Source organism: Triticum aestivum, chromosome 3D, assembly GCF_018294505.1.
Source record: "Triticum aestivum cultivar Chinese Spring chromosome 3D, IWGSC CS RefSeq v2.1, whole genome shotgun sequence".
NCBI lineage: Eukaryota > Viridiplantae > Streptophyta > Magnoliopsida > Poales > Poaceae > Triticum > Triticum aestivum.
The window spans coordinates 610,687,639-610,759,021 of NC_057802.1; the positions used below are offsets into that span (position 1 = coordinate 610,687,639).

The following is a 71,383-nucleotide window of genomic DNA, read 5'->3' on the forward strand; positions in this document are numbered from 1 at the left end:
AAACATTCATTTTTTGCAGGTTATTTTCGGAGCCACTGCGTCGATCCGTATGTGGTCGCTACTCACTCCGACGGAGGCCATGGAGCGTATGGTTACTGGATCTATCCGATTGGAGATGGTAGCACGGGCTACTTTCAACCGGTTTGGATGGCGATTATGTAATAGGATAGGCAATTAGTTTTTCTATCTTTCTTATGCCAGCCGGTTGTGGCTTTACTTTTATTTTTCTACTCTTTGTGAGCATTTTTTGTTCTTTTGTTTGAGACATCAAGACTTGTATTGAACTTATTTGCTTTTTAATAAGTATGGCCGTATGCATCGTTCTGATACAGAGGCCGGGGTGCTCCCCCTTTTCGAAAAAAAACAATCGAGAGGCAAAAGATCCTCCACACACAGTGGTTCGCTACATAGCCATATAGCAGTAGTACTCTTCATATGACTATATACAACTAGTAGTAATTGTTGCATCCTGCTTCTACCTCCATTGATATAGTTCCTCGACCCGGCTTATACCGAACATTTATCTTGCGTGGGAGTATTTTCTTTCACGAATCTTAGGTGATCTGCTATCGAGGGGGCTTCAATTGCTTCAATGGAAAACATGAAAGCGTATAGATGTGGTGTTCCAAATATGTATAGTGCTTTACGATGATCTGGTGATCAATACTTCCTCCGTCCAGAAATAGTTGATGCTCAAACAGATGTAATTCCGGACGTACAAAGTCTTTGCGATCAAGCTCAGTGCGATGAACTATGCATGGCGAACAATTGGACAGTTGGGAGATGATATGTATGTCTATTCTTTGCGTGTTGTGCGATTTATGAAGCGCGACAAAGGCAATACCAACATAGGAAGCTAACTTGAAAACAATGGACATAAAGGTTATCCAAAACAACACAAGAAACTAACCTTCTCGAAAAACAATGAACATAAAGAAAATATCCATATTCCTAAAAACAAAACAAATAAAAATGCTTGTGTTTCATCACAATACGCATAGGAGTTTTTTGTTTGTAGAAATGGTTGCATGAGAAAAGACTCACAGACAACTCCATACACGCATGTGACCTAAGCAAGTTGCGTAGTAGCTCAAGTTACAATGGATTCTCTTGCCTTTTTATATTTGTTTAAGTGGTGAGCACAGGAGTATGGCGATTTTGACGATATGCTGGCTGGATGGGACGAGCTTGACCACCGCGCACGCTTCGCGAAGGATTCTCTTGTTTTTGTTGTTTTGATTTTGAAGCTCTCATCGATACGTAATTTTCTATCCTTCCAACGTCAACAAAACAAAACAAATGACCCAGTAGACTCTCACTCCAATGGATGGTTGGTCTTTGGTGTGCGGACTACGCGTGGCATTCATGGACACGGGACAAATTTCCTTTTTTTAGTTGATGGACACGAGACCGTCAAGAACTAGTAGTACTAAATTAATCCCCACAAGGAAAGGATCCTGACTGCTTTCTTCGAGGAGTGGTCCGGATGGGTGAGGAGTTTGGATGGATACCATCAAAGCGAGACGAATGACCCAGGATTTAGGTTGAAGCGCGATAAAAACAGATGGTTGAGAAGACTCCGATCATTTTACAAACTGTCATAAGCTGAGTTTTATATAGTTTACCTAATTTCTTGATTTCCGTGTATGGCATTTGCGCCTATTCTCCATCTACAAACAAACGGCACACTCACAACCTCGTCGACGTACACAAGTGCTCTACATGGTGGCAGGCAGTGCGGTAGACCAGTAGCATCGAATAACCGAGTAGACGGAAAGAGGTCTGGGTAGAAAACCATGGCCTAGCCCCCCCCCCCCCCCCCCCCCCCCTTCCCCCGTTCGCTTGTGTCTCCCAGGAAAACGATTCTAAAGCTAATAGGATTAGTAACACGTGAAATGCACAAATCTATTCTTCATAGAAAACTATCACTCTATTCTCGAGCTAAACTATGAGTCAAACCATACTTACTGTCGAATCAGTTTAATAGTCACACATTATTTCTGTAGTACGATCTCTTTGTTTTTGTTTAAACGATCAGGAGGAGCATGGCGATTTTGACCATATGCTGGATGGATGGGCCGTGCTTTGACCACCGCACACTCTTACGGGGAGGATCTACCTTCTTCCGGCTATTTTGTTGTGCAAAAAAGACATATTTTATTCTATTACCACAATATGTTAAACATGCTCAAAATAAACACAATAAGTCGACAAACAATTAGCATATTGATGAAGGTACAATACATTAGTACGTATAAGTAGGATCTTGCATTAGTAAGTAGTAGGATCTAATTTTAAAACCTTTTCTACCCTCACATCGTTAGAGAAAATAAATGACCAAAATACCATCCGTAAATTTGTATTCTTCCTCAAAGCGTCCCTTTGTAGTTACTCCAAGTGGATGGTTGGGGTGTGTGCGTGTGTGCCGACAATGCATGTATGACTTTCATGGACACGAGGCAATCAAAACTAAATTAATCCCCACAAGGAAAGAATCCTAGACTGACTCCTTTAGTTGAGGAGATGGTCTAGGGTGCGTGGCGTGATGCATTGATCGGTGAGGCTGGTAATAGTGAGAGTAACTTAACTAGTAACATAACCATTTTAAGACAAGTTTTTGCTTATGTGGCATGTATTTAATGAGAAGAGTGGTGTTTAAATTAACATAATATGTTACTGTAAGGCTAATCATAATGGAGAGTAACTTAGACTAGTAACATATGTTACTAGTCCATGTTACTACCTTCATAGTGAGAAGTGTTATAGGTGTGTAACATACATATTTCATTTATTGCTTTGTAGACTCATTTTGTATTGGGAACCGCTATGTGATGGTAACATATTATGTTACTCTATTTGTCTCTCTCCTCTTTAATTATATGACACACCATCCTTTTGCTTATGTGGCATCTATGTTACTACTTTATGTTACTCCCACTATGACATCAGCTCAAAGTTTTTTTAATTGAGTGAGTGCATTGTCACACGCTTAATTCGCGTGTACAAATAGCGAAGCAATACATTTGGCGATCACTGTGCGCTGCCACACACACCCTTCTAAGCGAACTACGAGGTGACGATATTAGACGGTTCGCTCAGGATGGCAATATGAGTGAACACCTCAGGGGGTGGCAAGTTCTATTACATCATGACAAATTCCTAACGATCTTTCTGCCAGCATGGTAATTTTTTCTTCACAACGTGGCAAATCTTTATACAACAACATGACAAATATGTTCGTTTCAGTTGGGAAAGGATTTGTCAAAGGGGAACTCCCAGATCACGGTGTTCGCTCGGATCGTCTCCCGCAGGGAACGATAGCTGGCTCCATGACCTCACCAAGGGAGCTTCATCGCAATATTGAGGCGTCCAGATGGCGGAGCACAGGTCGAGATGTGTGTCTTGCGGGGGCTCGCGCAAGTCGAGATGGACGCCTCAATATCACGGTGTCATGTGCTCGTCCAAACACTATATTTGGCATTGAAGCTCAATATCAATGTCTTGAGATATTTGGCATTCGAGCCAATGCAATACCAAGCCCTTCAATATCTACATCCAAACAAAGCGTAACAGATTTCATCATCATATTAAAATGACGAGCGTGCGGCGCAAGAAGGCGATCAGCGCGAGGCGCTGACCGGCCAGCAGATTGGAATCACTTACCTTTGAATATTGACGAAGGTACAAGCATCAGTAAATTAGTTAGTAGGATCTTGTTTTGGCATAAGTAGGGTCTTGTTTTCCAAGCCCCTCGATAGGTGATCAAATATTTTCTACTTCCACATGGATGGTTGGTGTGCCGACTACGCATGACATTCATGGACACGAGGCAATCAGAAACTAAACTAGTCCCCGCAAGGAAAGGACTGTTTTGCTCGAGGAGCTGGTTTCATGGGGGTGCACATGTGCTAGCCACAAGTTGGGTTAGATTCTCTTGTTTTCGTTTAATTTGTTTGGATGGACCTGGAGTAAGATTGATCAGGGCCGGCTCTATCTGTTGGAACACCCTAGGGCGAACTCGACGACACGGGCCCTAAGCCCTCAGACTATTTAAAACGGCTGTATGTATGTGTATTTCTACATAAACAAATATATATTTAACTTAATTAGTATAATAATATTAAGAGTAGATTTCAACTACAAATCTTTAGTTTGAGATGTCTAACAATAATTGTTGGCCAATGCCATATTGCGACAGAAAGTTTAAAAAGATAGCAAATGAAACTAACATGATTACCTTAAATTAGATATAAATTCAAATGACTCCATCAACAACATTAAGAGCATCTACAATACATGATGTAGAAGCAACAATAACTAATTTATACATCTCCGAGGCTCAAAAATCCACCTCCAACAGATGATATAGATGCAAAAAAATTACATCTTTCCCTTTAGGAGATGTAAAATACAACATCTAGAGATGCAAATTTGCATCTCCACTTTCAGGAGATGTAAAACTGGCGGCCGCACGCCAAGTGCCCAACCGCTTTAATTTTCGTTCCGCCCGCCGCCCGGGCCATGGCCGACTCCGACGACCCGCCGCCTCCTCCGCCGCAGAAGCCCACCCCGCCACGGCCTTCGTCGGTACGACCACTGTCCCCAATCCCGCCTCCGCCTCCATGCCGCCGCCGCCCCGATTTTGCCCCACCCAGGTCGGTTGCCATCGTGGCTCCGCCGCCGGGGAAGAAGCAGCAGGCCGCCAATCCCCGTGGTTTCGTTATGAAAGGAAGAACCACAAATTGTAGCAACGCCGAAGATGCGTTCATTTGCATCGCGTGAAATGTTTTTTCTCTTGATGCATCCGTTGGGAACGACCAAGCTGCGAACATCAGCTCATCAAGGAGTACTTCGATGAGCGCAACACTAGCGGCCACTTTCGATCAAGGGACTCTATTCGTCAATGTTGGGGCAACGGATAGGCCGAAAATTGAGTGATATTTTTGGTGTTTATGTGCATTTTAATTTGTTGGACCAAGAACTTTGTTTGAGACAACACACTTTTGGTTGTAGGATTTCAAACTTTGATTAATGATGCACTTTTGTTGGTAGAAATCTGAAATTTATTGCTATTTGAATGTTCAAATGCGGCTGCAAAGTGGCTGTACAACAGCCGCGCGGCCGTTGGCCGGTTTTACATCTCCACTTTGCATCATCTATTGGAGTTACACTTTTACATTTCCAATATACATCAAATGTTAGAGTTGCCTCTTTTTGGCGATGTAAAATGCATTTTTTGATGATGTAAATTTTACATCTCCTAGTTTTATATCTCCAAATTTGCATCATCTATTTGGGATGCTCAAATGCTTCAATGCTTCACAAAGAAGTTTTTTCAGGCATTAGAAATTTGTAGAAATTATCAAGAAAAAGGAACACCTGGAACTAAAAATTAGAAATTTGTACATGAGAACCCTAATCATGTACTCAGTACACTGAAATTGGGGATGGATGGATATGTATTTGATGACGAACTTGTGGTCGCGTTCTCGTTGGACAGCCGCACATGAGTGACTGAGTGGCCACCGGCCTCTCGGCGCCTCAGGCAGGCAGTGAACGGCGGCAGTGCGACACGCAACACAGGGGAGAATCAACAGAGGGGGCTGCAGGCAGCGAGAGTGATGAAGCGATCCGTGCGGGATGCGACGGTTCTATTTCCTAGCACTAGCAATCAACAATTGGGCTAGCTCATCTCATTTCCTCCTTTGACCTTTGTTATTCCTCATATCTATTTTTTTACTGTGCTATTGCATACATGCATACCAAATCATGCCCTCCCCCCCCCCCCACAAGGTCGGGGACTAGGCAGTTGCCCCTCTGGCCATGCATCAGGCCTAGCCCTAAGATTGATATCATGGTGATTTTCTCCACGTGCTGGATGGATGGCCGCTTGAATTATAATCTAGTCCAGCCAGATCAAATCAAAGAGGACCAAGAGGGCCTTCTTCTCCACGGCTCCACCGGAGCAGCAACGAGTGTCATGCCTCCATGGTGAATGGCGTCGGGAATTAGGAGTGGCGTGACAACCGATGGCACGCCAATAAAGAGAAATAGGGGAAGAATTGGCATAATGCGTGTGTCTTGTATTGAGCCACACAAAATGGATATGACTTAAATATTAACAATCCGACTTCAACTCTATGGGATTTTTCGAGCGAATGCAATGTGACACACTTAATTTTTCATGTACGAATCTCAAAGTAAGACACGTGGCATCTCCCACGCACCCCCTTTGAGCGAATTAGAGGTGATGACAATGAGCGGTTTGCTTTAGAATGGGCTCGCATAGTTCGCTCGGGTACATCAATAGAACGTTAGCATAAAATTGGGGTCCGTATGCTATTACAAAGTTTAGAGGGCACAAGCCCTCTGGTTTAGACGGACATGAGCATCACAACCAAATCAAATCAACTCACAAAGCATAATCGTCAAGCAAGCAAGGCATCCAAAGAAGAAAACTTGAAAAAACATCTGATAAACAAAGAAAAAGAGAGACCAATCGAGAGAGACGGGGGGAGGCCGGGCCCACAGGGCAGCGGATCTCGATCTGGCCGGTGGGCCCACCCCACCCCACACCCCCATTCCTTCCTTCGTCCACTCCACTCTTCCCCCTCCGTTAAATACCGCCACCCCACCCCCGCCGTACCACCGACATCGCCGCCGGATAGATAATCCCCAGCCCAGCCCAAATCCAACCAGACCCGATCCCCACGCGCATTCCCCGTCCCGGATCCGATCGTCCGACCGACCGCGCCGCGCGACCGCCGGGGGGAGAGAGGGAGAGCATGGCGAGCGGGGGCAGGACGGATCTGGACGGCGCCGCCGTGGCGCCGCTGACCATCTGCGTGATCGGCGCCGGCGGCTTCATCGGCTCGCACCTCTGCGAGAAGCTCATGGCCGAGACCCAGCACACGGTCCTCGCCGTCGACGTCTACTGCGACAAGATCCGCCACCTCGTCGACCCGCCCCCGCCCCACCTCGCCGGACGCATCTCCTTCCACCGCCTCAACATCAAGAACGACTCCCGCCTCGAGGGCCTCATCAAGATGGCCGATCTGGTGCGCCCCTCCCCTCCCCTCCCTTCCCTCCTCGCTCTCGTCCTCTAATGGCGGGCGGATTGGTCCGCAAGAAATGGAATGATTTTCCTGGGATTTAGTTTCTTGATTCGGTTGTCAAAAATTGCGCGTTCCTCGTTTGACAAACAGTTCGCGTCACCTGAATTTTCTGAAAAGCCGCTGACGATTTTCTTGTTGCGTGTCGGTGGCTGGATCTGCTCCGCGAAGACGATAAACCTGGCGGCGATCTGCACGCCGGCGGACTACAACACGCGCCCGCTCGACACCATCTACAGCAACTTCATCGACGCGCTCCCGGTGGTACGTGCTCGCCTCTCGCTCCACCCATCCAAGATTATATTCTCGGCTCTTTCGGCGTTGCCAAGCAAAGAATGTCTGAATGTCGGTGCTCCGTGCGCAGGTCAAGTACTGCTCGGAGAACAGCAAGCGCCTGATCCACTTCTCCACGTGCGAGGTCTACGGCAAGACCATCGGCAGCTTCCTCCCCAAGGACCACCCCCTCCGCAAGGTGATGAACATGACATCCCCATTCCCTTGCTCACTGCTCACACCATCTGTCTGCACTGCACTTGCTCCTATCCGTGTGTGTGTGTGTGTGTGTCACTCACCAAGTGACATCAGTGGATAATGCGGTGCCTTTTTTGGTTGGTTGAATAAACAAACCGATTTGATTTGATTGGATTGGGGTGGAATTGATTGGATTTGGTGCACGTTGCTAGATTGTGACTGATGTTCACCTGTAATTATTCTGTACAGTCCTTAAATAAAAGGTTGGCCTGGATTAGGTGTTGGTTGGGAGTGGAATTATTCTAGTAGTTGAAGCCATGTTGGTTGTTGGTTGACACTGGGATAATGTCTTGCTATGGTGGTTTGGCATGAAGCTTATGGAATGGCTTGGCTTTAACAAAGAGCACAGTTTGACTGCATACGCTAATTTTACATTTTAGAGATGATCTGTCTTAAGAGGAGTTGCTCATTGGTTGATATGTCTAGTACTCCCTCCTTTTCTTTTTACTCCGCGTATTAGATTTGTTCGAAGTCACTAAGTAAACTTTGACCAAATTTATATTAAAAAATGTCAACATGTACAACGCTAAATAAATATAATATGAAAATATATTTCATGATGGATCTAATGATATTTATTTCGTATCATGAACGTCAATACTATTTTGTATAAACTTGGTCAAACTTTGAAGAAACGGAGGAAGTACCTTTGTATGGTACAGTCCTTAAATTGTCCTGTATTTGATATTCACCTGTAATTGTCCTGTTCTTTTAGTACAGTCCTTAAATAAACGGTTGGCCTAGATTTGGTGCTGGTTAGGAGTGGAATTATTCTAATTGAATCCTTGTTGGTTGTTGGTTGACACTGGGATAATGTCTTGTAATGGTTGTTTGGTGTGAAGGTTATGGCATGTCTTGACTTTAAAGGAAGAATAGAGTTTGACTGCATAATTGATTTTACATTTTAGCTATGGCCTGTCTTAAGTTGCTCATTGGTTAATCTGTCTAGTACTATTTTGAGGCAGCTTAGAGGGCTAGTTGTATGAGAGGATGCTGTCATTTGACATAGTCTATTACTTTTCTAGGTTGACAATTATTAATTGTTCAAGCTATGCACTGCATATTTTAGTGTTTGTTTTTCTTATGTTGCTTGTTTGTTAATATTTCCGTATTGATTGTCCAGTACCATACTATAGCAACTTCCAGGGACTAGTTGTGAGCAAGGATACTGTCATTTCACATTGTCTGCTCTCTTAGCTTGATTTTTTTTTGGCTCAAGCTATATCATGCTTATGCCTGTCACTGCATATTGCTCTGCAAGTGAATGTAGTAATTTAGAAAACGTGCTGCCATAAGGAACTCCCCTTTTCTTATTCAATTGTTCAGTTGGAGTTTCATCATTTAAAGAAGACCCTTAAGAGTTACAATGATTTTTGCTATTCTTGTCTTTAGATTCTTATCTTCATAACAATACTATACTCAGCCTAGCAGTAACAATAATTTGTTTGGTCGTCAGTGATGTGTATTTCCCATGTCACAGTCACATATTCATATGATCACACCTGGCTGTTCAGCTGATGCTCCGTATACCTTTTACCTTTCAAACAGGAACCTGAATTTTATGTGCTGACAGAAGATGAGTCACCCTGCATCTTTGGTCCAATCGTGAAACAGAGATGGTCCTACGCGTGTGCAAAGCAGCTTATCGAGAGGCTTGTTTTTGGTGAGTGGAAGAACTTATAACTTGTTGATTGTGCCATTAGTAGCACCCTTAAACTTTTTCTGACCATGTACATTTGAGTTTCCCCCAGCTGAAGGCGCAGAAAATGGCCTTGAATTCACGATTGTGAGACCTTTCAATTGGATTGGGCCAAGGATGGACTTCATTCCTGGCGTTGATGGTCCTAGCGAGGGTGTTCCTCGGGTTTTGGCTTGCTTCAGCAACGTATGTAAACTCATCCCTTGCTGAGGACGAATACCTTCATTGCACCGTGTAAAGTCTTCTTTCTTACAAGATATACCTTGGCAATGGATGTGCAGAATCTCCTCCGTAGAGAGCCCCTGAAGCTTGTCGATGGCGGCGAGTCCCAGAGAACTTTTGTTTACATCAAGGATGCCATTGAAGCTGTTCTTCTGATGATTGTATGTCTGCTCTGTTTATGTTCCATCTATTGTTTCTGATGTTACTCGGCATTATTGACTGCATCAGTGGAATTTAAACATTTGTTTTTCTTTTCCAAAGGAAAACCCTGCTCGAGCCAATGGTCATATCTTCAACGTTGGGAACCCCGACAATGAAGTCACTGTTAGGGAGTTGGCCGAAATGATGACAGAGGTATGCCATGAACCAGCAATGGCAACTGTATTATGTTCTGTTACTCTGTCTCTTCTGAATCTTTGATTTGCTTTCATCTGCAGGTCTACGCTAAGGTCTCAGGAGAGCCCCCGCTGGAGGAGCCTGTGGTCGACGTGAGCGCGAAAGAATTCTACGGCGAAGGGTACGACGACAGCGACAAGAGGATCCCTGACATGACCCTGATCAACAAGCAGCTAGGTATGTATATCACTCCCCGCAACAGCGTGTTTGTTCCACCTTTCATTATCCTCCTGATTTACTAGTGTACCTAATGTCTGATCTCCTAACGCTGGGTAAATGAACAAACTGCAGGGTGGAACCCCAAGACCCCTCTCAAGGACCTGCTGGAGACGACGCTGACCTACCAGCACAAGACCTACAAGGAGGCTGTGAAGACGCAGATGTGTCTGGCCACGGCGACGCCTTCAAGCTAGACGATGACGGCGCGGCCATGCTGCTCTTGATCTTTTGGAAGCCAGATACTTATATCGTAGTGAAACCGTCGTCGTCGTTTTTGTCGCGCCTCTAGATCACACCCACCCATCTTCTTACCTACCTAGATTCGTCATTGTGTAACCCTATATTGGGCAAAGGGAACTGAGTATCTATTATACCTGTGGTGGCAGTGTTTGTTATGTTTGGTTGGTTGCACCTCCCGTGCTATTCTTTTGCTGTTAGTGAGAGATATATTCTTGTTCGGCATAGTTGATGATGATGTGAGATTACAGTCTGGGAGCCTTATTACTGTAGTTTTTAGCAGAGTTAATGTCGAGTCTTCAAGCTTTAGCCCCTTTGGTTATCATGCTTCATTCAGTCAGAGTGTGGTAATATGAACAATAATGTTACGAATAATGTGGCTGGCGACATGGTGAGTACACTGCCAGTTTAGCCTGATTGTTGTGAACCTGGTTCTTCAGGCTGCCAGTACAGACTACAGAGCAAGACTGCTACTGACGGCACGACCGACTAATAATAATACACCCTTTGATTCATATTACTTGTCGCTCAAATAATATGGATCCGAGTGAGTAATAAAAAGTTGAAACGAGAAAGAGACGTAATCTGTCTTGTTTTGCTAATCATTTTGTCCACAGCCTCGTGTGACTTAAACCATCTGGATCGTGATGATGCAAAAACAATGAAGCTAGAGACTATAAGGGGCTGTTTGGTTGCTGCCCGTGTTCGCCCCGCCAAATCGAGGGCTGACCAAAAAATTGATGACCAATTCGTCCACCCAGGTTTCGCCAACAATTTGGCGTGAAATGAGGTGGAGGAAGCATGGACGGGCTGGGCGTGCCAAAATATCGGACCTGATCCAACAGGCGCCGACGCCTCAGTCAATGCCAATATTTTGGCTTGGCGAACGCGGGTAGCGATCCAAACACCCCCTAAAGAACTTTGGTGTAACTTTAAACTTAGTTTGGGCAGCGCTATGCTCGGCTAGGTAATAATAATCTGACAAGATCCACTGCCTCCGCAGTCGTCGGATGGAGCCTTGAATGGCCGTCCGATCTCTACAACGCGAGTCTTGTTGCGCTTCGCCCTGCAACAAACAAGACCCATGTTGCCACTGCAACAGTGGCCATGTTGCAATCACCGACTGGACACCGCAAAACGACCCCTTTGCAACATGACCCATGTTGCGACCGCAATGGTGACCATGTTGTGATGGGGGTTTCATGTTTGCAACTTGGTCCAGGTTACAAATCGTTGCTCTCTCCACGTGCGGGAGGGATACGCTACGCGCCGTTTAATCAAAGTTTAATATGACGGTTGCAGAGATGACCGATGTGTGCCCAATTATCAGGCTTTGTTCCCAAGCATTTCCCATTTAGTTTTGTGGGTTGTCCGTGTTTGTTCCAATTTAGGCAATTACTATGTTTAATTGATCAATAAAGTTGTATAGTCTGTCTAAAACTAAAGTATGCTAATTTGGTTAGTCTTCCGAAAAGCCTAATTTTGTTAGTCTTCCAAAATAAAGTAATGACGGCAAGATCTACTTTGTGGTTCCAAATCAATCTATGAAGAAAAAGAAAAAGAAAAGACAGAAACAAAAGTGGAGAAAGGAACATATGTGTCCTACATGCTCCCCAGAAAGCCATCATGCCCATCCGTATATTGATAAAGTACTAGAAGCGTTCGCATGCTTCGCCGCACCAAAGATAACCTACCAATGACATGTTTCACTATCAAAACTACAAATGACTATATTATTTTGAAATGTTCAATATGCAACCATAACATGAAAACTATTGTCTATAGTATATACCAGAATATTATTATTGAGGAAACAACATCTTTACATACCAAAATTTGTTTCATGCAGAAGATGTAAACCCTCGAATCCTTTAAAAAAAAGTGAGGTACATGACCTGAAAAAAAATCAAGGGGGTGGTCTTTATTATTCATCACCAGGCAAAAGAGAATAACAAAACCTTCATGACACACACAATATACTCACCTTAAACCAATATCTATACACTCTAAATAATATGTTGATTCCTTATATGTTTTGTCCACGAAAATAGCTAAATGTTTGTAGCGAACAATATTTCTCTATGTCCGAGCAATCCTTTTTTCTTGAACTTCACTAAATATTTATATGGCACTAAAAGGTCCAGAACATCTCCAAGAGTTCATTCTCATAAAAAATTCAATGCAATAACGTAATCTTCTCTAGGTTACACCATGGAAGAAATGCCGGTGCAAAGTGTTTTTCCAAAATAAGAAAACCATCCAAATTTGTATTCTAAAGCAAAATGGTAGTCGAAGTATACACTCATGACACTTTTTAAGAAAATCAATTGATGTACCGGCATAAAAAAACTGTATTATTTATTGAAAATACCCAGTGAAACTTGCATCTGGGGCTCTGGCGCACCCACATTGATTTTTAAAATATAAAAAGTTTTTGAAACCCTTGTTTTAAGAAAACATGTCTTTACTCACGTGTAAAGTTTCACAAAGAAATAAGTTCCATAGCCGTCTGTGAAAAAAAAGGTTTTGTACAAAAGCTAAAGGTCACTATTCAAGTTTTCCAAAGTTACAATTTTGTTATTTTCGCCCAAAAGAACACTAAAGTCATTTCTTCGCGCAAACTTCATATGCGAATGGAACACTAGGCCATGCTCGCCACAAAAAAGTTTCAAAATTGTCTGAATTTTTTTGGATATTTTTTTAAATTTAAAATGCTTCAGCCGGTGCGCCTAGAACCATGTCCCAAGAAACCGCACCTCACTGTTTCTTTATTTGAAAGCTCTCTGCAACATTCCAAGAGGACAAAATTCTTGCACCTATGAACATACTTATCCTTTTGCATAACATTCTATGAGTAGACTTATTTTGAAATTAAATGTAAGTTGCACTATTTTCTCTTGTTTGGACATAACACATCAGTTTTTTTTTTGAGACACACATAACACATAGTAAGTAGCAGTATTATGAATATTACCGTAATTAAACAAGGCCTTAATTAAATCCGGCCCAAGCCTGACCCGAGCTGCACGCGTCACGAATCTTATCGCCGCGAGGGAGGAAGGAAGAAAGTCTGCGGCTTTGGGGAACGCCGGCGGGAGATGGGCAACGCCGGGAGCGCGGGCGCGCCGGAGCAGGCGAAGAAGCCGGAGGAGGCCGACGGCGGGGGCGTGGGCGGGGCCCCGCCGTCCACCGTGCGGTTCTTCCCCGCCGCCGCGCAGCACACGGCCAGGCAGCCGCCGCCGATTAAGCTCGAGGGGGAGGACCTGCCGCCGCCGCCGGCCGCCGCCGGCGAGGGCGTGGAGGAGGACATGGCCGCCCCCCGCAACCTCTGGCAGGTATGAATACCCCGTCCAAACTCGCGATGTTTAGCTGCTGGGTTTATTAATTACTCTCTAGGTGGGGAGTTTATCCAAACTGAACTGAACTGCATAGGGGGCAGATTCTTGCCTGGATTGGCGTTCGGTAGGCAGTATCAGTGCCCACTGCTAGTGTCATCTTATTGGCAGAAAGTCTATGGGTGCTCTATAATAGATTGCGGAATCGGGGGGGACATGCCGATTATCAGTTGTTTGTTTAGAGCTGAAAATCTAACCATCTGAGCACATACCTTAATTACGGGCTCGATTGTTGCTTTTGATCTTCAGAACAGGAGTATTTAGTATTTACCATCCCTGCTTCCAGAGTTGAGCATGGAAAGTAGAATGTGGATGCCGTGCAGTTTTATGTATAGCTGGTGCTGGATTCAGTAGCCAGCCAGTAACCGCTTTTAAGGTCACCAGGGGGAAATTTTCTGTTATGTGTTACGGCGACGATGATGATTTGAAACTCCAATAAGAAGCTTTGACTTGCTTCATCTAGTTGAATGCACTGCCAGTTGGGTCTCTAGTGTTAAGAAACCGACACATTCCTTCAGAGAACCCCTACCTTCATTTTCGTGTGATTTCCTGGTGATTAAATTACTGCACTATGGATATGCGCTAGATCAGCTATCAAGCCTCGGTCTTTGCTATTAGTGAGATCTTGTTTCCAGAAACCTTGTGAGCGCTCTAGTGTAGATTGCAGAATCGGGAGAAACCTGCGCTACATGCATCACGATCTTACGGTTGTTCAGAACTTCACTGTAGGCTTCTGTTTAGGTGCTCGATATGTGGTACAAACCTACACTACTTTCTGGCGTGTTGCTTTTTAAGTTGAAAACTGGACAGTCTACCATCACTGCTTCCAAAAGCGAGCATGGCAAGTATATGTGGACGTAGTGCAATTTTGCATGTACTTGTTGCTGAATTTATTAACCACTAACCACTTTGAGCCCGGGGTCAACTGGGATTTGAAGGAATCACGTACTCCCTCCGTCCAATAATATAAGAACGTTTTTGACACTACACTAGTGCCAAAAACGCTCTTATATTATGGGACGGAGGGAGTATCTCTGAAGGTGCTATGAGACATCATTTGTTATGTATTCATTCGCTTACAGAGACAGTGATGATTTTAAGTTTAGTCAGAAGCTTTGATTTGGTTCATCATCTAGATGATGTAGATCATATTACTGTTTTCTGTCAGTTGGTGGTTACTGTCGTAAATTCAGAGAAATCAGCACACCCATCCAGAGCATGGCAAGTATAATGTGGATGCAGCAATTCTATGTTTACTTGACGCTCAATTTAGTGATCACTAACCACTTTGAGGTCACTGGGGTAGTGGGGTTTGAAGCGATTACGTATCTCTGGAGGTTCTGTGAGACATCATTTGTTATGTCTTCGTCCACTTACAGAGATAGTGATGATGGTTATAAGTTCAGGAAGAAGCCTTGGTTTGGTTCATCTAGTTGATGCAGAGCATCTTACTGTTTTCTGTCAGCTGGTGTTTACTGTCTTAAGTTCAGAATAAATCAGGACATTCCTTCAGAAAACCCACATATATGCCTCAAGCACATACTATATGTGTATGCAACCATGTGGTCAGGTTATTCATCCCTGTTAGATAGTACTGCGTATTTCTGCCCATTGGTCTTCAGAGAAACCAGCACAGCACATCCTCTGTTTTGTGCTTCTTAGATGAAAATGGCGCTACACAATAACTAAACAGCACAGCGCATCCTGTGTACTTTTTTTGTGGTCGACCATGTGGTCAGTCATGTGGTTTTGTTGTTCAGAACTACACTGTAGGCTTCTGTTTAGGCGTTCGATATGGGGTAGACACGTAAACTACTTTCTAGTGTGTCGCTTTCTAACCATCTCTGCTTCCATATCAAGCATGGCATGTATAATGTGGATGTAGCAATTCTATGTTTACTTCACGCTGGATTTAGTAACAACTGACCTGCTTTGAGGCCACTGGGGTTTGAAGCGATCATGTATCTCTGAAGGTTCTGTGAGACATCATTTGTTATGTCTTCGTCAACTTACAGATACAGCGATGATTTTAAGTTTAGTAAAGAGCTCTGATTTGGTTCATCTAGTTGATGCAGAGCATATTCCTGTTTTTTTATCAGTTGGTGCTTACTGTCGTAAGTTCAGTTAAATCAGGACATTCCCCCAGACAACCCCTATGCCTCTAGTTTCCTGTGATCTAGCAGCGAATATATTGCTGCACTATATGGCCATCTTGTGGTCATTTGCTCTTCAGAGAAACCAGCACAAGCATATCCTCTGTTTTTCAGATTTCAGACCAAGCCATCATTCATTCATTCGCCTCGTTACTCTTGCAGGTGTACGCGCTGGGAGCGTTCCTGGTGGCGCGATGGGGCTGGGCCAAGTGGAAGGAGAGCAAGGACCGAGACGACTCTGAGGATGGCCAGTTGCCGCCGCCGGCTGCTTCATCCTAGGTCCATCTCCTGCCACCGCAAGGACCGACCGGGCTCTGCTTACGGTCTGAATCATCACTCTTAGTTGTAGCAAAGTAGATGAACTTCGCTGAACTTCCTCTCAAAGGTAGCGGTGGCGGCAACGACGAGTTGACGGCGTTGCATCATCGCGATCAGAGGTTTTTCCTCCCATCATTGTCGCTGTGTAACCGGATAACGTGTGGATTCGCAACAAGTTGTTTATGAGACTTGTGCTGCTACTGAATATGTGCCGATGAGTCGAAACCTGGCAATGTTTTTCCAGCATGAATCATACATAACTCGACACACTATTTCATCTGGCGGCAAATGCATTGATCCAATATTGCAAATTACTCGTTTACTAGATGACATAGAAATTAAAATAGATGAATAAATGAGATTTTGCAGCAGCTCCATGATCCATATTCGTCAGGCTTGAGGAACACGAATGGTAACTCTGATCAACTAACTAGCGATGGCTCGTCATCCGCTGGCGGCGAGGCGCGACGGCAGCAGCAGCAGGCGGAGATCACGCCGCCCGCAGTGGCCCCGGCGACGGCCAGGAGGGCGGCGCCGGCTTTGACGACCGGCCCGCCGCCGTCCTCCCCCGCCTCGGGCGGGAGGTAGAATTTGCCGAGCAGTATGTAGTAGATGCCGATGAAGGACACGAAGTATGCCGCGAGGCCGGCGAGGAACAGCCCGACGTCGCCACGGCCCGCGCCACCATCGCCGGCGCCCGCCGGCGGCCCTTCGTCCTTGTTACCGCCGCCCTCGAGGTCCCTGTATTCCCCTGCAGCCACCATCGGCGCCGACTCCTCCTCCTCCTCCGGCCGATCGGCCCGCTTCGACCGGGAGAAGCTGCACCGGCAAAGGAAATTATTAGTCAAGCTATGGATCGGTCGCAGAAGAAGCTCCGACTGCATGCGATGCATGCATGATGAGTCGGTTGGTCGATGATCGTCCCTACCTCAAGATCTTCGTCATCGGGTTTGTGAGCTGGGGAGATGGGAGGAAAGAGGGGATCGAGGAGTTTTAATTATGCACGGGACAAATCTGTAACAACCTCGCAACTAATCTGCAGTAATTCCTCGCAAAAAACAAAACTAATCTGCAGTAAATCCGATCTGTAACGGCACCGGTATTTCGTACTCGTAGCTCGATCCCATCCACCCTCCGTTCCTAAATATAAGTCTTTCTAGTGATTCCACTAGGTGGACTACATACGGAGCAAATTGAATGAATCTACACTTAAAATGCATCTATATACATCCGTATGTGATTTATAGTGGAATCTCTACAAAGACTTATATTTAGGAACGGAGGAAGTATATGTGATCGAATGTAACGTACGTGCGTGCTCGGCTCGGTCAACATTGTACATGCGACAACTATTTGAGAAGGAAACCAGTTTTCCGCGTATAAGATTTGCGTCAAGTCAAAACTATGCAAAGTTTAACCAAATTTTTATTAAAAAGTACTCCCTCCGTAAACTAATATAAGAACATTTAGAATACTAAAGTAGTGATCTAAACGCTTTTATATTAGTTTACAGAGGGAGTATGGTTTTGCTAAAGCCCAGCTAGGAAGGTGTTTGGATTAGAGAGCGGCAACGTAAATGGTAAGGGAATTAGATCACGCCCGGAACGGGGATGTAATGGATATATAAATCTCTGTTTTGTTTGGTTCATGCCTGTAAAGGAATCTACTACATCGCCGGCTGCTTTGTCGGCCTTCCTTGCAGCCGGCGGCTGGCTATGCTGATTTGCATGGTTAATCCGAGGTTGAAGATGGGTCTCGCTTGCTCGGTGATGCGGCACCCAGCTTCAAGAGGAGAGCCTCATTTTTTTTCTCTCCTGCTTTTCTCTCTTTTCTTCATGGAGGCCAGAAAACCTCGTCCCGAAGTGCCAAATGGTGGTGGAAGAATAGCCCGTGGATTTCAAGTTGTCAAGAAAATTACTCCCGTGCTGTTTCTGCCCTGGAATTTCTCACCCAGGCAACCAAACATAGCCTAAGAGAAGATGGAAGTCGCTGGTCGTCCGGAAACGTGACTCATTTACTGCCGAATCAAATTTGACTTGGCCTGTAAACTGTTTACGTTGTATGCGTTAAGGAGCTGAGCTAACCAAACACTAAATAAGGGTATCAATTGACGCTGTAATCGTATGACGCATAATATTTATCAAAACAAACACCTCCACACTATTTTAACATATAAGTTATGTTTCACTGATTTTACGTGGAGATAATTCATGCAAATATTTCCTTTTTTTGCTTTCACTTTTATATTTGATTGAGTCAATTAGATGTGCAGTAACTAGGGCACGTCTAGATGTGCCTAGACAGCCCCCCTAAGAAATAGAAACATCTACAATACCAAATATATATAATATGAAACTACATTCCATAATGATATTGATTTGGTATTGCCAATGTTGATACACTTTTATATAAGTTTGGTGAAATCCAATGTCCTTTGACTTCAGACAAAATTATATGAAACGGCCTGTAGCTAGCACAATTAGCTACAAAGATAATAATAACAGATAAATTCATACTGGATGCAGTGGAGACAATAATAAAGTAGCTAAATGATGAATATATCTCAACAAAAAACCGTAAACCACGTGGAGAAAGTGCAGACTCGCAAGGCGAGACCGGCGAAAGCGGCGGCCCCGAGGGCGAGCAACAAGGCGCCCGGGATGATCTGGAGGACGTCGTCCGGCCACGCGGCCACCACGCCGGTGCCGAGGTAGGAGTAGCTCAGGATGAAGGAGCCCAACATTACGCACAAGGCGGCGATGTGAATGGTGAAGACGACGTCAGGGTCCACGAGACGGCCGGATTCCGGCCTCTCGTCGCCGCCTCCTTGCTTGCCTTGGCCGTCCTCGAGATCCACGTACTCGTATTCCCCCGCCGCCGATTCTTCGTCCTCCTCGGGCGGCTCGTCGGGTTGCTTCGACCGATAGTAGCTGCACCTGCAAAGAAGAAAAAACTTGGATTGGATCGATGGCGAACCTTTGAAGCTTGAAGCTTCATGCATGGATGACTCGATTGATCTGGTTTGTTTCGGGGGAAGGAAAGGGCGGAAGATTGTTTCGATCGATCAATCGATCTGTACCTGAAAATCTTCGTCATCGAAACGGGTCGCTGAGATCTTGCGATACGGCTAGATGCAAATTAATCAAGTTGTTGCGTACGTACGTAGTAGTACGTGTTAAGTAACACGAGAGAAATAGGGACCGGAGCCTGTTGCGTTCCGCAACCTATACGTAGAGAGGAGTTTGGTCATTATCCGACCTGTGTTGTTATCCGTTTCAGTTTAGAGTTCTGGCGCCCTATATGCATGCATGCATCTGTCCATCAAGTTTTTTTTCTTCCGAAAAGATATGTCCCATCACGTACATAGCCAGGTACTCATGTATATGCCTCCCTACAACCGCCCCCGCCTCCCTTCCCACGGCCCGTTTTCTTTCCCTCGGTGCTGCTAGAGGTGGTAACCTGAATTCTAATTGATTGAATATCCCGCATAAGGAATCGAAGGAAGACGCGATGTTTTATTCTAGGGAATCCCCAACGAAAAATGCACACTATTCCCTCTAGGGGGTTAAGTCCCGACACTGGTCGATAAAGGTGATGGCAGAAAGATCTCTGATAGTCTTCAGCGAGCGAGGCGAGCTATGACCTATGGATGATGACTTAAGGCAGAGGGTACCATTGTGCAACTTTGGCGGTGGTGTTTCCCGCAGGGTCAGCAGCCCATGGTGACGAGGCATTGGTTGCCGCCATCCCGTATGTAGTTATATGGACGACAACGGCGACCTTCTATATCCCAATATGGCGGTCCCGTGCTCAGGCACGCGGATGGCGCCGTGGTTCCACACTGCTATGCGGTTGTCACAATGGGCCATAGGGTCTTGGACGTTCAGATCCGACGTCAACGACGATTATGTTTTGCTAACCAATTCTACTGTTACAAACGAGGGCATCAGAGCATGTGGACTGTGTGGTACTGCCACTCTGCTAGAGTGTCCAAAACAGAGATTTTTGCGGTGTGACCTTCCTCTATCATCAATATTCGTTGCATGTGCGACGACAACCTTCGCCGTTCCGAGCCTTTGGTGGCGACTCACACATGTTGTGGCTAGGCCATCTGCTTGTGCGGGCATTGTCTTCACTTGCGTCCCATCTCATGTGAAGATCATGCAACACATGTACTACCAGGATCACTGAAAGTGGTGGCAATAGAACATGATAACTTCAATTTGGTGGTGCTTCTTGAGTACATGGTCTCGAGCTCCGAGATGAAAACCCTAGGCCTAACCCTAGTTTGTTATACCTGACATTAAGGAGTTTTTCATCGTTACTTGTTGAAGGCATTGCTTGGATATTCTTAAATTTTATCTTTGGTGTGAAAACCCAGGATATGAACTTTGTTGTTTAGATGCGATGAAGGCGGTGCTTCAACATCGGCCCTTCCTGGTGGTGTTGCTGCTAGAGAATCTTTATTATTACCCTTGCGATGTCAAGAGAAGGTGTCTGTCGGTGAGACACGATGTTTCTGTCGACTACGAGGCGCCTGTAAATCTGGTCAACCCATTCAACCTTGGAACAACCTTGCAACTGCCTCTCGACTAACTATCGACCAATCTGCAACAATCTCGCAATTAATCTGCAGTAAAGCGAACAGAAAATCAGCATCCACACAGGACAATTGAGCAGCCTTGCAACAGAAAAAAACACATGACATGACAATATTTCTTGAAGAAAAATCACACACACACATATGAGAAACAGGGATGACTGAGGGCATGGCCAATGGGTAGCCTCAACCTAGTGCCCCGCAGGTCCACATAGGCTCGGAGCTTAGTTCAGACTAAAAGCTACAGCCTCGCATGAGCTTATGTAGCCTACAGAAGAGCCGGCCTCTTGGGGTGTAAAAGCTGAGAGAAAGCAAGAAAGGAGAAAGGTAGGCTGATGCATGCAAGGGAAGAGAGAGAGAGAGAGAGAGAGAGAGAGAGAGAGAGAGAGAGAGAGAGAGAGAGAGAGAGCAAAGAAAACAGTATGCATGTGAAGAGAGATGGGTCGCTATAGAGTGTAGCCTCTAAGGCTCGGTTGACCAGAAATTTTCACAAACGATGGTTCTATTACTTCTTGATGAGATAAATAGCTGAGGCAGTATCAAACAACAAAAAATGATAAGGCCAACGGAAAAAAGAAATGGGCCGCACCATCCCACAACCCCACACACACTATTGAGCCTTTAACGACACAAATCACTTTCTCGGGATCCGGCGGTCAGCTGCGTGATTGGGGTATAACTATTTCTCAGCTTCAGCTAGCTAGCCGAGAATTAGCAAAACCAAATTTTCTTCATCAATTAAGTAGCCAAATCATTGGCCAAGACTACCTTTCTAGAAAGGGCTAGAACTTTAGGAGTACACGATTGAAAACACCGCTAGGACATAATAGCCTCTCCAAGGCGGTCACAGATAGCCCATCCAAGCTAGAGCATCCATCAGTGACGTTGGTCGTTAATCGGTAGCGCCTTTTCAAGGTCATTTCACGGTCATCTCGGATAGCCACCTTTCAATGTGGTTTCCCACTTTCTTCGGCACAGACCTAGTGCTAGAGATCTCATGCAACACTCTTGCCAAAAATTAGCTCAGATATGTTTGAAAATTGATAGAAGCATACTTTTCCCACACGAGTTATAATTGCATGCATGGTTGTCATCCCTCCTCCACGAGGGAGAGCGACTCCGGCCTCACCGTAAAAAAACCACCAAGAGGGTCCTTGCCGCAACAATTGCAAGAATCTTACATTGACCTATGCCAAATAGTCGACCACCAGCGAGAGTGGAGAGATAACTCCGACTTTGAATTCCATCACAGAGCATATTTCGTTACTTCAACCATGCACAATTGTCTGCATTCACAACTAATAAGTCTGATATGCCTATAAAATTATTATAAATACATATGTTTTTTTATTTTGTAAGACAAATACGATGATACTATTGATACATGTTCATTCCATGTAATTCAATGGTCAAAGACGTGTATGAAAGACCGTGCAAAGTCAAGTGTGCCTTATATTTTAAGGAAAAGAGAGTAGCATATGTGGATAAACATGATGATTTGTTTGACTCTTGTTTCAATAGTACTATAGAAGATTGGTAGAAGCGGTTGCACTTATCTTAGGCTGATCGTAATGGGAGTATCATAACTACTATCATGCATGCCAACAAGGAAATTTTGATGAGGTGACATAAAATTAAATGAAGAAAGAGAGATTTGAGTATCACATCATGACACCGTATCGTAATAAATGCTATGCTATTACTCCCTCCTTTCCGGTTGAAGGGTTCAAATATGAAATCTCATCAACCAAGACATGTTGTGAGTGGAGAAATGCATCTCGTACATTACAAAACTACCCAAATTAAACTCATGCATTAATTTGGATTAATTGCAGTGCATGCATGCTTGGACACTAGATGAATAGGAACATTACATGCATTTGTGTGTTTCTTTTTAGTTCTTGCATGCAAATATTTAATGCGCATCGGAAAATAAAATTGAGATGGAGATGAACCCTTTAAATTGGATTTTTTTTGAAATAATCCCTATAAACCGGAAAGAAGGGACTATGTGTCATGCATGACAATAAATAAAGTCATCTATGATACTAATATATGATACTATGCATTAGAGAGGTAATATCATACACTAGTATCATATGCATGATTCTAACTTATGATACTACCCATTACAAGCAGCCTTACATACTCCCTCCGTAAACTAATGTAAAAGCATTTAGATCACTATTTTACTGATCTAAATGCTTTTATATTTCATTGAAAAGAGAGTGGATAGAAACGAGCAGAAGCACATTTTTGACGCAATTTCTTATAGGATATGTCCACTAGTGTTGATAGTCCATGGGAGGAAAAATATTTAAAAAGAAATTGAACATAATCTGTTGTACGATGGAGTAAAAATGAAGGAAGGGAGACAAAAAGACTTACTTCAACTGGGTGGCCAGTCCAGTGAATGCTTTTACCTCAGCAGAGCTATAGCTCAGCTAGCTAGCCTAGCTGGTCCAGTCAATGCTTCGTCTGGTAATGCCTCGACAGAGCTATAGCTCAGCTAGCTAGCTTAGCTGGTCCAGTCAATGTTGTCCTCGGCGATGACGAGGTCATTACCTGGATTATTAAGCCGCTAGATCCCTTTGGAAGCGAGCGGTGTGGTACTAATTAATCAATTTATATACGTGGAACCGAGCGGTGCCGGTGCGCTCGTAAAACTCCCTAGAGCTAGCTAACACCACTACATCTATAATAAAGATGACAAATATAATCGATCCAATGGAGACCATGATTCCATGTAGCAAGTAAAGAAGGAACAAACTCAATCAGAATCCGACGACCGCCACCTCGAGGTGCAAGTGTAGAGTGCCAGAGCGGCAGCTTCAATGGCGAGGTACAAGACGCCGATCATGGCTGCGAAGTGGCTGTCCTGCGCCGGTTTGGGCATGAGGTAGGAGCAGCCCAGCAAGGCGCAGCCCAGCAGTATGTAGCAGATGCCCCGACCGAGGGCGAGCGAGTCACTGGAGCCGCCACCGCCGCATCCAGGCGTCTTGACATGCTTGCCTTGGCCATCCTCGAGATCCACGTACTCCCCCGCTGCCGATTCCTCCTCCGGCAGCGGCTCGGGTTGCTTGGACCGGTAGAAGCTGCTTCTGCAAAGAAGAAGAAGGGTTGGATTGGGTCAATGGCGCCGAAACTTTTTATGCATGCAGGATGGCGGCTCGATTGATCGCTCAATTTGTGCATGCGCGTGTGTACGGAAAGAAAAAGGCAGAGGATGATTAATCGTTTGGATCGATCCAGCGATGGATGGATCTCTACCTGAAAATCTTCCTCATCGAATCTGTTAGAATAATTCCGAGGCATACCGTCGATTATCCGAGGACCAAGCAATCACACGAACACGACACCGAGATTTGTTAATGAGGTTCACCGATATGGCTACATCCCCGGGGCCTGGCTATGGGTGCTCCTCCCCATGACACCGCTACAATACCGCACCCGGTCGCCCTGGACGCCAGCACATGCCGCCGGCTTTCCCTACGTTCCTGTGCTATTATGTTGGCATAGGTTACATCGTGTGTCTACCCCCGCTATATATGAGAGGCCTATGATACAAGTGTCCTACTAAGACACGACTCCATATCCTATCTAAGCAAAATACAACTCATAGTCCAACTGTAACATACCTTGTACACAATATTCGACACAACTCCAACAGAATCAGCATAGAAAATTATAACCAGGCCTGATTAGAACAATGATTCCGTACTGATGAGGTGTCCTGATACGTACGTACAGAAATTAAGTTGTTATAAGATAGGAGGAAGAGGGGATATATGGAGTCTGTTGCGTACGTATGTACTCTATAGATAGGAGTTTGATCATAACCCCATTCGTGTTGTTATCCCTGTTTTTTTTTTCACAATTCGTGTTGCTATCCTTGTTGGTTTGATGTAATGGCTAACAGGCCAGTAAGATCTAAATAGCCCAACAGAAAAAAAGATAACGCTAAGCGAAGGGGCCCATGAACCAACTCAGGTTAGGGTCCCCTGTCGCCAGCGCTACATAAGGGAAGGGGAGCTTCGGCATCGTGCGATCTGACTAGTTCACGCACAACCTCTAGCTCCCCAAAATTCCATCATCTCATCCAATCGTGCGGGGTGGGGCGCCAGGGGCGGGGTGGGGGGGGGGGGGTGGCTAGGTGCCACTGCCGTCTATGAACAGTGCCAATGGCACCCTGAAGGAATCAGGATGTCGAGGAGATCGTCTTCTTTGACCACATCGGTCGTCCACCTTGCCTGGAATGATCAGGCGGTCATGTCAACTTGAGTATTCCGTAATGATCCCTAAACCCTTATCTGATTATGTCATTATTAGGTGTTCTAGATGCAATCGTATCATGTATATGGCTGAATGAAACTCCCTAGAGCTAGCTAACATAATTACATCTATCCCATAAAAAACACAATTACATCTGTAATAAAGATGATTTTTCGACAAAGGGTAATAGACTAATATCAAGTACACCCGGCCTTCACAACAACATAATGCGGCGATCAACTTGAGGCATCGAGGATGCACACAGTCAAAAAAAAACAAGAACAAAAGAAAGAAAGAAAAACCATGATCTAAGGCACGCAGTAACCAACAACAACATGAACTATTACCGTGACAACACACAGGCTATGAGAAGGTTCTCCAAAGCAATGTCTTCACGAAGGTAAGGAAACACAAGTGTCACCGTTGCCAGAACTAGTCAAAAACTAAATCCTAAGTTTTCACCCAGAGAGCAGAACTGAGCAAAATTTCATGCAATGCGTCAACAAGGTAATGATGTCGACACACCGCCACTGCCAAGTATGACCGACGAAGGTCTCACCAAGGGTTTTCACCCTGAAACTCCAGTCTTGGTGGTACTAAATTAGCACCACCAAAACTCTAACACAATGTGTCGTCGCATCCGCTTGACCACCACTAGTAGAAAAAGGGTTAAATGTGAAGCACATTAGTCCTGGTTTGTAACAGAACCGACACTAATGTGACCATTAGTGCCGGTTCAAACGGCTAGGCGGGCGGAGATCTATAGTACCGGTTCGTGGCGAACCTATAGTACCGGTTCATCCCACGAACCGGTACTAAAGAGGCTGTGGCCCCACCGTCCACCTTTAGTGCCGGTTCGTGCTACGAACCGGTACTGAAGAGGTTGTGCCAGGCTGTTTTTAGTCCCAGCTCGCTCTTCTAACAAGGTTTTTACCACCTTAAATATGTTACTTCTCAAACTATCACAAGCACTTGGTATTCATTGAACTCTATGTGTAGAATATGTGGCCGCAATATGAGTCTTCACGGTTTACAAATCGTTGAGGACTCATATTGACAATTCAGATTGTACACAAAAAGATCATTGATGATCAAAGTATTTTTGATGTATTTCTCTGTAAAAAATATAAGATCATGATCTAAATGCTCTTATAGTTTCTTTACAGAGGGGTATATTTTTACATGTTTACACATAGCATTTAGATCAATGTATTTTTTATGTATATTTTTACATGTTTACATAATCTGTTTCGAAGTATTAGGGTTTCGAACGAAAACGCATCTGTTACAGACAAAGGCATGGTATCATCGTTTCACCCACATAGCATGTGCAAAAAAGTAGAGAGGGTTACGGCAAAAATTGGATGCACTTTGTGTACAAAATGGACAATCTCTTTCGGAGTATCAGGGTTTCGGACGAGAACTCATCTGTTACACGGGCACTTCATTTTTCTAAACTTATTTGAACTCCAGACTTTTTTTGCATTCCGTATGCACCATTCAAAGCGACGTCATCATTTTTCAACACTTTCTGACATCATTTGCTATTTTTCAGTCATTTACCGATTTGTTTAGAGAGCTAAATGACCGTGAAATTAAAAATCACTACAAAATGAACTCTGAAAATGTTGAAACTTGGCACATAGCATGTGCAAAAAAGTAGAGAGGGTTACGGCAAAAACTGGATGCACTTCGTGTACAAACTGGACAATCTCTTTCGGAGTATCAGCGTTTCGGACGAGAACTCATCTGTTACACGGGCACTTCATTTTTCTAAACTTATTTGAACTCCAAACTTTTTTTGCATTCCGTATGCACCATTCAAAGCGACGTCATCAATTTTCAACACTTTCTGATATCATTTGCTATTTTTCAGTCATTTACTTTTTGACATCACAGCGCGCCCTTTAGTACCGGTTCGTGGCTCTAACCGGTATTTAAGGGTGGACTTTAGTACCGGTTGAAGCCACCAACCGGTACTAAAGGTGGCCGCTTCCTGCCGCTTGGCCTGGCCAAAATTGGCCTTTAGTATCGGTTGGTGGCTCCAACCGGTACTAGAGGCCCTTCCTATATATATATATAGCACTTACGAAAAATTCAGTTTCATCTCCCCATCTCCAACCTCTTCGCGACATTGCCGCCGCTCCCGTCCCGCGCCGTCGCCCATCGTTGTCTCGCCCTCGCCGCCCCTGCCGCTCGCCATCGCCCCCGCCGCTCGCCATCGCCCCCGCCGCTCGCCATCGCCCCCGCCGCTCGCCATCGCCCCCGCCGCCCGTCGTCGCCGTCCCCGTCGTCGCCGTCTTGCGCTGCCGCCCCATACGCCGCCGCCCCGTACGCCGCTGCCCCGCACGTCGCCGTCTCGCCCCCGCCGCCCGTACGCCCCCCCGCTCGTACACACACATACACACACACGCGCGCACACACACACACACACACACACACACACACACACACACACACACAAACAAACACGTACACGCGCGCGCACACGCACACATTTTTTTACTTATTTTCTGTTTTCTGTTTTTTAGATTAATGCATGTCAAATTGTTAATTAGATGATCGAATTAGATGAATTACCTAGATAAGAATGTTAGATTAATGTCGAATGTTAGATGAATTAGATAGAAAAGTTAAATATTAATGTCAATTGTTAGATGAATTAGCTAGATATTAATTAGTGTTAATTAGATGAGTTAGTTTTTTATACTTTTACTTAAAGATGAATTAGATATACTAATGTTAGATGAATTAGTAAGTGCTTAGTTGTATTAGTAAGAAAATTAATAAGTGCTTATTTGAATTAGTAAGTGTTTAGTTGAATTAGTAAGAAAATTAATAGAACTGGTTTATTTTTAGTAAGAAAATTTAGGTATATGAGATTTGATGATCTAATTAAAATATTACTATATAGAACAAGCTACTTTATATATTTTAGTAAATGCTTAGTTGAATTAGTTGAATTAATAGAACTAGTTTATTTTTAGTAAGAAAATTTAGGTATCTGAGATTTGATGATCTAATTAAAATATTACTATATAGAACTAGCTACTTTATTTTTGTAAGAAAATTAATAGAACTAGTTTATTTTTAGTAAATGCTTAGTTGAATTAGTTGAATTAATAGAAATAGTTTATTTAGTTGAATTAATAGAACTAGTAAGTGTTTAATGTTTCACCCATGCATATGAACATAGGAAATGTCGTCTGACGACGAAAAAGATTTCATTATGTGCGAATTCTGTGAAGACTGCTACCTCTTGAGCACTGTGTTGGTTTTCCCTTGAAGAGGAAAGGGTGATGCAGTAAAGTAGCGTAAGTATTTCCCTCAGATTTTGAGAACCAAGGTATCAATCCAGCAGGAGGCCACGCTCGAGTCCCACGCACCTACACAAACAAATAAGAATGGCGCAACCAATGCGATAAAAGGGTTGTCAATCCCTTCACGGTCACTTACGAGAGTGAGATCTGATAGATATGATAAGATAATATTTTTGGTGTTTTTATGATAAAAAGAAATAAAGATGCAAAGTAAAAATAAACGGCAATAAAAATAGCTAAGTGTTGGAAGATTAATATGATGGAGAATAGACCCGGAGGCCATAGGTTTCACTAGTGGCTTCTCTCAAGAGCATAAGTATTACGGTGGGTGAACAAATTACTGTTGAGCAATTGATAGAATTGAGCATAATTATGAGAATATCTAGGTATGATCATGTATATAGGCATCACATGCGCGATAAGTATACCGAAACGATTCTGCATCTACTACTATTACTCCACACATCGACCGCTATCCAGCATGCATCTAGAGTATTAAGTTCAAAAGAACAGAGTAATGCTTTAAGCAAGATGACATTATGTAGAGGGATAAACTCATGCAATATGATATAAACCCCATCTTTTTATCCTCGATGGCAACAATCCAATACCTGCCTTGCTGCCCCTGCTGTCACTGGGAAAGGCCACCACAAGATTGAACCCAAAGCTAAGCACTTCTTCCATTGCAAGAAAGATCAATCTAGTAGGCCAAACCAAACTGATAATTCGAAGAGACTTGCAAAGATAACCAATCATACATAAAAGAATTCAGAGGAGATTCAAATATTGTTCATAGATAAACATGATCATAAACCCACAATTCATCGGTCTCGACAAACACACCGCAAAAGAAGAATTAAATCAAATAGATCTCCAAGAGAATCGAGGAGAACTTTGTATTGAGATCCAAAGAGAGAGAAGAAGCCATCTAGCTAATAACTATGGACCCGAAGGTCTGAGGTAAACTACTCACACATCATCGGAGAGGCTATGGTGTTGATGTAGAAGCCCTGCGTGATCAATGCCCCCTCCGGCAGGACGCCGGAAAAGGCCCCAAGATGGGATCTCACGGGTACAGAAGGTTGCGGCGGTGGAATTAAGGTTTTGGCTCCGTATGTGATGTTTCCAGGTTTTGGTTCCGTAATGACTATGATGATTAAATAGTGGTAATGACGACTATATATGATGATTTTTAGCTAGCTAGTATACTGTTGTTGGTGATGATATGATGCAAGAGTTTTTACATTAATATGATGATGATGAGTTATTATATCATTTATGAAAGAAACCACAGATTAGTTTCAACGGGATGGATCCTAGCTAAGTGATCAAGTATATGCCATATCCATATTACCTTGATCACCTAATTAAGTGATCAAGTAATATGGATATATGGCATATACTTGATCACTTAGCTAGCTAGGATCCACATGCATCCAGTCGAAACTAATCTGCGGTACTTTCACCTAATGATTTAACAACTCATTATAATGTAAAACTGTTGGAAATATGCCCTCGAGGCAATAATAAAATGGTTATTATTGTATTTCCTTGTTCATGATAATTGTCTATTGTTCATGCTATAATTGTATTAACTGGAAACCGTAATACATGTGTGAATACATAGACCACAACATGTCCCTAGTAAGCCTCTAGTTGACTAGCTCGTTGATCAATAGATGGTTATGGTTTCCTGACCATGGACATTGGATGTCATTGATAACGGGATCACATCATTAGGAGAATGATTTGATGGACAAGACCCAATCCTAAGCATAGCACAAGATCGTGTAGTTCGTTTGCTAAGAGCTTTTCTAATGTCAAGTATCATTTCCTTAGTCCATGAGATTGTGTAACTCCCGGATACTGTAGGAATGCTTTGGGTGTACCAAACATCACAACGTAACTGGGTGGCTATAAAGGTGCACTACAGATATCTCCGAAAGTGTCTGTTGGGTTGGCACGAATCAAGACTGGGATTTGTCACTCCATACGGAGAGGTATCTCTGGGCCCACTCGGTAATGCATCATCATAATGAGCTCAATGTGACTAAGCAGTTAGTCACGGGATCATGCATTACGGAACAAGCAAAGTGACTTGCCAGTAACGAGATTGAACGAGGTATTGGGATACCGACGATCGAATCTTGGGCAAGTAACATACCGATTGACAAAGGGAATTGTATACGGGATTGTTTGAATCCCCGACATCGTGGTTCATCCGATGAGATAATAGTGGAACATGTGGGAACCAACATGGGTATCCAGATCCCGCTGTTGGTTATTGGCCGGAGAGATGTCTCGGTCATGTCTGCATGATTCCCGAACCCTTAGGGTCTACACACTTAAGGTTCGGTGACGCTAGAGTTGTTATGGGAAATAGTATGTGGTTACCGAAGGTTGTTCGGAGTCCCGGATGAGATCCCGGACGTGAGGAGGGCAAGGGAAAGAAGGGATACTTCATGAAACGGCAAATCAGTTGCTGCTCTAGTGAAGAAACCCAAGGTTGAATCCAAACCCGAGACTAAGTGCTTCTGTAATGAGGGGAACGGTCACTGAAGCAGAACTACCCTAGATACTTGGTAGATGAGAAGGCTGGCAAGGTCAACAAAAGTATATTTGATATATGTGTTATTGATGTGTACCTTACTAGTACTCCTAGTAGCACATGGGTATTAGATACCGGTTCAGTTGCTGACATTGGTAACTCGAAACAAAAGCTATGGAATAAACGGAGACTAGCTAAGGGTGAGGTGACGATGTGTGTTGGAAATATTTCCAAGGATGATATGATCACCATCGCACGCTCCCTCTACCTTCGGGATTAGTATTGAACCCAGATAAATGTTGTTTGCTTTGGTGTTTGCGTTGAGCATAGACATGATTGGATTATGTTTATCGCAATACGGTTATTCATTTAAGGAGAATAATGGTTACTCTGTTTATTTGAATAATACCTTCAATGGTCTTGCACCTAAAATGAATGGTTCATTGAATCTCGATCGTAGTGATACACATGTTCATGCCAAAAGATATAAGATAGTAATGATAGTACCACATACTTGTGGCACTGCCATTTGAGTCATATCGGTATAAAACGCATGAAGAAGCTCCATGTTGATGGACCTTTGGACTCACTCGTTTTTGAAAAGATTGAGACATGCGAACCATGTCTATTGGTAGATATGCATGAAGAAACTCCATACACATGGATCGTTTGGACTCACTTGATTTTGAATCACTTCAGACATGCAAATCATACCACATGGGCAAGATGACTGAAAGGCCTCGTTTTCAGTAAGATGGAACAAGAAAGCAACTTGTTGGAAGTAATACATTTTGATGTGTGCAGTCCAATGAGTGCTGAGGCACGCAGTGGATATCGTTATGTTCTTACTTCACAGATGATTTGAGTAGATGCTAAGTATATTTACTTGATGAAACACAAGTCTGAATTATTGAAAGGTTTAAGTAATTTCAGAGTGAAGTTGAAGATCGTCGTGACAAGAGGATAAAATTTCTATGATATGATCATAGAGATGAATATCTGAGTTACGAGTTTGGCACACAATTAAAACATTGTGGAAATTGTTTCACAACTAATACCGCCTGGAACACCATAGTGTGATGGTGTGTCCGCACATCACAACTGCACCCTATTGGATATGGTGCATACCATGATGTCTCTTATCGAATTACCACTATCGTTTACGGGTTAGGCATTAGAGACAACCGCATTCACTTTAAATAGGGCACCACGCAATTCAGACGACACCGTATGAACTATGGTTTAGAGAAACCTAAGTTGTCGTTTCTTAAAAGTTTGGGGCTGCGACGCTTATGTGAAAAAGTTTCAGGTTGATAAGCTCGAACCCAAAACGGATAAATGCATCTTCATAGAATACCAAAAACAGTTGGGTATACCTCCTATTTCAGATCCGGAAGCAAAAGTGATTGTTTCTAGAAACGGGTCCTTTCTCGAGGAAAAGTTTCTCTCGAAAGAATTGAGTGGGAGGATGGTGGAGACTTGATGAGGTTATTGAACCGTCACTTCAACTAGTGTGTAGCAGGGCACAGGAAGTTGTTCCTGTGGCACCTACACCAACTGAAGTGGAAGCTTATGATAGTGATCATGAAACTTCGGATCAAGTCACTACCAAACCTTGTAGGTCGACAAGGATGCGTACTACTTCAGAGTGGTATGTAATCCTGTCTTGGAAGTCATGTTGCTAGACAACAATGAACCTACGAGCTATGGAGAAATGATGGTGGGCCCGGACTCCGACGAATGGCTCGAGGCCATAAAATCCGAGTGAGGATCCATGTATAAAACCAAAGTATAGACTTTGGAAGAACTACTTGATGGTCGTAAGGCTGTTGGGTGCAGATGGATTTTAAAAGGAAGACGGACAATGATGGTAAGTGTCACCATTAAGAAAGCTCGACTTGTCGTTAAGATGTTTTCCGACAAGTTCAAGGAGTTGACTACGATGAGACTTTCTCACTCGTAGCGATGCTAAGAGTCTGTTGGAATTATATTAGCAGTTACTGCATTATTTATGAAATCTTGCAGATAGGATGTCAAAACATTGTTTCCTCGACGATTTTCTTGAGGAAAGGTTGTATGTGATACAACCAGAAGGTTTTGTCAATCCTGAAATATGCTAACAAGTATGCCAAGCTCCATCAATCCTTCTAAGGACTGGAGTAAGCATCTCGGAGTTGGAATGTACGCTTTGATGAGATGATCAAAGATTTTGGGTTTATACAAAGTTTATGAGAAACTTGTATTTCCAAAGAAGTAAGTGGGAGCACTATAGAATTTTTGATAAGTATATGTTGTTAACATATTGTTGATTAGAAATGATGTAGAATTTCTGGAAAGCACACAGGGTTATTTGAAAAGTGTTTTTCAATGGAAAACCTGGATTAAGCTACTTGAACATTGAGCATCAAGATCTATAAGGATAGATAAAAAACGCTTAATAGTACTTTCAAATGAATACATACCGTGACAAGATTTTGAAGGAGTTCAAAATAGATCAACAAAGAAGGAGTTCTTGGCTGTGTTACAAGGTGTGAGTATTGAGTAAGACTCAAGACCTGACCACGGCAGAAGAGAGAGAAAGGACGAATGTCGTCCCCTATGCTTTAGACGTAGGCTCTATAGTATGCTATGCTGTGTACCGCACCTGAAGTGTGCCTTGCCATGAGTCAGTCAAGGGGTACAAGAGTGATCCAGGAATGGATCACATGACAGCGGTCGAACTCATCCTTAGTAACTAGTGGACTAAGGAATTTTCTCGATTATGGAGGTGGTAAAAGAGTTCGTCGTAAAGGGTTATGTCGATGCAAACTTTGACACTAATCCGGATGACTCTGAGTAGTAAACTGGATTCGTATAGTAGAGCAGTTATTTGGAATAGCTCCAAGTAGCGCGTGGTAGCTGCATCTACAAGATGACATAGAGATTTGTAAAGCACACACGGATCTGAAAGGTTCAGACCCGTTGACTAATAACCTCTCTCACAAGCGATATATGAACAAACCCCATGGGTGTTGGATTCATTACAATCACATAGTGATGTGAACTAGATTATTGACTCTAGTGCAAGTGGGAGACTGTTGGAAATATGCCCTAGAGGCAATAATAAAATGGTTATTATTGTATTTCCTTGTTTATGATAATTGTCTATTGTTCATGCTATAATTGTATTAACTGGAAACCGTAATACATGTGTGAATACATAGACCACAACATGTCCCTAGTAAGCCTCTAGTTGACTAGCTCGTTGATCAATAGATGGTTATGGTTTCCTGACCATGGACATTGGATGTCATTGATAACAGGATCACATCATTAGGAGAATGATTTGATGGACAAGACCCAATCCTAAGCATAGCACAAGATCGTGTAGTTCGTTTGCTAAGAGCTTTTCTAATGTCAAGTATCATTTCCTTAGACCATGAGATTGTGTAACTCCCGGATACCGTAGGAATGCTTTGGGTGTACCAAACGTCACAACGTAACTGGGTGGCTATAAAGGTGCACTACAGGTATCCCCGAAAGTGTCTGTTGGGTTGGCACGAATCAAGACTGGGATTTCTCACTCCATACGGAGAGGTATCTCTGGGCCCACTCGGTAATGCATCATCATAATGAGCTCAATGTGACTAAGCAGTTAGTCACGGGATCATGCATTACAGAACAAGTAAAGTGACTTGCCAGTAACGAGATTGAACGAGGTATTGGGATACCGACGATCGAATCTCGGGCAAGTAACATACCGATTGACAAAGGGAATTGTATACGGGATTGTTTGAATCCCCGACATCGTGGTTCATCCGATGAGATCATCGTAGAACATGTGGGAACCAACATGGGTATCCAGATCCCGCTGTTGGTTATTGGCCGGAGAGATGTCTCGGTCATGTCTGCATGATTCCCGAACCCGTAGGGTCTACACACTTAAGGTTCGGTGACGCTAGAGTTGTTATGGAAAATAGTATGTGGTTACCGAAGTTTGTTCGGAGTCCCGGATGAGATCCCGGACGTGACGAGGAACTCCGGAATGGTCCGGAGGTGAAGATCGATATATTGAACGAAGGGTATTGGAGTCCGGAATTGTTCCGGGGGTAGCGGGTGACGACCAGCGTGTCCGAAAGTGGTTTCGGAGGCCCCGGCAAGCGTTGGGGGGCCTTATGGGCCAAGGGGAGGGGGCACATCAGCCCACTAAGGGGCTGAGCGCCCCTCCCACCCCATCTCACGTAACTTGGAGAGGTGGGGGCGCCTCCCCTAGGGCAGCCACCCCTCCCGGCTTGGTGGGGAAGTTTCCTAGGGGTGGGGGCGCCCAAACCCATCTAGGGTTTCCCCTGTGGCCGCCGCCTCTCCCCTAGGGAACCCTAGGGCGCCTCCTCCAGCCCTTCCTCCTATATATAATGAGGGAGAGAGAGGGCAGCCGCACCCTTCCCCTGGCGCAGCCCTCTCCTCCTCCGTAGTGCTTAGCGAAGCTCTGCCGGAGAACCACGAGCTCCATCGCCACCACGCCGTCGTGCTACTGGAGTTCTCCCTCAACTTCTCCTCTCCCCTTGCTGGATAAGAAGGAGGAGATGTCCCCGGGCTGTACGTGTGTTGAACGCGGAGGCGCCGTCCGTTCGGCGCTAGATCGGATCTTCCACGGTTTGAATCGCCGCGAGTACGACTCCATCAACCGCGTTCTTGTAACGCTTCCGCTTAGCGATCTTCAAGGGTATGAAGATGCACTCACTCTCTCTCATTGCTAGCATCTCCTAGATTGATCTTGGTGACACGTAGGAAAATTTTGAATTATTGCTACGTTACCCAACAAAAACAATCACGAAATTAAATTGAAAACACAAAATTAAAGGAAAAACAAAAAATAAAACCAAAACCCCCCCAAACATTTAGTACCAGTTGGTGTTACCAACCGGTACTAATGGTCTACCCGCACCCGGGCCTGTCTCGTGCCACGTGGTGGCACTTTAGCGCCGGTTCGTGCCGAACCGGTACTAAGGGGGGGGACTTTAGTCCCCACCCTTTAGTGCCGGTTATGGAACCGGCACTAAATGCCCTTACGAACTGGCGTTAGAGCCCGATTCTGCACTAGTGCACCACCTTTATTCCTTGTATCCTTGACAATACCGACCAGACCACTCGGCAACGAATATGCATCTCGTGCACGAGTGCCATGGAACATGACATCTCAAAATGTCTTCAGCCTGAACTGCTCACGCGCACAGTTGATCAACACAACCAAAAGTTGTGCTTGTATGAGCCTGCTAATGGGCGGCGCCGCGACTGCCAAGCACCGCCAAATCCCATGTTAAGGGCCCCTCCGGCAGACCCATGCTGTCCTTGCATTAGCTGATGGCGAACTTGGGAAAATGAATCCCTTCAGTTCTATGGCTGCACTCATGGCCGCGCACACCCCTGATCTGTTGTTTTCCGTTTCAAATCGGGGTATACTCGAACCGCAAGTGACTGCCACCGCCGTGGATGACATCTCCGTCTTCGATTCTTAACCCACAGCCGCGGCCACCACTGCCCAGATCCATAGGCCACTGCCGGGCTGCGCCATAGGCCACCGCCGGGCTGCCGTCGCAGCCGCCGCAACCAGCCACCACCAAAAAGCTTTGGGGACGCCCTCCCGAACCCGAACTCCGACAAACGCAAAGCCGTCTAGGGCCACACCCCGTGCTAGGCCGGAGGTCCTCTTAGTGGAAGATGAGAGCCCGCCACCGCCATCCACCAATCCGGATTTACCCGTCGGCTTCCTCCTGCAGCAACGGAGTGGAAGAAGGAGAGGGGAGATGGGGCGATGATGGCTAGGGTTTCGCCTGTGCCGTCCCCCTAGGAGCAGAGCGGGCGTTGCAGACAGTGAGATCAGCTAATATTTGGTCGTAACACGACAAGTGGCCGCCTGCTATCGGATTTCGCGACCACAAGCCGTCTATAATAAACTAGTTAAATGCCTGTGCGTTGCTACGGGCGGGCAACAATAAGATTCAAACACAAACTTAACATCACATACCTCAATGGCAAACCCCTCCCTATAAAATGTACCATTTTCTTTCAAAAAGTTCCCAGTGCTGCTGTTTTTAGTTTATACAGAATGTACCCTTTATTCTCACTTGTACTACACGTAATTGTTGATATGGACCATTACCTTAGATATCAACTGGTTTCGTTAACATTTGCTGAAAATTTACTTCTGAAAATTCAAATGTAACTAAATTGCTACAGACATCAACAAAGGAAAGTAACACTGGGCATCAACAGGACACAAGAATTCAGAAGCTGCAACATGAATTGAAGGCTCAGATAGGGAGTGTGTCTAAGTTAGTGTACACACATTCATGAATAATCCATGTCTAAGGAGGATATCGTAGTAAGTTAGGAAAAATAATCCCTCCATCGAGAATTACTTGCTCAAATTACGTTGTAGAAGTCACCTATCAACTTGTAGTTGTTCCGGAAAATGTCGAGTCAAGAAGATAACATCCCCTGTAGAAGATGATAAGGAGTTAAATAGCTACCAGGACTCATTAAAATATGTTGTCTAAATTACTCTAGTGAAATATAAGAAATTAGTTGGTGTTTCACAAACACAATATTCAATCACATTCTGTCCACTTATCACTTCCATGAATACAATTGTTTTGCCGAGATCTTTTATGTTTCCATACTTTTTACACAAACCATTTACAACGGTTGGGAAGTCACATCCTAGTTTAAACTCAAGAGCTATATTTAACTGAATTTTCTTCTAGGATAACGCAGAACTATTTTGCTTTGCATTCCACAAAATCCAAAGTTGTGATGACAAGAGAACCTGTTAATCTCACATACCTTATAGAGCAGGATACTGACCTTTTTCTTGAATGCAAACAATTGATTAATCTGACGACCAAAGGAAAATGGGCTGACATAAGTTACAGTTGCTGAAGTAATAGTATGTCCAGGTTGAGCAAAATTAACAAATGCACAGAACTTAGTGTACAAAGAGAATCCAAGTATGCACCAAGTAATGGCGTATCCAGTTCCTCCCGAAGTCCTCCTGCAGCTATCCACAAATTTCAGCCAGTGAGTTACGAGCTTGTGCATGGCCACAAATAAATCAGCACAAGGAGCAAGGATCACATAGGGGAGAAGGGAGAGGAGCACATTAGTCAATCACCTAGCTAAAGCCGCCGCATGGGAGCCACAACCAATGCTGCTGCCACCATCTACATCTACTGTCTTCCTCTGTTTCCCCGTATCTGTCACTCTTCGACCTTTGATTCTTACCTGATGACAGTGGTGACGGCAAGTTGAGGCAGAGAGCCATAGCGGTGGCACCTCTGGAGTAAACCGAGAAATTGAACCCGCCAACGAGCGCGGTGGCGCCCATCTGCGTCGGCGTTCCAGCAAGCACCCTGCAGATGCCACTGAGCAGCCAACTCCCCTCCCTCCTCTATGATCTCCACCACCACCTTCGTGGCACGGACCACCCCGACCCCTCCTCGCCGTCATGCTGGGCCAAGCCCCACTTGCCGGCGGCCATCGGCTCAGATCCTTCTGTTGAAAATATGAGCAATTTACCATATGCTTTTATTAACAGAAATAGTAAATAAAACATGACTATAATAGTAGAGATGAAACGAGTCATGTAATCTAGCTGAGTGAAGGCAAAAAACTTCTGCACATGTGAATTAGAACAGAACATATGCAATACAGAGGCTAGAACAAGAAAGGCTAGAACAAGAAACTGAGGCATGAACTTAAACAAAGAGAACACGAAGACGTACGGAACAGCGGCAGAAGCGCTGGTCTTGGGGGCGGTGTCGTTGCCAGCCATGTCGTCGAACAGGTTGTCTACGTCAGAGAAGAAGTTGTCGTCGGGGAAAAGGTCATCGGAGTCCGGGGCATCCGTGACGAAGAAGTCAGTAGTCGCACGGAGCGCTCCCCAAAAACCTTATCACCCTTCTCCCGTACATGACTCAAAGATGTGCGGTTTTGGAGGCCTACTGTCCCGACCTGCGGTGCACGCCGCAAGACGGGATGGGGAAGATCGTAGCGGTAGCGCAGTGCTCAGGAACTTGATTGCGAGGGGGAGATGATCTTCTGGTGTGTTCCTCTGGAGAGGAGCGACCTCCCTTTTATAGGCACAGGAGAAGGAGGCGAATTGGTTGCATCGAGAGCTGAAGGGAAAGAGGGAGACAAAACGAACAGGCAACAACCGAAGGGTGCAGCGTTCGTATTCAATATTCACTACAGCAAACCTTTCAGCTTCCGAGTGACCTTTCGTATATCCGTCGTGTGTGGCAAAAATTTAGACATCGGCTCATTCCCGCAACCGCCGCGTCGGGATGAGGCGGGCGGCAAAGGAGCGTGCATGAATGTCCCTTTTGTTCTCATGTTTATACATGTGAAGAAACACCCTCCCTTATAAGGAGGTACAACTCCCACCAAACTAGCAATGTGGGACTAAACTTTGGTTCCACCTCTTGCCTTGCATGAATGGGCTGAGTGGGCCTCTAGGATTCATTAGAAATTTCTAAAATTGCTATTAGGCTGGTCCAAAGTAGACTAAATTCCAGCACCTTCCTCCCGGCTTCGTCTCCTCCGAAAAAGTCAGAGGAGCGGCACCGGTGACGCAAGTTAGAGGACCGATGTTGTCTAGCAGGAAGAGCGTTGGTCGTGGGATTATCGGCTGTCGGCAGAGTCCCTATCCTCCCCCACACCTTGGTCCAGCCCCGTCCGTTGCCGCCTGAAGCGACCAGATACGATGTTGCCGCAGCTCCCATGGCGTACGGGTCTCATCTTCCTCTCCTTGTGAGACGAGTCCGTCAGGCCAGGATAAGAGGAGGCCATCAGCGGCCGGAGGGCGAGATGGGACCGGTTGCCGTGGGTTGCCTAGGAAGTGGGAAAGAACGTGGGGAAAGAGTGGGAGAGGGTTACGACTGGATCGAGTAGGTTTTCTTCAGCCTGGATCGCACGCCCGTGTTTTTCTGATCGAAACATTTTTTCGGGGAAGTAGCGATCGCGTGGGGGAGTAGCGTGGTCGAACTATGACGACGACGACGGCAGATCCACTTTAATAGTAGAGATATGTCAAACAACAGATTAATAATACTCAATTCAATGGACAATGAAGTAGTAAATAAAGAAGGAACCAAACTCAATCAGAATCCGACGACCGCCACCATGAGGTGCAAGCGTGGACGGCCAGACCGGCGGCCCCGACGGCGACGTACGAGGCGCCGAAGATGGCTCCGACGTTGCCGTCCCGTGCGGGCTTGGGCATTAGATAGGCGCAGACCAGGAAGACGCAGCCCATCGCCCCCATCGGTATGAACAAGAACATCTGAAGTTTATATTGGTATACTTTTTGTAATATATGACTTGTATTAGGTTGGTCAAATTGATGACCTAGGAGTATGCGCACGCCCTGTAAACTGAGAGAGAGGTAGTAAATAGGATCTCACCCTGCCACTCTCAAAACACCCCAAAAGTTATATGTTTCTGTGTTCGTGTGTGCGTGGAAGGCGCTGCGGCGGCTTGGCGGCGGTGCAGAATGCCGCCTGCCGATCAAATCCAATGGTTGTAAATTCATGTTTTGTGGTGCGGAAATTGTCTGCTTACCGTGGAATCCATAAATTCCGACCACCCTTGATAACATGATATATCAATTCGGTAGCAAAATCCATCGCCATGATAAACTTTCTAGAATGGAAAAAAGGGCTAGGATTTAAGGAGTACACGACTGGAAGAAACCCCAACTAGTACATAATAGCCTTTCCGAGGCGGTCACAGATAGCCCATCCAAAGGCGATCGTCGGTGACGTTGGCCATGAATTGGTAGCACATTTTCAAGGTGGTTTCAGTACAATCTCGGATAGCCACCTTAACGAATGTGGTTTGAGGCCAAGGTGAACTTGAGCCAAGGTGATGGCGGTATCTGCAGCACGGATCCCTCTAATGGTGGGTGGTGACTTTAACCTGATTTGTTCGGGTGCAGATAAAAACAACGACAACATCAATTGGCCAAGGGTGGCCATGTTCAACAACGCTATTGCATCCATGACACTTAGGGAAGTGGCCAGAACTGGGGCGAGGTATACTTGGACAAACAAGCAAGTAGCCCCGGTGCGATCAGTCCTGGATCGTGCATTCATGTCTCCGGACTGGGAAGTGGTGTTTCCCTTATGTTCGCTCCTTGCTGAAACAAGGATTGGATCGGACCATGTTCCCCTCATCTTATCTTCAGGGGAAGATAGGATTCGCCGCAGCCCGCGTTTCTTCTTTGAAACTGCGTGGTTTGAGGTTCCTGATTTCGACACAATCTTTAGGGAGAGATGGATGCGATATGTCCAACTCACAGGCCAGCAACGCGGCCCAATGGAGTTTTGGATCGTTGTTGGGGGTCGCCTCCGCGCAAGCCTAAAGGGGTGGGGCGCGAACCAGGGGCGTGACGACAGGGTCCTCAGGGCGAGGCTCCTCGACGAAATAGCACTTCTCGACAACCAAGCGGACACGCGACCATTCTCTGAGCAAGAATGGGCGCATCGATATGCCTTGGAAGGGCAAGTCGAAGCACTGCTGCGATCCGAGGAGGAATACTGGAGGCGTAGGGGAGGCCTCAAGTGGACGCTCAAAGGCGATGCGAACACTAAGTATTTCCATGCGCCGGCGCAGGAAATGCTCAATTCTTAGGTTGCAGACGGAGCAGGGGCTTCTTCTACAGCAATCGGAGATTACCCAACATATCTACGACTTTTATATTAGTCTGATGGGGACCGACGAGGCTCAACGCGCGCGTCTACGAGCGGACGTCTGGCTCCCGTCTCAAAAGGTCCTAGATAGCGAGAACGAAGAGCTGGGGCTCGCGTTTCTCCCTAAGGAGATCGACGATGCACTCCTTAGCATGAAATCAGACACGGCTCCGGGGCCGGATGGGTGGCCGGTGACGATGTTTAAACACTTTTGGCCATTGCTGCGATCCCATATACGATGTGTGTAATGGCTTCATGCGTGGTTTCGTGGACATCGCTAGACTAAACTACGGCGTGCTCTCGTTAATCAGAAAGTGTCTGGGGCGGACAACATTCGCCAGTACAGACCCATCGCGCTCATTAACGTACCGTTTAAAATCTGTGCCAAAGACTGCGCCACAAGGCTCACGCCGATCGCACATCGCACCATAAGTCGTTCTCAATCTGCGTTCGTACGTGGTAGAAACATTTTGGAGGGGCCGTTAGCTTTGCAAGAGACCCTTCACGAGCTTAAGCGCGCGCACGAACCTGCGATTCTCCTCAAATTAGATTTCAAGAACGCTTACGACCGCGTCAATTGGGATTTCCTCCGTCAGATTCTCACCAGTCGAGGCTTCTTGCCGGTGTGGGTGCATCGAGTCATGCAATTGGTCTCGGGGGGCCAAACTGCGGTCTCGGTGAATGGATAAGTAGGGCACTTCTTCAGGAACAAGCGCGGCTTGCGCCAAGGCGATCCCATGTCACCGCTCTTGTTCAATTTTGTCGCCGACGCGTTGGCGGCTATGCTGCGGAAAGCCACGGAGGCAAGGCACATAAAAGGGGTGTTGGGACACCTCATCCCAGGGGGATATCACACTTGCAATACGCGGACGATACGTTATTGTTGTTCCAACCCGACCTCCATAGTGTGGCTACGGTCAAAGCCCTGCTAATTAGCTTCGAACTCATGTCGGGGCTTAAAATTAACTTCCACAAGTGTGAAGTGATGCCTATGGGCATGGAGGTGCAAGAAGGTAGGCGTATTGTGGACCTGCTCAATGGCAAACTAGGCAAACTCCGGTTTACCTACCTAGGTCTCCCGTTGGACGCCAAACACATCACGATCGACGGGTGGGCTCCACTATGGACCAAGGTGGGAGGGCGGGTATGTCCGTGGAGGGGGATGTTCCTATCCTCTGCAGCTAGGCTGGTTCTCACGAACGCAAGCCTTTCCTCGCTGCCGCAATTTGCTATGGGTTTGTTCCTCCTGGCAAAAGGGGTTCATGCCAAGATGGACACACCTCGGTCTCGTTTCTTTTGGGAAGGATCGGGACCCAAACGCAAGTACCACATGGTTAAATGGGCTGCGGTGTGCCGTCCCAAAGACCTGGGAGGTCTCGGGATCACAAACACCAGAATCTTAAACATTGCACTTATGTGCAAATGGATATGGAAGCTTTCGCAGGGGGCGACGGGTCTGTGGGTTGACCTGTTGCGGGCCAAGTACTTCCCAAACGGGAAATTTTTTGAGCGTGTGGCGAGGGGATCCCCTTTCTGGAATGATCTTCAAGCGGTCCGACCGGCCTTTGCACTGGGAGCCAAGTTCTCCATTGGCAACCGCGGTTCGGCCCGTTTCTGGCTAGACCATTGGGTGGGATCCCAACCCCTTTGGTCAGAATTCTAGGACCTTTACGCTCTGGCTGTCAACCCGGAGCAAACAGTTGCCACGGCACTTGCCTCTCCCCCCCGGCGATCCATTTCCGACGAGAGTTAACGGGGACAGAACAAGCCCACCTAACGGAGTTGCTTGCTCTCACCGAGCCGGTGTCGTTGTCTACGTCCGCGGACACAGTGACCTGGGCCCTCACCCCGTCTGGCAAGTTTTCGGTCAAGTCACTTTATCGTAAACTGTGTCAGGGCCCGTCCTTCCAGGTGCCGAAGGGCTTGTGGAACTCGCGCCTCCCGCTTAAGATTAAGGTGTTTTTTGGCAATTGTTTCACAATAGATTGCCCACTTCGGCTAACGTCGCCAAGCGCAATGGCCCGTGACCGGCCTGTGTGCGATATGTAACGTCACGGAGGATGCGAACCACATATTCTTCCGCTGTCGGCTGGCACGTTTTGCTTGGAGTGCCGTTCGTGCAGCGGCCAACACTTCCTGGGACCCTCGGTCGGCCTCCGACCTCGCGGCCATAGTAGACTCTGTACAGGGAGGCAACAAACGTGTGCTTTGGAGTTGCATCGGAGCCTTGGCCTGGGCTATCTGGCTCACTAGGAACAAACTAGCGATCGAGGGAATCTTCCCATCTTACCCTGCTAACATAATATACAAATGCAATCTTTTCCTGCAGCAGTGGAGTCCGTTGGCGAGGCGCAAGGATGCTGAGAAACTGAAGCAAGCTCAAGATCGTCTTCGCCAGGTCTACGTTTTGGCTAGGGAGCCATCCGCCACTTCTATGCCGTGAAGTGGCCCTTTTGTCACGCGAGCGAGCCTGCGTGCTCTATGCTCTGGCTTAGGGCCTTGTATCTGCCTCGCTGCGTGCTTCTTTTGGCCTGTTTTAAAACTCTCGAGACTCCGCGTCGGCGTGGCCTGAGCCTCCGTGCTCGTGTTCCAAGTTCTAAGACTCTGTTTGTTACGCTGCCTAAGTTGTGGGCTTTATTAATTTAAAACCAGACGCTTCTAGCGTCTTCGTTCTAAAAAAAAGAATGTGGTTTCCCACAAGAGAACCTTCTTCGGTATAGACCGTCTGCGATAGATTTGTATGAGTGGATGTCTCAGAAGGGGCCATAGGGCAATGCATACGTCTTGCAGTTGATGCGGTAAGTGCCCCGTCGATGGTTGTTTGCGGTGAAGCCGGAGTCTGCTTCGGAGGAGTTATGCTAATAACGCGCGTGCAATCAACCTTGACGGTGTGTCCGTCGTTTGTGTTTGTAGCTAGCTCAGCAAGGGGTGCCCATTCGGCAATCATATTCTTCTTTACTAATTAAGTGATATGAGGCCCGGATGGACATATCCAGGGGTCCATATTCTTCTTTACTAAAAGGGTTGAGCGCGCTTTGCTGCGCCGTTAATGTTGTTGGGTATGTTAAAAAATATCCACTCCATTTCAAAATACAAGGTGTATTACTTTTTTAAAAAGTCAAACCTTTTTAAGTTTGATCAAATTTGTAGATAAATATATCAAAATCCATAATATCAAATCGGTATAATTAGATTCATCATGAAATGCGTTTTCATATTATTTTGTTTAATATTGTGGATGTCGTTATTTTTGGCTCTAAACTTGGCCAAAGTTAAAGGAATTTAACTTTTCAAAAAACTCATACCTCTTATATTCTCGAATTTATGAAGTATTTAGTTCGGCAGGGCAGGGAGATCATGGACTATTTTTTAATAACACGGTGATTTGATGGGCATTTCACGGTGCGATTCTGTGTTATCCGCTAATAAATTCATATTTATGTGGGGAAAGATCTGCGTCGGTAGCTGCATGTACTATATTGGTGCTATAGCATCAGATGGTGGCGTTTCTTTTTTCTAGGTGGCGGGAGAGTGCGTGAGATTGATATGTTTCTATAGGCCGGTTGCCGCTGATTATCATTGGCCCATTCAAAATAGTAAACCAAATCTAAAATTGAATACCTCAATCGAATGAAAGAGCTTGAACATTAGGGAACATAGTGAATTAAAATAATTGAATGGGAGAGCTCCTCGAGAAATTATTGACCCAGTCAAAATGGAGTGACCCAATTCTAAAGACATCAATTAGTTGCGATGCCTTAAAAATTAGGAAGCATAGTGTATAACATAAAAGAAATGAATGAGAGAGTTTTGAGAAATTGTTGACCCGGTTAAAATCGGCTGAACCAATTTCAATTGGAGGCCTCAATTGATTGTGAGGCCTTAAAAATTATGGAGCTTTCCATTGTTGATCCGGTTAAAATCGAGTTGAACCAATTCTAAATTGAAGACATCAATTACTCCCATCGTCCCAAAATTCTTGTCTTAGATTTGTCTACATACGGATGTATCTATTCACATTTTAGTGTTAGATACATCCGTATCTAGATAAATTTAAGACAAAAATTTTGGGACGAAGGGAGCAATTGTGAAGCAAGAATTGAATGGAAAAGTTTTGAGAAATTGTTGACCCAATCAAAATAGGGTGATCCAATCTCAATTGGAGACCTTAGTTGAATGTTGGCTCTTTAAAATTAGGGAGCTTAGTGTTATAGAGGATTAATTAGTGATAAGTGATATGCGGCAAATCTTTTACCTAGGGGAAAATAGCAATTGCCTATGTTCATTTTCAAGCATATTTGAGCTAAATTTTGGCAAAAGAAGTGTTGCATGGCTAGGCCAGGATAGTCAACCTTTGTCCATGGCACTATGCCAAATAGTCGGCCACGAGAGATAGTGAAGAAATGGCTCCGACTTTGATGATGATAGACCAACTTACTCCTTGTGACGAGTTCATTCAGAACTCATGGTAGCAATCACACATTCATTCATGACAGCTTTGGGGCCAGTTCTTTTCGCCCTATAATTCTGGAGAATCACGATTCTGTAAACTGCCCACAGAATCGTCTGCCCACAGAATTGTCTGTCTAGTTCATATCTGTAATTCTAGCCTGTGATTGTTGTCTGAGTTATCTGTTGAAATGTCTGTAACGCCCCTATATTTTTTTTGCTAATCACATGTTTGCACCATCCAGTACGACGCTAGGGACGGGAGCTGGCTGGCGGCGCGCCAAACCCTAGCTTGAGGTGGCTGGGACGATGGGAGTGCGGGTGGACGATGGGAGTGCGGGCTAGTACCTTTGCCTCGCTCGGTCGGGCTGGCCTAGTGGCATATTGGCCATAATTTGAGTCCCCAATAGGGGTAGTAGTTCAAACCGAACAATTTTCTTTTGACGGCTTGGCTAGAATTGCCAGAATTGCCAAGTTTCCGCCATTCTCAAATACACTAGCGATTCGGATAATTCTCTGATGATTCCTGGGGAAGAAACGAGTTCTTTTGCTATTGTGATTCCCCGGGTAGTAATTCTTCAGAACTGAGCCAAAAGAACTGGGCCTTGATATATAATTCACAGCAATCGCACATTCATAAGTCAAAACATTTAATCGCATATTACATCACTTCAATCACTCAGAATAGTTCAAATCCACAACTAGTAAATCTGAATAAAGCAGCCGGTAGCTAACACAATTAACTACAAAGATGATACTCCCTCCTTTCGGTTTATAGGGCTCAATTCAAAAATCTCATCAACCAAAGTAGATGGTGAGTGGTGAAATACTTTTTGTAGTTTGCAAAAATACCCAATTAATGCTCTTATTTTCCTTAAAAAATTATGTTTATCAATGTATTAATTATAATACATGCATGCATAGAATACATGTATTAGTCAATTTTCTTTTAATACTTGCATGCAATGATTAAATGCACCTTGAAATCTGAACATGTGAGATAAGACTATAAACCGGAGAGGAGGAGTATATAATAATAGATCAATTCACACCGGATCCAATTAATGGAGACAATAAAGTAAGCAAATGATGGATGAAAATATATCTCAATCAGAACCCCGAAACCACGAGGAGACAGTGTAGCCTCGCAAGGCGAGACCGGCCAAAGCGGCGGCCCCGAGGGCGAGCAACAAGGCGCCAGCGATGACCAGGAGGGCGACGTCTGGCCCCGCCAGGCCGGCCTGGAGGTAGGAGCCACCCAGGAAGAAGCAGCCTACCATTATGCACGAGATGCCGATGAGAATGGTGCCAACGACGTCGATCGTGAGCGGCCCATCAGAGTCCACGCCGCCGCCGGATTCCGGCTTCTCGCCGCTGCCTCCACGCTTGCCTTGGCCGTCCTCGAGATCCACGTACTCGTACTCCCCCGCCGCCGATTCTTCGTCCTCCTCAGGCGGCTCAGGTTGCTTCGACCGATAGTAGCTGCACCTGCAAAGAAGAAGAAAAAGCTTAGATTGGATCCATGGTGAAGCTTTGAAGCTTGAAGCTTCATGGATGACTCGATTGGGGTCTTTTCCGGGGGAAGAAAAGGGCGGAAGATTGTTTCGATCGATCAATCGATGTGTACCTGAAAATCTTCGTCATCGAAACAGGACAGAAATCGTGGAAAAGGGTCGCTCCTGAGATCTCGCGATACGACTAGATGCAAATTAATTAGTCAAGTTGTTGAGCACGTACGTACGTGTTAAGTAACACGAGAGAAATAGGGACTGGGGCCTGTTGCGTTGCGTACCTATACGTAGAGAGGAGTTTGGTTATAATCCGACTTGTGTTGTTATCCGTTCCAGTTTAGAGTTCTGGCGCCCTATATGCATGCATGCATGCATGCATCTGTCCATCAAGTTTTTTTTTCTTCCGAAAAGATATGTCCCATCACAAACTGCCATGAGGTTGTCGCAATGGGCCATAGGGTCTTGGACCTTTAGATCCGACGTCGAGGACATTATGCTTTGCTGACCAATTCTGCCATCACAAACGAGGGCATCGGAGCATGTGGACTGTGCGGTACCGCCACTCTGCCAGAGTGTCCGAAACTGAGATTTTAATGGTGTAACCTTCCTCTCTTATCAATATTCGTTGCATGTGTGACGACAACCTTCGGCGTTCTCAGCCTTTGGTGGCGAATCACACTTGTTGTGGCTAGGCCATCTGCTTGAGTGGGCATTGTGTCTTCACTTCCGTCCCATCTCATGTCAAGATCGTGCAACACATGTACTACCGGGATCACTAAAAGTGGTGGTGATAGAACATGGTAACTTCAATTTGGTGGTGCTTCTCGAGTACCTGGTCTCGAGCTCTGGGATGAAAACCCTAGGCCTAACCCTAGTTGGTTATACCTGACATTAAGGAGTTTTTCATCGTTACTTGTTGAAGGCATTGCCTGGATATGCTTGAATTTTATCTTTGGTGTGAAAACCCAGGATATGACCTTTGTTGTTTAGATCCGATGAAGGCGATGCTTCAACATCGGCCCTTCCTGGTGGTGTTGCTGCTAGAGAATCTTTATTATTACCCTTGTGATGTCAAGAGAGGGTGTCTGTCGGTGGAGGCGATGTTTCTGTCGACTATGAGGCGCCTGTAAATCTGGTCAACCCATTCAACCTTGGAACAACCTTGCAACTGCCTGTTGACTAACTATCGACCAATCTACAACAACCTTGCAATTAATTAATCTACGGTAAAGCGAACAGAAATCAGCATCCACACAGGACAATTGAGCAGCTTTGCAACAGAAAAAACACATGACATGGCAACATTTCTTGAAGAAAAATCACACACACATATAGGAAACAGGGATGACTGAGGGCATGTCCAATGGGTAGCCTCAACCTAGTGCCCCGCAGGTCCACGTAGGCTCGAAGCTTAGTTAAAACTAAAAGCTACAGCCTCGCATGAGCTTATGTAGCCTACAGAAGAGCCGGCCTCTTGGGGTGTAAAAGCTGAGAGAAAGCAAGAAAGGAGATGCATGCAAGGAAGGAGGGGAATGTTATTGGTTCCTGGGTACATATGTACTCTATATGGAAAAAAATTAGCAATTCAACAAAAAGTCAAAAATTTCTGAAAATATTTTTGAAATAAACTTGACCTTTCATTGTACTAGTGAGAAAAGTTCTACAAAAAGAAAATTCCTCTTTGACTTCTTTTCAAAAAAGCAAAATTTCTGGTCAAAATAGCATGAATAGTGACCTATAATAGCAAATAAATTTTGTCTTTTTTGCTGTGAAGTCAACTTTGGTTATTTTTTTGTGAAATTTTGTATACTAGTGCGCAAGTAAGTCAAGTAATATCTAAAAATACTTTTGATCTATTTTGACTTTTTATTTAACTATTTAAAAAAAATCCCATATAGGGTGTATATACATGCAGGAGCCAAAGGGTATTTCCCATGCAAGGAACCCCTACAAAGGAAAAAAGAAATGGGCCGCACCATCCCACAACCCTATAGACCGTTGCGTTGGCCATACATAGGCACACACTATTGAGCCTTTAACGACACAAATCACTTTCTCGAGATCCGGTGGTCAGCTGCGTGATTGGGGTATAACTATTTCTCAGCTTTAGCTAGCTAGCCGAGAAATAGCAAAACCGATTTTTCTTCATCAATTAAGTAGTCAAATCATTGGCCAAGACAACCTTTCTAGAAACAGCTAGAACTTTAGGAGTACACGATTGAAAACACCACTAGCACATAATAGCCTCTCCAAGGCGGTCACAGATAGCCCATCCAAGCTGGAGCACCCATCAGTGATGTTGGTCGTGAATCGGTAGCGCCTTTTCAAGGTCATTTCACGGTCATCTCGGATAGCCACCTTTCAATGTGGTTTCCCACTTTCTTCGGCACAGACCTAGTGCTAGAGATCTCATGCAACACTCTTGCCAAAAATTAGTTCAGATATGTTTGAAAATTGATAGAAGCATACTTTTCCCGCACGAGTTATAATTGCATGCATGGTTGTCATCCCTCCTCCACGAGGGAGAGCGACTCCGGCCTCACCGTAAAAAAACCACCAAGAGGGCCCTTGCCGCAACAATTGCAAGAATCTTACATTGACCTATGCCAAATAGTCGGCCACCAGCGAGAGTGGAGAGATAACTCCGACTTTGAATTCCATCACAGAGCATATTTCGTTACTTCAACCATGCACAATTGTCTGCATTCACAACTAATAAGTCTGAATATGCCTATAAAATTATTATAAATACATATGTTTTTTATTTATTTTTTAAGACAAATACGATGATACTATTGATACATGTTCATTCCATGTAATTCAATGGTCAAAGACGTGTATGAAAGACCGTGCAAAGTCAAGTGTGCCTTATATTTTAAGGAAAAGAGGGTAGCATATGTGGATAAACATGATGATTTGTTTGACTCTTGTTTCAATAGTACTATAGAAGATTGGTAGAAGCGGTTGCACTTATCTTAGGCTGATCGTAATGGGAGTATCATAACTACTATCATGCATGCCAACAAGGAAATTTTGATGAGGTGGCATAAAATTAAATAAAAAAAGAGAGATTTGAGTATCACATCATGACACCGTATCGTAATAGATGCTATGCTATTACTCCCTCCTTTCCGGTTGAAGGGTTCAAATATGAAATCTCATCAACCAAGACATGTTGTGAGTGGAGAAATGCATCTCGTACATTACAAAACTACCCAAATTAAACTCATGCATTAATTTGGATTAATTGCAGTGCATGCATGCTTGGACACTAGATGAATAGGAACATTACATGCATTTGTGTGTTTCTTTTTAGTTCTTGCATGCAAATATTTAATGCGCATTGGAAAATAAAATTGAGATGGAGATGAACCCTTTAAATTGGATTTTTTTGAAATAATCCCTATAAACCGGAAAGAAGGGACTATGTGTCATGCATGACAATAAATAAAGTCATCTATGATACTAATATATGATACTATGCATTAGAGAGGTAGTATCATACACTAGTATCATATGCATGATTCTAACTTATGATACTACCCATTACAAGCAGCCTTACATACTCCCTCCGTAAACTAATGTAAAAGCATTTAGATCACTATTTTACTGATCTAAATGCTTTTATATTTCATTGAAAAGAGAGTGGATAGAAACGAGCAGAAGCACATTTTTGACGCAATTTCTTATAGGATATGTCCACTAGTGTTGATAGTCCATGGGAGGAAAAATATTTAAAAAGAAATTGAACATAATCTGTTGTACGATGGAGTAAAAATGAAGGAAGGGAGACAAAAAGACTTACTTCAACTGGGTGGCCAGTCCAGTGAATGCTTTTACCTCAGCAGAGCTATAGCTCAGCTAGCTAGCCTAGCTGGTCCAGTCAATGCTTCGTCTGGTAATGCCTCGACAGAGCTATAGCTCAGCTAGCTAGCTTAGCTGGTCCAGTCAATGTTGTCCTCGGCGATGACGAGGTCATTACCTGGATTATTAAGCCGCCTAGATCCCTTTGGAAGCGAGCGGTGTGGTACTAATTAATCAATTTATATACGTGGAACCGAGCGGTGCCGGTGCGCTCGTAAAACTCCCTAGAGCTAGCTAACACCACTACATCTATAATAAAGATGACAAATATAATCGATCCAATGGAGACCATGATTCCATGTAGCAAGTAAAGAAGGAACAAACTCAATCAGAATCCGACGACCGCTGTTGGGACGAACCCCTCTCTCTCTTTCACCAGCTCGAACAGAGGTAGAAGAAGGAGCAAAGCACACTGGATTTTTCAGGCGACGAACGCCATGCCGCACAAACGGCACCACACCGGCGAACGGCGCCTTGACCGCACGCACGACCTATTCTTTCTTTTACTCAGCTCAAACTGTGGCACATACCACGTACATCCAACCAACTCAGATCGGCCTTTATTTATAGGCTGGCACACACGCCACCTCCCCTATTCTGATGCATGTTAACAAACTATGGAGTCTATCCGGCCAGCTAACAACTTATCTAGCTAACTAACTACATGCATGACTATCCTATCATGCCATGAAGCTAGCTAACCAACTAACCAACTCGCCGTGGCCACGAGTGCACGCGCACGCACGCACACCATCGTGACACACACGCACACACGTACTCTGGGTGCATACCCGTCACGGTTTATTTCTAACAACCGCCACCTCGAGGTGCAAGCGTAGAGTGCCAGAGCGGCAGCCCCAATGGCGAGGTACAAGGCGCCGATCATGGCTACGAAGTGGCTGTCCTGCGCCGGTTTGGGCAAAAGGTAGGAGCAGCCCAGCAAGGCGCAGCCCAGCAGTATGTAGCAGATGCCCCGACCGAGGGCGAACGAGGCACTAGAGCCGCCACCGCCGCATCCAGGCGTCTTGACATGCTTGCCTTGGCCATCCTCGAGATCCACGTACTCCCCCGCCGCCGATTCCTCCTCTGGCGGCGGCTCGGGTTGTTTGGACCGGTAGAAGCTGCTTCTGCAAAGAAGAAGAAGGGTTGGATTGTGTCAATGGCGCCGAAACTTTTTATGCATGCAGGATGACTCGATTGATCGTTCAGAAAAAGGCAGAGGATGAATACTCGCTTGGATCGATCGAGCGATGGATGGATCAGTACCTGAAAATCTTCGTCATCGAATCAGCGCGGGAAATTAGAACAACGATTGCGTACTGATGATATCTCCTGATACGTACGTACAGAAAGTTATAAGACGGGAGAAGAGGGGATATATGGAGTCTGTTGCGTACGTATGTTTTTTTTTTTGAACAGTCACCGGGGGGGAGAGAGTCCCCACCTGAATATATTGCTCAAAATGGCCAAAATGCCAAGTGTTTGATCCAGTTTATAAGGAAAACCGGATCGAAAACCTTAACAGATTGACCCCGTTTATAAGGGAAACCGGGCCGAAAAACCGCACAGAAGGGAAAGATTACATAGGGTGAGAACATATGGACGCCCCGAAGAAGGCACTACCTAGCCAGCAAGCCAAGAGACCACCACCATAAAAGTCGAGTGGAAGTGGTGTGTCGTCGAGGAATCACAATACCAACACTAAACAACTATCCTAACGCACCACACCGGCGTGCGTACCAACCCCTTGGCACAAGAGAGGAGCAGCACCAATCAACGAGTGACCCATCACGAACCTTAACTGGAAACTCCGCCACAGCAAGCCGACACAATTAGCAAGGTGGGGAGGCATCGTTGCGTTGTTGTTGAGCAAAGATGAACCGAGATAGCACGAAGAGCACGAAGCTCACCAAAACAGACGATAGGCATGAGAGGGTCTTGAGCTAGCAGAGCAGAGGATGACCAACCCCCAAGGGCAACGGAGGATGAATGGCGGCAAGGAGCTCCCTAGTGATGCCTTCAAGAAGGTGGACGACATCCGAGGATGACGCCGTCATAGAGCTTTCGCCTGGAGCATAACCGGATAAATTCCCAGAGGGCAGAGCCGAGAGCTGCGAATCCGGACTGAGAGACAGGAGTGGCACATGAGCCACGCCCCCAAGAGGGTATGCGACGCTGGAGTAGTGCCGCCGTTGTCAGCTGACAAGGTCAGCGGGGATTTCTCTCATAGCACATCCGTCAATGGTGGGCCGCCATCCAAGTGGAGTCGAAGGGCGACAGAGGACAGGACCGAGACGGACATGTGAGGCGGATGGTGAACCGAGGAAGGACGGGTGGAGCAGGCCGCCGGTGAGGAGGGTGGAGACGAGGCGGGGTAGTGGAGTAGCGGGGGCCGCTGTACCACAGCATGGGGGTGGGGGCACTGCCGAGTGGAGGTCCTTCCCGGCAGGAACCGGCGGCGTCGGAGGTGGACAGAGGGTGGGGGCACCAGAGTGGAGGTTCTTCCTGGTAGGGACCGGCGGTGGCGGAGGCGAGGAGGTCAGGAGGGGTCCGTCGCTGGATCCACCGGACCAGCCGCAACCCGTCTGTGACGGGCGCGCAGCGGGCGAGGACGGGGAGGGCGAGTGGGGTGGAGGCGCAGGACGGGTCGTCGATGTGGAGGGGAGGGGACGTCGACGCCGGATCTGCGGCCGCCCGGCTTCGGTCGCGCAGGAGGACGGGGTCGAGGAGGATCCGTGGGGAGGAGGCGAGGTGGAGCGGGGTGCATCGTCCGCCGGAGAGGATGGGGGTGGCGAGGGGACCTATGGGTGCTGCGAGCCGAGGGAGAGCCGGATCCGCACCCGGCACCGCCGGATCCGTCACCGGCCAGCCGAAACGGACGGCCAGGAGGCCAAAACGCAGCCGCGGGCGCCGGCGGCGCCAGGGGCCAGGCCGCCCGTCCACCTAGTGCCCATCGGAGAGAGCAGTGCCCCGCCGCCACCGTCGGCCGCGCGGGATTCTCCCGGCGGCGTCCTTTGGCGGCGGCGAGGGGGAGAGAGGTGGGAGACGGGGTGGCGGCGGCTAGGTTTTTCGGTCGCCGCCCGAGTCACCCTGGTCAGAGCGACGCGGGGGCCGATCCTCAACTGCGCTATTGATCTTTATTGCGGTGGATTTTGAACTCATTCGTTGCGTACGTATGTAGTCCAGAAGATAGGAGTTTGATCATAACCCGATTCCTGTTGTTATCCGTTCCAGTTTAGATGTACCTGTGCATCACGTTCACGTAAGACATGTAAGGGTCAGATTTGAAAATATGTTTTTGTTCGTGGAAAAGATGGGATCGGATCATTCTCCACATAAGTAGGAATATAATGTGTACTTTCTCCGTCCCAAAATAAATGTCTCAACTCTCAACTTTATGTGAGAGTACAACATTACGCAATACAACAAGTCACTAACCAAATGCATGCATGCAGAAATTAGCTAATTGAAGAATTACCTAAGCATGAAGCACGCGGTCGAGGCGCCTGTGCATGCTGCCGGAGGACCAGGATGGGAAAATACCAATATGTACAATATCAAATACTCCCTTTGTAAAGAATATAAGAGTGTATAGATCACTAAAGTAGTGATCTTAATGCTCTGATATTTCTTTACGGAGGGAGTAAGTATTATTAAATTCTTCATGAAATATGTTCTCTTTTTTATTTTGTACGAGAAAGCATGTCAACATCGATGCTCGCTGGTGCTACGGCAGGATGTGCTGCAACAAAAGATGTGCAGTGCTGCGACTGGAGCATCAGTGTTCGCCTGTTCTGCGATCGGGTTTCCCCTACCTAAGCCGTGCGGTAGGGGACACTAGTAGAAAAAGAGGCTTCCATACGCCCCCATTAGTCCCTAAAATAATCGAACCGCGACCAAAGGGGTCTTTAGTCGCGGTTCGGGAGGAGATCCGCGACCAACTATCTGGGCCTAGCGCGCTCGGTCGACAGCTGGCGGACGGGAGGGGCTTTAGTCCCGGTTGGCCTGGCCAACCGGGACTAAAGGTTCTCAGGCTGGCCCGAAGGCCTTTAGTCGCGGTTGGCCAGGCCAACCGGGACTAAAGGCCCATCCCTATATATAGGACTCAGCTCACTTCACTTAGCCACAATTCAGAAGTGGGGTGGTGGGTTTGCTTTCGGTTCCTCCTATGCACACAAGGTGTTCGATGAAATGCCTGAGAGCATGAAACAAACATGATATGAAGTGTCCGAGCCACACTTGAGCTTTCTCATTTATTTTTCCTCCGCGATCGCGGTTAGAAACTTGAACCTTTCATGTGTCATTGATAAAATATGCATGTGTGTAGTTCATTGTTTAATTTGTATTATTTCTAGCTAGTTAGTTTAACAAATGCATGATGGTTAATTATATACTTTATATAATAATAATGCAGATGAATCGGCAATGGATGTACGGTCCCCGACTCTCCGGCGAGTTCACTACGGGTTTGAAAGATTTCCTCGTAGTGGCAAATGCGAACAAGCAGCGAGGTTTTATTATCTGTCCATGTGTTGTCTGTAAGAATCAGAAGGGTTACTCCTCCTCAAGCGACGTTCACATGCACCTGCTTCGGCACGGTTTCATGCGAAGCTATAATTGTTGGACCAAGCATGGAGAAAGAGGGGTTAGAATGGAAGAAGATGAAGAAGGGGATGATATCGATGACAACTATCATGATCATTTCGGTGATACTTTCATGGAGGATGATGCTGAAGGTGGGGAAGGGTTAGGTGAAGGTGAAGAAGAGGCACATGATGAGCCCGCTGATGATCTTGGTCGGACCATTGCTGATGCACGGAGACGCTGCGAAACTGACAAGGAGAGGGAGAATTTGGATCGCATGTTAGAGGATCACAAAAAGTCGCTGTACCCAGGATGCGATAATAGTCTGAAAAAGCTGGGCTGCACACTGGATTTGCTAAAATGGAAGGCACGGGAAGGTGTAGCTGACTCATCATTTGAAAATTTGCTGAAAATGTTGAAGAATATGTTTCCGAAGAATAACGAGTTGCCCGCCAGTACGTACGAAGCAAAGAAGGTTGTCTGCCCTCTAGGTTTAGAGGTTCTGAAGATACATGCATGCATTAACGACTGCATCCTCTACCGCGGTGAATACGAGAATTTGAATGAATGCCCTGTATGCACTGCATTGCGTTATAAGATCAGAGGCGATGACCCTGGTGACGATGTTGAGGGCGAGAAACCCAGGAAGAGGGTTCCCGCCAAGGTGATGTGGTATGCTCCTATAATACCACGGTTGAAACGTCTGTTCAGGAACAAAAAGCATGCCAAGTCGTTGCGATGGCACAAAGAGGACCGTAAGTCCGACGGGGAGTTGAGATACCCCGCTGATGGAACGCAATGGAGAAAGATCGACAGAGTGTTCAAAGATTTTGCAGCTGACGCAAGGAACATAAGATTTGGTCTAAGTACTGATGGCATGAATCCTTTTGGCGAGCAGAGCTCCAGCCATAGCACCTGGCCCGTGATTCTATGCATCTACAACCTTCCTCCTTGGTTGTGCATGAAGCGGAAGTTCATTATGATGCCAGTGCTCATCCAAGGTCCAAAGCAACCCGGCAACGACATCGATGTGTACCTAAGGCCATTAGTTGATGAACTTTTACAGTTGTGGGGCAGACCTGGTGTACGTGTCTGGGATGAGCACAAAGAAGAGGAATTTGACCTACGAGCATTGCTTTTTGTAACCATCAACGATTGGCCTGCTCTCAGTAACCTTTCGGGACAGACAAATAAGGGATACAATGCATGCACGCACTGCTTACATGAGACTGAAAGTGTACGTTTGGGTAATTGTAAGAAGAACGTGTACCTGGGTCATCGTCGATTTCTTCCCCGAAATCATAACGTAAGAAAGAAAGGCAAGCATTTCAACGGCAAGGCAGATCACCGGCCGAAGCCTGCGGAACGTACTGGTGCTGAGATAATTGATATGGTCAAGGATTTGAAAGTCATCTTTGGAAAGGGTCCTGGCGGACAATCAGTTCCGCGGGGAGTTGACGGGCACGCACCGATGTGGAAGAAGAAATCTATATTTTGGGAGCTAGAATATTGGAAAGTCCTAGATGTCCGCTCTGCAATCGACGTGATGCATGTTACGAAGAATATTTGCGTGAACCTGCTAAGCTTCTTGGGCGTGGATGGGAAGACAAATGATACAAAGGAAGCACGGCAGGACCAGCAACTTTTGAAAGACCCAGATGACCGGCATCCGGAATGGTTTCAAGGTCGTGCCAGCTACGCTCTTACCAAAGAAGAGAAGGTCATTTTTTTGAATGCCTGAGCAGTATGAAGGTCCCGTCTGGCTTCTCGTCGAATATAAAGGGAATAATAAACATGGCGGACAAAAAGTTCCTAAACCTGAAGTCTCACGACTGCCACGTGATTATGACGCAATTGCTTTCGATTGCTTTGAGGGGGCTCCTACCGGAAAATGTTCGAGTAGCCATTGTGAAGCTATGTGCATTCCTCAATGCAATCTCTCAGAAGGTAATCAATTCAGAAGATCTACCACGGTTACAGAACGATGTGGTCCAATGCCTTGTCAGTTTCGAGTTGGTGTTCCCACCATCCTTCTTCGATATTATGACGCACCTCCTGCTCCACCTAGTCGAAGAGATTTCCATTCTCGGTCCTGTATTTCTACACAATATGTTCCCCTTTGAGAGGTTCATGGGAGTATTAAAGAAATATGTTCGTAACCGTGCTAGGCCAGAAGGAAGCATCGTCAAGGGCTATGGAAATGAGGAGGTAATTGAGTTCTGTATTGACTATGTTCCTGACCTTAAGCCGATTGGTATTCCTCAATCGCGGCACGAGGGGAGACTAAGTGGAAAAGGCATGATCGGAAGGAAATCAACGATATATATGGACGGTCATTCTATGACTGAAGCACACCACACAGTTCTGCAAAATTCCAGCTTGGTGGCTCCGTACTTCGAGCAACACAAGAATATTTTACGCTCGGACAACCCTGGGAAGCCTGAATCCTAGATTAGAAAGGCCCACATGGAGACTTTCGGCAGTTGGTTGCGAAAACATTTAATGAATGACAATGATGTTGGAGATCAGTTGTACATGTTGGCCAAGACACCATCTTCGACTATAACGACTTTCCAAGGGTACGAGATAAATGGGAATAGATTTTACACCATCGCCCAAGATAAAAAGAGCACCAACCAAAACAGTGGTGTCCGCTTTGATGCAGCAACCGAGAATGGGCAAAAGGTCACATATTATGGTTACATAGAGGAGATATGGGAACTTGACTATGGACCCTCCTTTAAGGTCCCTTTGTTCCGGTGCAAATGGTTCAAGCTAACAGGAGGTGGGGTAAAGGTGGACGAGCAATACAGAATGACAATGGTGGATTTCAACAATCTTGGTTACCTTGACGAACCATTCGTCCTTGCCAAAGATGTCGCTCAGGTTTTTTATTTGAAGGACATGAGTAGCAAACCGAGGAAACGGAAAGATAAGAAAACGATCAGTACATCATGCGATGATCCAAAGCGCCACATTGTTCTTTCAGGGAAAAGAAACATCGTGGGAGTGGAGGACAAGACAGACATGTCAGAAGATTATAATATGTTTGGTGAAATTCCGCCCTTCAAAGTGAACACTGACCCAAGCATTAAGTTAAATGATGAGGATGCTCCATGGATACGGCACAATCGTAAGCAAGCAGGGACACAAGGGAAGAATTGATGTGTAATAATTTATTGTACCAAACTTTGTTGAATGGATCATGTGAATTAAAACGTACGATGTCGAATCCGGATGATTTGTATTTGGTCGATGAACTGAATGATGTATCAAACCTTTTGTCAAACCTTCAAGGGATCGAGGATGTAGAACAAAACAATCGGTATCGCCATCATACAGCCCTGCCGTGGCTACTGAGTGCATATATGCATACCAAATGCACGGCAGGACGTATGATGGCGAATCCGGATGATTTGTATTTGGTCGATGAACTGAATGATGTATCAAATCTTTTGTCAAACCTTCAAGGGATCGAGGATGTAGAACAAAACAATCGGTCTGAATTTTTAAAATGAATTAGTTTTATTTTTCTGGATTTTTTGATATATTATTTGTATTTTTAAGATTTTAAAATAAATTAGTTTTATTTTTTTGAATTTTTTGATATATTATTTGTATTTTTAAGATTTTCAAATGAATTAGTTTTATTTTTTTGAATTTTTTGATATATTATTTCTATTTTTAAGATTTTAAAATGAATTAGTTTTATTTTTCTGAATTTTTTGATATATTATTTGTATTTTTAAGATTTTAAAATGAATTAATTTTATTTTTTTTGAATTTTTTGATATATTATTTGTATTTTTAAGATTTTAAAATGAATTAGTTTTATTTTTCTGAATTTTTTGATATATTATTTGTATTTTTAAGATTTTAAAATGAATTAGTTTTATTTTTCTGAATTTTTTGATATATTATTTGTATTTTTTAGATTTTAAAATGAATTAGTTTTATTTTTTTGAATTTTTTGATATATTATTTGTATTTTTAAGATTTTAAAATGAATTAGTTTTATTTTTCTGAATTTTTTGATATATTATTTGTATTTTTAAGATTTTAAAATGAAAAGTATTTGAAAAAGGACCTTTAGTCGCGGTTCGTGACACGAACCGCGACTAAAGGCTCTTTCCGCGCGGGAACGAAAACGGCGCGAAAGAACCTTTAGTCGCGGGTCGTGACACCAACCGTGACTAAAGGTACCCCTTTAGTCCCGGTTGGGCACACCAACCGCGACTAAAGGCTTGCCCTATATAATCTCCGCGGCCCTCGTCTTCTCCGCGCTAACCACCAAACGCATCCGGCCAGGACCTCGTCTTCTCCGCGCCGCCGCCCTCGTCTTCTCCGCGCCGCCCTCGTCTCCGGTAGGTGCCCGCCGCCGCCTGCCGTCCTCCTCGCGTGCGTAGAAGAAGAGGGGACCGCCGCCGTCGTCTTCTCGCCCGCCTTCTCGCCCGCTGCCGCCTGCCGTCCTCCTCGTCGCCGCGTACTGGATGCGCGCCTTGCCGTCCTCCGCCGCCCGCCGCCGCCTGCCTGCCGTCCTCCGCCGCCCGCCGCCGCCTGCCTGCCGTCCTCCGCCGCCCGCCGCCGCCTGCCGTCCTCCTCAAACAAAAACAAAATACAGAAAAGGGAGAGCAGAGAGGAAAAAGAAAAGGAAAAAGAAAAGGAAAGAGAGAGCAGAGAGGAAAAAGAAAAGGAAATTTATTTGGGAATAATTGTATAAATTTGACAAAAAAAAGAAAAGGAAAAAGAAAAGGAAAGAGAGAGCAGAGAGGAAAAAGAAAAGGAAAAAAAAAGGAAAAAGAAAAGGAAAGAGAGAGCAGAGAGGAAAAAGAAGAGGAAAAAGAAAAGGAAAAACAAAATACTTGGCAGTGCTCAAACAAAAACTTCTATGCAAATTAGTGCTCAATAAAAAACTGAAAAGGAAAAAGAAAAGGAAAGAGAGAGCAGATAGGAAAAAGAAAAGGAAATTTATTTGGGAATAATTGTATAAATTTGACCAAAAAAACATCAATTTTATTTTTTAATAGCTCTTAATCATTCAACCGTCGCTGCTCCTCCTCTATGTCCCCTTAATCTTATTTTTAATTCCTTTATACTTAATTAATTTTTACTACATGCAGGAGTGACATATGGCGGACGATAGAGCCGAGCCGCTTAGGGATCCGGAGGCTGAACGTTATTTAATGGGCATCATAAACAACGAGATTCCTTATGTGCCGGGCTCAGAATATGAGCAAGAAGAGGATGTAGTCTCTTCTTTTCTGAACCTTGACGGTGGAACAGACATTGTCGATGATCAAGAAGGTGAAGGAACGGACATTGTCGACGGAGGTCAACCGTCAACAAACGACGATCTCGAATTGCAAGTAGCAACCATCTCCGGCGAGGTATATATATACATTGAGCCTCTCGTGATACAAACTTACTGAAATGTGAATACATATGTATTAACGCGCGCGACTCTCTTTCTTTTTTTAGCCCTCGGCCGGATCGAGTACGACAAAGCGTGGCAAATCCAAGGCGATGAAAACAGGAGAAACATATACCATTGATTTTGTCAGTGAAACCGGCAACCCCTACAGCACACCTCAAAGTTTATCGACCAATGCGGAGTCGTTGTTAGAGACAACGTCCCGATCACCGTCCAGGAATGGAAGGAGCCAAAGAAGGCACGTCTTGGTTTCAGTTTTGTCGACAAGAGAACGAAAAAGGATTGCTGGAGAAAGCTTATGGAACATTTCATTCTACCTCCGGAATACAACAAAGTCGATGAATTCGGTAACGAGGTTCCGGGTGGGCGTGAGAGGAGGAGGCTAGTTAAAGAGTTCGCTCTTCAGAAGATGGCCGAAGCATTCCGGAACTTCAAGAAAATTTTTACCCGTGACTATGTCAACAAGGGCAAGACTCCGGATTTCAATGGACAACATGAGAAACTGAAAGATGATTGGCCAGAATTTGTGAGGCAAAAGAAATCGGAGCATTTCAAGGAAATATCGAAAAAAATAAGGATAATGCGAGTAAGAAAAAGTTCCATCATATTATGGGGCCAGGAGGATACCGCCTTTCGGAGCCTAAGTGGCAGAAGATGGAGGAGGACCTGAGGGTGCGAGGAATCCCTCTAGGTACAGAGGGATGGGACCCAAGGGCCAAAAGCTGGTGGTACGGGCATGGGGGATCGCTAGACCCGGAGACAGGGGTGTGTGTTCACCGGAAGAAAAAGTTTGCTCCCACCCAAGCCCTTATTGACGCAATGACCCAAGCTCAAGAGGGCTTGATCAAGTTCAACAGAGAGAAAGACGCACTGACAACAGCCCTCGGGAATGATGAACACGGAGGACGTGTACGAGGCAAAGGCAGAATTCCGTGGAAAGTAGGATTTTCCCAGGACAATGACCCGTACTGTTACAGAAGCCGTAAGAGAAAGACGGACCGGGATGCAGATCTTTTGGCGAAGTTTGCATCGGAACTCCATGAGTTGAAGCAGACCGTGCATGAACTAGTAAAAGAAAAATCGGCTGCAGGGCCGCATGAAGATCATGAAGCGGATCGCGGAAGCCAGCAGCGGAGAAGCAGCATGGCTTCCACGGATGCCCCGCCTGGTGCTAATGCACCGACGATCGAGATTCGTGCACCGGAGCCTCACTACCCCGTGGATGATGTAAAGGAGATGAAAGAATGTGATCTGCATTATCCCGTGGGGAACGTTTCCACGAAGGTAGCTACCGGCAGTGCTTTACCCTGTACACCTGGAGCACTCCACCACAACAACCCCATTGCATATGGCTATGCTTGTGCCACGGTGGAAGACATAGTCCAAGAGTTTGAGGACCTGGAGATTGACAAAGCTACACCCGAAGGGGAGAGAAGACTTGGAGATGTCAAGCGCCAGATCATTCTATGGAAAAAGAAGTACATAGTGTTTCCAGGCGAGGCGCCAAGGCTAACAAGTCCACCCCCCTCCGATGGTGGTGGTGGTGGTGGCGGTGGTGGTGGTCGTGGTGGTTCACCTACACCTCCTTCACGCCATTCGACGCCGTCCCCCGATCCACAACCTCCGGCGGGTAAGCAGCCGCCGCCCCCCAATCCTCCTCCGGCGGGTACGACACCCCCGAATCCTCCTCCGGCGGGTACGACGCCCCCCAATCCACCTCCGGCGAAGAAGCAGAAGCAGGCGGACAGCAAGGAAACCCGCTCCTGAACTATTAACCCGGACCCTTATGTACCTAAGACCACAAGGGTACTGGAGCCATCACTGAAGCCTCTCCTCCCAAGGCCTTGGGAACTTAGTGAAGCTGAAACCAAATTGGCCGCGTCTGCTCATTATGAGAAATGGAAGGCGGATATAAAGGCGATAAAAGAGCCTGAGCCCAAGCAAGTATTCACTGAGAAGCAAAAGAAGTGGGCTAAGGATTTTTTGACGACACCGTCCCAAGCCGAGCTGAATATGCCTGATGACTATGGACATGAACTTCGTAGGCAAGCAAAAATATTGAAGGAGGAGAAAGAAGAAAGTAAAAAAAGCGGGAAACAAGTTGACCAGGGATGCAGAATAAACAATCGATCCCCCCGCTCATAGTGAAAGCCGGTCCGGAAGAGGACCCCGAGATCATAGCAGCTGCGGCAGCACTTGGATTGACTGTAGCGAGTGCCATGAAACAAGCGTCCGAGATGGGTTTGACTCTTCGTGCCTCGTTAGGCCTTGAGGATGCGCCAGTATGTGAGATAGCATTACAATATGTGCGGAATGGGCCTCTCGTCGAGCCTGTGCGGGAAAAGTGTCTACCACCACAAATGTGAAATCTGCTACGTTGGTACAAGCATTTCATAACATGGGCCGACAAAGAATATGTTTATGCGGATGTTACAGAGGAGCATCACACCAAACGGTACTCTGTACAAGTTCATATGAGTGAATTGTTCCAGCTGTTCAATCTGCGCGAGCTCGACAAATCTATCCTGAGTTGCTACGTTCTGTAAGTGATTTATTTCTACCTCATCTCGTTCTTCATTGCCTGCACTATATATATATATATATATATTGTCCTAACTATATTGTTGCATACGCTATTATGCAGATTGAAGATTTGGGAATGCAAAATAAGAAACATCCATGATGTTGGGTTCATTGACCCACATATCGTTAATGGACATGTGTTACAAAATCACCCCGAAGACGTAGAGAAAGACTTGTACAAGTTTCTTAGAAAGCATCAACTCAAAAGTCATATTCTATTTCCTTACCATTTTGGGTGAGTGTTTCTCTCTTGTGCCCATTCTCTTTTGTTTACTCCATGCATGGTATGTCTAATCGATGAGTTATGCATGACTGTGCATGTAACGTGTCCGCAGGTTCCACTGGATTCTGCTAAATATTGAACTTCACACCTCCTGAGTTCTAATCATGGACTCTATGGATTTGGATTCAAAGCGTTGGGCCGACATGAGAAAAATGCTGCAAAAGTAATTATTTTCAATCATTTGAGCTCTATATCGATCGGTCTCTTTCGTTCATTTCCTAATATCAAGTAACTAATAACTCCCTTGTTCATTTAATTTTCTTTGCCCTGTAGGGTTTGGAGACGGTTCTCAGAAGAAATTGTCGGTGAATTCAAACATGAGCTAGATTTTAGAAGGTTAGTTAATGTGGATAAGCAGCCACCGGGGACCAATCTATGTGGATACTAAGTTTGTGAGAACATCCGGAGACACACCTCTGAGCGGAAGGCATCGGATAGCGTGCGGAAGGCGACGGATAACTTGCGGAGGAGGCTTAGTTCAGAAGCTCGCTTCCGACCAATTCAAGATGAATTAGCAGGATTTTTCATGAGGGAAGTCATCAATCCTAAAGGAGAACACTATACCGAGGACGAAGAAATTTATATGCATACCCGAGATTGAAACTTGTTCGAAGTTGTATATGGTCATCCATCCTAATTGTGTATGAAAACTTGTTAGAAGTTGTATATGATCACCCGAGATTGAATATATATTATATATTCCTCTTGAATTCTTCTTGTTTGAAATTCCATATGCATGTATATAGTAGCGTAGAATATGTGTACTGAAACTTCATCAAAATTAAAATAAAACACAAAATAAAATATAAAAGAAATAAAACACTACAAATTAAAAAGAAACCAGGTTTAGGGGGGCTAAAACCCTAAACCTGCGGAGGAGGCCTTTAGTCCCGGTTAGCCACGAGAACCGGGACTAAAGGTCCTCCGCCCCGACGGACTCCTGGCGCCCACGTGGACGGGCCTTTAGTCGCGGTTCGTAAGAGGCGCGACTAAAAGGGACCTTTAGTCGCGCATATTTACTCCCGGTTGCACAGCCAGGATTAATGGCCTTTGCAAACCGGGACTAAAGGCATATTTTCTACTAGTGGGAGCGCATCGCTAGGGAAACCGCTGGTTTTTGCAGAAGGAGAGGGATGAAATGAGCGGTGCCAAGTCCAACACTCCAACGGCGTGGCGCGAATCGGACAACGACTCGACCGAACGCTATCTCACTTTGGTCGGCCGACCTGTAGTTTCGTCCAAATAAAAATGCTTGCACTTGTGAAAACAATGGGACTTCATTTGTTCAAAACTACAGTGATAATCATCTGACATATGTGGTAAGCAATTAAAATTATTTAAAAAGAAAAAAAAAACTAGTCAGATAGATATATAGGTCTCGTGTCAACGTATATACAGTAATAATGTAACCAAATGCATGCATGGTGCAACAATTAGCTCTAATTAACGAAGAAACTACATATCATCCACCACGCCGTGGTGGCGCCTATCCACGACAGCAAAATTAGTCGACCCACAGAAATATTACGGTTTCTGGTAGTGCAAGCAGCCGGGCCACCAGCAGCAGCAGCAGAAGCGGAGCATGAGGCAGACCCAGATGACGCACCCGACGGCCACGAACAGCACAAACTCCACGACCATGGCCCATGGAACCCCTTGACACCGGCAGCTAATACCGCCGGCCTGCCGCTGGTGGCTGCAGCAGGCAAGCAGCCCGTACACGACACCGGCGACCACGAGCAGGGCGCCCATGGCGGCCACCACACACCCGTTGAAGCTGCTATAGGTGGCACCGGGGTCCGCTGCCGCCGCCGTGCTGCCGTCCTCCAGATCCATGCACGCGGGCACTCGATTGGTTGTTGCGGTGCTCACGTACCCAACGTACCTAGCTAGCCAGTGCTTCCCAGCCTATCTATCTTCCGACTTGATTTGAAGTAATTCGATCATATCTAAAGTTTTAAATTGACTTTGTCGTCCGGCTTGACAACTACCTCGTGGTAACGCTTTAAAAAAAGTTATCTTGTCGTAACAACTTTTCTTTCCTTAAAAAAAAACTTTTCTTTCCTTAAGAATGTTTTGTGTGCGGGATCCTTCAAAGAAATGTTGTACAGTAGTAATAACTATTTAATCTCAAAGGGGCATGCTATGTGTTGGCCAGCAAATCTTTTTAAAGGACCCGTCACCTCACGAGCCATTAGATTTGGCACAAACTAGCGCCGAGCGCCATCTTTCATTTTTCTTTCCACTTTTGCAGCATAGGTTGTATTGTAGAATTCACTTTTGCAACATAGGTTGTGTTGCAGATTTTTTTTGCAACAATGGTCATGTTGCAAAAGATATTTGTAATAGGGATTGTGTCATAGATTTTTTTTTCAAGAGGGTTATTTTGCAAAAAATATTCGCCCGCATCATTGCACCATCGTGTTGCCACTGCAATATTCCCTCTGCTTGAGAAACATGGACGATGTTACAAAAATCCTGAGTTTTGCGGTGCGTGGGAATTGTCCAACATGTGGTTGGTTCTTGATGAAGCCGACAAAAGGCATAGAATTGGCCGGATGATTCTAATCATTTGCCTTTAATTTATAAATCTATCTAGATCCTAAAAATAAAACGTAGTAGAACATAACAAAAGAATACCACATAAAACAAAGGGGCCTGCTATGTTTTTAAAAGATCCGCCGCCCCGCGAGCCGTGAGATCTAAGACAATCGATTAGCCATATGTTTTCCCGTACTTTGTAACAGAGGTCTTTTTATGGTAACATTTGCAACACAGGTTATGTTGCGAGTTTTTTGCAACAGAGATTGTGTCCGGATTTTTTTGCAACAAGTCGTGTTTCAGAAAAATATATTGCAACATGGGTCGTGTTGTAGAATATATTTTTTTGCAACATGGGTCGTTGCAGAATTTTTTTTTGCAACATGGGCCGCTGCAGAATCTAGCCTCAAGTCGGTTGCAGAACCCGTTCTGAAACTATGGACCAATTGCTGAAGGTGGACATGTAAGGTTGGCTCCCGACCATCTGATTAAGAGCCCATCTAACGGATATAGAGGCGATGGATGCTCGCACAAAGATCGGTTGGCTGAAGGGAATCATTATATGAAAAGGGGAAATAAAAGAATGACAATATGTATAAGAAAAAAGGAAAAATATAGAACAAAGCTGGAAAAGGGACAAGTTATCCGGCCCCAAACACCTCGGTATGCATTCATGACAAGAGTTGAGTAGAAATCCCATGCTTCGTGAACTAGCTCAGATTAGATTTCCTGTGGTGAAACCAATTCACCCGTTTTTAAGTCCTAGATAGACTTGGCATATGTGTTCACATTTTTTGGGATTTATCCTAGACTTTCTGGTGATGTTTGCTTAATGGGACATGATGTTCCCCTCGACTACAAGACGCCTATGATTACTTCATCAATATCAAGATTTAGAGGCTCAATCTCTCAGAGGTGCCCATAAGGGTCAGATGTGAGTTCATAGACATGTCTTTGTGAATGTATCTAAGGATATGCATTTGTATTGTGTTTCTAAAAAAATCACATGTTTCAACCACTCCATCAGTTATAAGATCATGGCGAGGTTTATCCTCTACGAGGGCAGGTGGCCACCACTCTCCTTTCCTTGCTTCAATAATCTTCTCAGAGATCCGAGTGAGCAAGATCCATGGTCTCAGATGCTAGATCTCTTGATTTGGTTAAGGTCAAAGAGCACATCATCGTTGATGTGGACACCGACGAATCTGACAATTGGGTGGCCTAGGTATGTGTCAGTGTGATATCTTCTTCAGCTAATCTGAAGCCGCTAGCGTTTTATTTTCCTCCTAGGCCATGACTAGACCATATGGGGGCTAGGATTATGTAGTAGTTGTAACTTTAACACCTCAGACAATCTGCATCACCGGGAGGGGGTTGCAACTCCGTGGAAGCCTTTTCTACAACGATGGGGCCATTTCGGGGATGGCGAGGTGGAAGTGGGGTGTTTTCCAAGAACCTACGATTGGTGGCCACCTACCCTCTTCTCCTATGGGAGCAGTGTGACGTGTGACCCTAGGTATAACTACAAAATCATGTAATAGTCACATAATGCGCTTGTATAATTCCTTATTTGCATTGGGTTATTTTTCTCGTAAATGTCATGTACAAAGTCCTGAGAGCATCTCCAACGGATCTCCTCAACTTAATCCTTTGAACATTCAACCTATCAAAAGAAGTCAAAAAAAATTACGGATTAAACTTTTCTTCAGCCAGCAGACCCCTAAACTTAATCCTGTAAAAAATTCAAACACAAATTTTGTACACAAACTCATTTCAAACACTAATCTAAACTACTTAACTGCCTAAAATAGATTTGTACATTAGCACCATACACAGTACCATACATAGTATAATTAAACAATAGATTTGTACAGTAACACTACATCGAACACGGCATAGTGCAAACTATGTTTATACTACATACTACATAGCTCTACTCATCATTGCCTAAAATGAAAATATCATCAGTGTAATGGCTCTCACAAGAAGAACTGTTGCTGATCCAGGTAGTATGAACCACATCATTGTAGTAGCAGTAAGTGCAAGGCGGAGTTTCATTTTTTTAAGGAATAACTACATCTTTATTGCAAGTAACATACACATCACGTACACGCAAAAAGATGGAAGGACCTAGTGAGAGTGTCCCAGATTAGGGGGCGCTAATCACGTCAGCCCCATCATAGTGGGTCGGGTAGAGGACCCCTAGATCGTCAACGGAAGGGGCAAGACTGCCATGCCCCTGGGCATGCTCTAAATGGAAGCCTCCGAAGACTTAGCACATACTCCAAGACACATTTGAATATTCGGCATATTTATCTCTAGATGTAACCGACCATGTGTAACCCTAGCTAGGTACCCCCGACCCTATATAAGCTAGGGGTTTAGTCTATAGAGGCAAGGTGTTTAGATACATTGATATGATCTCGAGATAGATCTTTCCGTACTTTGTACTCCAACACAATCAATATAACAGAAGCATGACATAGGGTTTTACCTCTTCGAGAGGGCCCGAACCTAGGTAAATATCATATCCCTTGTTCATCCTCTGTTACCATCTAGCTAAGATCACCAGCTCGGGACCCCCTACCCGAGATCTGCCGAACCTAGCTCCGACACCAGGAACACATGTGTCCCCATACAATTTCACAAAATACCTCCAAAGAAACAAAGTAAAAACTTAGTCTTAAGAGGCATCCATTGTCATCTTCACTAGTTACCGACCACTGTTATCGCTGAAGCACCACTGGAAGTAGGAAAAACGAGCAACTCCACAAACCAGATTTGCTAAAGCACCATAGCTGAAGCAGGGTTGTGAACCGATTGAGCAGCCCACCGCAAAACGACAATGCCGAACCTTTGCAGCACATCGGCCAGGGAACACCCCCATGCTCGTCGGATTGCAGATCCGCAGACTCCGCTTGACGCCGTCAAAGGAGGCAATCAGAATTGCTCGCCGTCTTCCACAAACCCTTGTACGAGGCCACCATGTCTCAAGGGCCACCCGCGCTGTCACCATCCGAGGAGGGAGCCAACGTCGGCCAATTAACCCCTAAGCATCTTCCCAAGCCCTCGAGTTGTGCTGGAGGAGACACCATCAAAACGGAGACAGACCTGGAGGACAAAGGACGAGAGGTCCGTCGACGCTGTCGCCTCGTCGACCGAGCCCTACCACCATGATCTCACTAGCCATGCGTGACCCGCTAGCAGACCATAGCACCCAGATCTGTCACCCACTGCTCCGAAGAAAAAACATGAGAGATAGATATGAGGCACCCTTATCGACGACCGCCGCCTTCGCCGCAGGAGAAGCCATGACGGCCAGCCAAATCCTAGCTGCGAATCTAACCTACACTATAGCCAAAAAATGAACCAGGACCATTACGGATCAAACGGGAGCTTGGCCACGGTGGCGGTGAAGAAGGACCATTCCAGGGGCAGAGGCCGGCGTGGGCTGACACGCGGCCCCCCATCTGATTCCTCAACCTCATGCAGCTCCATTCCCGGCCACATTGCGGGTTAGAAACAATGGATTGAAGCTTTGCAATGGCAGCGGCAATGATGGATCTGGTCGAATCTGGCACCGTTGGACGACGGTGCTGGGGGGGGGGGGGGGGGGGGGGGGCGCAGTCTGATTCTAACATTGGGGGCTGTCCAGCGATGACGGCGGCGCGGGCCCCCAAATATGCTCAAAGTTCACTCCTTGGACTAAATTTTTGGGAGTTGTGTGTTTGGTGTTCTGCTTTCTAGGGCTTATAATTCTCTAAACAGAAATTTTCACTCTCAAATATACTCATTTTAGGGGGTCTGCTGGAGATGCTCTTAGTATGCAGCTTTACCTTTTTTTTTGCGAATAGGCAGCTTTACCTTTTGGATTGCAAGGAGATCTAACTGTCCCAGTTTATAGAGTTGTAGGTCGATCCCATCCAGCCATCTATTCATCACGTACGCAGATACATGCTCCAAGGGAGACAAGTTATTTTATAGACGGTCAGTTCTTTTGGCGATTTTCCTGGAAACAGACCCTTCTCAGCTTCTCTCATAGTCTGTAACCACCATTCGTTTGACATACCTAGTTCTTTTTTTTTTTTGACATACCTAGCTAAGTAGACTCGAACTAGCTAGAATTCACGGCAGATTGCATTGTTTCGTTTAAAACCCACGGCCGCCTTCACAATGGCATGCCATCACACATTCATATTCCATCACTTTAATCACACGTACATAATATATAGTTTAAATCAAACGGCCGGCCTAGAGCTGAACACAATTTGCTGTATATAATGATGATGATAACAGATTAACACTCACCCAGATGCAATGGAGACAATGAAGTGGTCTCAATCAGAAACCGTAGTCGTCCACCACGAGGAGCCACCCGGGAGGAGACG

The 71,383-nt window shown here is 45.4% G+C and overlaps 7 protein-coding genes across 7 annotated transcripts; 2 read left to right on the forward strand and 5 right to left on the reverse strand.

The window, feature by feature from the left end:
• Positions 1-6,628: 6,628 nt before the first annotated feature.
• On the forward strand, positions 6,629-10,725 carry LOC123080956 (UDP-D-apiose/UDP-D-xylose synthase). Its single transcript, XM_044503907.1, has 9 exons — positions 6,629-7,058; positions 7,284-7,376; positions 7,477-7,584; positions 9,192-9,306; positions 9,395-9,528; positions 9,624-9,725; positions 9,826-9,918; positions 10,002-10,137; positions 10,252-10,725. The coding sequence occupies exons 1-9, from the start codon at positions 6,786-6,788 to the stop codon at positions 10,371-10,373; spliced, it is 1,176 nt and encodes a 391-aa protein (XP_044359842.1). The 5' UTR covers positions 6,629-6,785; the 3' UTR covers positions 10,374-10,725.
• A 2,681-nt stretch (positions 10,726-13,406) lies between these two features.
• LOC123080958 (uncharacterized) lies at positions 13,407-16,489 on the forward strand. The gene is made up of 2 exons (XM_044503909.1): positions 13,407-13,751; positions 16,127-16,489. The coding sequence occupies exons 1-2, from the start codon at positions 13,515-13,517 to the stop codon at positions 16,241-16,243; spliced, it is 354 nt and encodes a 117-aa protein (XP_044359844.1). The 5' UTR covers positions 13,407-13,514; the 3' UTR covers positions 16,244-16,489.
• Positions 16,490-16,609: 120 nt separating this feature from the next.
• Positions 16,610-17,387, reverse strand: LOC123080957 (uncharacterized). The gene is made up of 2 exons (XM_044503908.1): positions 17,211-17,387; positions 16,610-17,101 (listed from the first exon to the last, which is right to left on the reverse strand). Exons 1-2 carry the CDS (start codon positions 17,225-17,227, stop codon positions 16,705-16,707), a joined length of 414 nt encoding a protein of 137 aa, XP_044359843.1. The 5' UTR covers positions 17,228-17,387; the 3' UTR covers positions 16,610-16,704.
• Positions 17,388-18,760: 1,373 nt separating this feature from the next.
• Positions 18,761-19,514, reverse strand: LOC123075908 (uncharacterized). The gene is made up of 2 exons (XM_044498407.1): positions 19,362-19,514; positions 18,761-19,218 (listed from the first exon to the last, which is right to left on the reverse strand). The coding sequence occupies exons 1-2, from the start codon at positions 19,376-19,378 to the stop codon at positions 18,846-18,848; spliced, it is 390 nt and encodes a 129-aa protein (XP_044354342.1). The 5' UTR covers positions 19,379-19,514; the 3' UTR covers positions 18,761-18,845.
• A 4,096-nt stretch (positions 19,515-23,610) lies between these two features.
• On the reverse strand, positions 23,611-24,292 carry LOC123075910 (uncharacterized). Its single transcript, XM_044498408.1, has 2 exons — positions 24,153-24,292; positions 23,611-23,983 (listed from the first exon to the last, which is right to left on the reverse strand). Exons 1-2 carry the CDS (start codon positions 24,167-24,169, stop codon positions 23,653-23,655), a joined length of 348 nt encoding a protein of 115 aa, XP_044354343.1. The 5' UTR covers positions 24,170-24,292; the 3' UTR covers positions 23,611-23,652.
• A 22,915-nt stretch (positions 24,293-47,207) lies between these two features.
• LOC123075911 (uncharacterized) lies at positions 47,208-47,977 on the reverse strand. The gene is made up of 2 exons (XM_044498409.1): positions 47,826-47,977; positions 47,208-47,686 (listed from the first exon to the last, which is right to left on the reverse strand). The coding sequence occupies exons 1-2, from the start codon at positions 47,840-47,842 to the stop codon at positions 47,305-47,307; spliced, it is 399 nt and encodes a 132-aa protein (XP_044354344.1). The 5' UTR covers positions 47,843-47,977; the 3' UTR covers positions 47,208-47,304.
• Positions 47,978-51,280: 3,303 nt separating this feature from the next.
• On the reverse strand, positions 51,281-52,901 carry LOC123075912 (uncharacterized). The gene is made up of 2 exons (XM_044498410.1): positions 52,840-52,901; positions 51,281-52,700 (listed from the first exon to the last, which is right to left on the reverse strand). The coding sequence occupies exons 1-2, from the start codon at positions 52,854-52,856 to the stop codon at positions 52,271-52,273; spliced, it is 447 nt and encodes a 148-aa protein (XP_044354345.1). The 5' UTR covers positions 52,857-52,901; the 3' UTR covers positions 51,281-52,270.
• Between the last annotated feature and the right edge of the window lie 18,482 nt (positions 52,902-71,383).

Coding starts and splice junctions, on each gene's coding strand:
- LOC123080956 (XM_044503907.1), top strand. CDS start 6,786: ATGGCGAGCGGGGGCAGGACGGATCTGGACGGCGCCGCCGTGGCGCCG. Junction 7,585..9,191: donor AGGACCACCCCCTCCGCAAG/GTGATGAACATG, acceptor CCTTTCAAACAG/GAACCTGAATTTTATGTGCT. Junction 9,726..9,825: donor AAGCTGTTCTTCTGATGATT/GTATGTCTGCTC, acceptor TCTTTTCCAAAG/GAAAACCCTGCTCGAGCCAA.
- LOC123080958 (XM_044503909.1), top strand. CDS start 13,515: ATGGGCAACGCCGGGAGCGCGGGCGCGCCGGAGCAGGCGAAGAAGCCG. Junction 13,752..16,126: donor CCCCCCGCAACCTCTGGCAG/GTATGAATACCC, acceptor TTACTCTTGCAG/GTGTACGCGCTGGGAGCGTT.